The sequence below is a fragment of the Zosterops lateralis genome (assembly GCF_965231275.1).
Source record: "Zosterops lateralis genome assembly, chromosome: 9".
NCBI lineage: Eukaryota > Metazoa > Chordata > Aves > Passeriformes > Zosteropidae > Zosterops > Zosterops lateralis.
This window is the reverse complement of record NC_139769.1, coordinates 8,991,718-9,058,257: the sequence shown is the minus strand read 5'-3', so window position 1 is coordinate 9,058,257 and position 66,540 is coordinate 8,991,718. Positions and strand designations below refer to the sequence as shown.

General features: G+C 46.7%; 1 protein-coding gene across 1 annotated transcript; it reads left to right on the top strand.

Moving 5' to 3' along the window:
* The first annotated feature begins 48,958 nt into the window (after positions 1-48,958).
* On the top strand, positions 48,959-66,124 carry RAD54L (RAD54 like). The gene is made up of 18 exons (XM_083867481.1): positions 48,959-49,014; positions 49,152-49,241; positions 50,269-50,388; positions 51,116-51,176; positions 52,718-52,853; positions 53,628-53,697; positions 55,701-55,989; positions 56,426-56,550; positions 57,910-58,060; positions 59,184-59,310; positions 61,428-61,502; positions 61,914-62,044; positions 62,144-62,254; positions 62,397-62,520; positions 62,836-62,914; positions 63,011-63,190; positions 64,626-64,789; positions 65,913-66,124. The coding sequence occupies exons 1-18, from the start codon at positions 49,012-49,014 to the stop codon at positions 66,112-66,114; spliced, it is 2,238 nt and encodes a 745-aa protein (XP_083723607.1). The 5' UTR covers positions 48,959-49,011; the 3' UTR covers positions 66,115-66,124.
* The last annotated feature ends 416 nt before the right edge of the window (positions 66,125-66,540 follow it).

The following is a 66,540-nucleotide window of genomic DNA, read 5'->3' as shown; positions in this document are numbered from 1 at the left end:
CAGCCACCACCCCACAGAGATGCCCAGGTGGTGTGGGAGAGGCTGAACACAGCCATGCTGAAACCACTTCCCTCAGAGCTGCTTTCAGCTCAGCTCTTCCTGAGCCCAAGCTGGACACCTGCAACCTGAGCTGCAGCTGAGCAGTGGGGACAGAAAGGAATCTCCTTTTCCCCCCAGGGTGTGGAGATTGCCCCAGAGGGGCCATGGTGACCATACCTACACTAGTCCTGGGAGAGCCTGGGCACTGCCCACAGTGGTCTGCCCTCTTCCATCATTAGCACACTCTCAATTAACACCCTCTGGCCAGTGACTCAGCCCAGCTATGGGGACAGGTAGGCCTGGACCCGTCCGCATATGGTGAGATGGAGGAAGTCACCTGGCTCTGAGGAGAGCTTTTGGCCAGACCCTCGGCTGTGGGCTGTACCATGGCCACTGCCAGCGACCAGAACCAGGCCTGTTTTATTTCTTTAGCTACAGATCAAGGGGCTGTTGTGCTGGATACTCTCCTCCTGCATAGTGGGAGCCATTCCCAGGTGAAACAGTGGAGAAACTGAGGCACAAACCAGTTAAAGGAGTCAGTGGCAGAAGGAGGAGTTCAGGCCTGCGAGGATGTGTCACATCCCTCTCTGAACCTCCAAGAGTGGATTTCACCTTCTGAGGTCATATTCCATGCTGCCCAGGTGGGTGCTATCTCTCCCACTTCCACAATTAATTGTTTACAAATTATTACTGTCAATGCTGTTGAGCCTGGGCGTGTGGGTGATAACCTGGAGGCTGAGTGCAGTGGAGAGGCTGAGACATGCTCTGCTTTCCGGATGAGGCAGCTGTAATTTTTGGAGCCCCTGTTTCATTCCATTAGGAAAATTCTCCCCCTGCCTTGCTGTCCCCGATGTTTGAAGTGCCAGGCATGAAAGCAAAGGCAAGTCAATCAGATGAGCAGAGGCCTGCTGGAGATAATTGCTAGGCTCTCTCCCAGACAGCTGAGTCAGCTGGGGAGAGGAACATCATAGAAGTGATGTCACCAATTCCTCTGTGATCTCTTCTTCTTCCTGAGCAGAAATGGTCTGAAAAACAGCTTCTGAAGAAGCCATGGGGGAAGAAAAAAAAGTTGGTCTTAAGGGAGTTGGGCAGATGGGCCCATCATCTGCCAGAGGGGAAGGGAGGGCTGTCTGGGCAGTGTGAACAGCCATGGATGTGCTCAGGAGGTTTTTGCAAGGAATAGATGGGGAAGTCAAATCTGGGCTCTTTGCAGTGGAACACAGCAGGAGAATGAGCAGCAATGGACATCCTGTGGGACAAGAGAGGTTCAGACTGGTTATATATACAGGTTATATATACATCCTCAGGTTATATATACATCCTCCTTATACAACACAAACTTTTCCTGTGAGGGCAGTCAAGCAGTGGGACAGATGCCCAGAAGGGCTGTGAAGTCTTGGCCTTTGGAGGATTTTAAGCCCCCAGCAGACAAAGCCCTGAACAACCTGGTCTCACCTCAGAGCTGACCTTGCTTTGGGCAGGAAGTTGGACCTAAAGACCTCCTAAGCTCCCTTTCCACTTTAATTATCCTATGGCCTTAGGAACACACCCTTCTCAGTGCCTGAGGGGACAGGAAAAGAGGAGGTTCAGAGATTGAGGCTGTACACCAAAGAAAGCCAAGCCCTTCCAGAAATATGGGAAGGTAAATACAGAGGTGCCTTGACATGGAAAAGGGCTTTTATTCATCACTGGACATTTCTTGGAACAGACTAAATGAATATGGATCAGGCCCTTAATGTGACCTTGTGTGCCTTCCTGTGTGAGCCTTGGTCTCTGAGGTGACATTCCTGATCTCCTGCCATCCCAGCACTGAGCTGGACCTTCCTGAGACTGTGTGATGCTCCAGTGCCTTTCACCTTCAGCACTCTTGGGATCTTGGGGATATCACACCTTTCCCAAACTCCCCTGACCCTCTCTTCAGGTCTGCTGCCACCCTCACCTGTACTTCCCCTTCAAAATCAGCATTGTCAGTGTTTTTTAGCAGCATTCCCAGTACTTTGTAGGAATCTCCATTTCCTTTCTTGACATTATCCTGGGTTCTTCCCAGGAATTTTCCTCATTTCTTTTCAGGAATTTCCACATTGCTTTCTAGGAATGTACCAGCATTGATTTCTAGCAATTTTGAAGCAATTTCAAAACCAATTTCTTTTCTTTTCTTTCTAGGAATTTCTGCCCATTTTTTTTTTTTTTTTTTTTTTTTTTTTCCTCTTGAATGTTCTGCAGTGCTTTTTGGGAATACATCATAAATTTTCTCTGAATTTTCCGGAGTTTCTGTAAGTTTTTCCAAATTTTCTTTCTAGGAAGCTCCATGTTGCTTTCTGGAAAGTTCTCAGGTTGTTTTGCAGGAACTTTCTCCTAGCCTTCTAGGATTGTCCCCAGCTGCTTTCCAGGAATTTCACATTTGACTTTAGAAACTTCCCTGATGTTTTCTAGACATTTTACCACAGGAGTTACTTTCCAGAAATTTCTTCTCTGCTTCCTAGAAATGTCACAGGATGTTTTCCAATAATTTTCCTTTTCCTGAAATTTCTCCTTTGATTTCTTTTGAATTTTTTTCAGGATAATTCCAAAGATTTTTTTTTTTGGTTCCTTCCAAGGAATATCTCCATATGATTTCTAGAAATTCTTATATTACTTTCCAGGATTTCTTATATTTCTTCCCAGAAATTTCCACATTGCTTGCTAGAAATCTCCCTTTTGCTTTTCCATGTCAGTGTTGTTTTCAAGCCATTTCTTGTTTTGCTTTCTAGAAATATCCTTGAGTGCTTATCAGGAACATTGCAAATACTTTCTCAGTTTTTTCTAGGATTCTTTGTAGAAGAAAAAAAAAAAATCTGTTTTTTTAGGCAATTCTTTTCTTTCTAGGAATTTTGTCACTTCATAGGATTTTGCCTGTATGGTTTCTAGGAATTCTAAAAATCCCTTTTTGTTGTTTTACTAGATCCCTTCCTCCTTCACATGTCTTTTTGAGGCTGTTTTCCCAATACTGGAATGGCCGAGGTGGCTCCATGGAGCCAACTTTCCTTTTTGTTTACTCCTCTAACTCTTGTTAGTACTTGTGGAACAAGTGTGCTTGTGGAAGGGTGCTTGTGTACAACACACTGGGAACTATTTCCTGGCTGTGTTCTTGTCATCACTGCCTTTGTGGAGCCTTCGAGCCTCTCTCCTGTTCCTTAGTGAACACAGCTCTGCTGTTTGCTTGGGAATCTGACAATGCCTGTAGCCACTGGCAATAACTCAGGTGACAAAGCATCATTTGTAAACGTGATTCTTGGGGTTCCAAGCCCATGCTGTGAAGGGCAACATCATCTTCTGCTCTGCCTTAGCAATTGAACCAGTGCTGAGGGGGGTCTCTCTTCTTGCACACAAAGCAGAGGGGGTTATTTATCACTTCAGTCATGTCCAAGCTGCCCAGGCAGAGTGGTCATAAAACATGCTGGATCAGCAGTGTGGATGGTGAGAGAACCACCAGTTCCTGTGCAATAGGGTCCCATTAATCTCCTAAGGAGGTAATGTAGCTTCCATGTAATGCCTGAGGATGAAAGATGGGCTGGAGATTTTAAGTCATTAGCGAACTCCTGCTGTTATAAAAGGCAATAGCAGACGCCAGTGAGGAATACAGAACTCATCCTATAGTTTCAAACCCTTGATGTGATGGTGATTTAGTGAGTGACCTTGGTTATGACCTTGGTTTCCAACCAGCTTTGGGCCTTACCTTTCTCTCTCCTTGTCTCTGTGTCTAAAAGGTAGCAGATCTATTGAAGTGGAAACTTTTCTTTTCTTTGGGTAAAAAGGAACAGCTTTGACAAATGTCTTGGCTTAAAAAAAAGCCCTCAATTTCTTGAAAAGTCCCCCTCTGACTACCAAGATTTTTTGTTTTCTAATTTGAAACGCCCTTGTTCTGCAATTAAGGCTGATTATTAACAGCATGTTCAGAAGCTACTGAAACAAAACATTTTAATTGACCCAAACCAGGTGGCTTTATTTCTGTTTAGTTTCACAGGAGCATGGGATTTTAATCTTCAGCTGGAACAGGAGAGGAAAAGAGATCTCCAGGAGCTTTGTGAAGTAAACCCTTTTCCCAGCCTGCTCTCAGCACTAGTAAGTGGAAGAAAGCCTCGTGCCTTTGCGTCTTTGCCTGTTGCTGGGCTCAGTAAAGCTCCCTCTCTTCCAGCTAAGTAAGAACAGCAGCTCTCAGCTGGCTGTTGTCTTGCAAGCAAAGGCACTCAGAGGTGACCCCAATGAAGCCTGTGCACACATCTCTTTCAGCTGCTCTGCTGCCAGGTGACATCTCCCAGTGTTGCAGGCGGGTACACGGGAGAAACCGTGTCATCCCCTGAAAGGTTCCTAACCTGGATTTCTAAGTTTGCTGTTTTCTCTGTGGAAAAAAGAGATAAAAGCCTGTCTTGCCCTTTCCCCTGGAGGGCCCTGTCCAGCTCCCTGCCAGGTTCATGCATGAGGGAGTGCAGAGTCCCCCTGCAGATGACCTTTTGTTGTACCCATCCAAGTGTGTGCAGTGCAGCCCTCGGGGCGAGTGTGGCAGATGTAAACACACAGCTCATCTGAATGCTGAGCCTTTCCTTGATGAGGGAGAGCACTCAGGCATGCTAAGGGACAGGAATTTGTTTTCCACAGCCCATCCTGAGCTTTCCAATTAGCCAGGGAGACGGCAGTGAAGGGATCTTCCCTAGAAGCAGTCGCAGGATGTCTGTGCTGCCCTGCACTCCTCTGCCAGGGGATGGTACAAGATGTGGTTCTTTCCAGGGAGAGAAGCTGCCTAATACTCTGGAGGGAAAGCCCACCAGCCCCAGCATATGAACAGCCACCAGACTGATTAAAATCAGGTCTGTAGAGCAGCATTTGGTGCAGATGTCCTGTGCTGGAGTGTGAGGAGAGCTGGGTAACTGCAGCAGGGAGGTTTCTGGTTCTTTGAGCACCTGATCCTAGCAGTGCACTGGGATATCCACTGGGGAATATCAGGTAGGATCACTCCTTGAGCTGGTGGGATTCCATGTCGCACTCCTGGAGGAGATTCAAATAGGACTTTGACTTGATATTGGGCACAATGGGTGGTATAGCAGGTCTGTCAATGTGCCAGCTTTCTGTTAAGGTCACGCAGAATCTATTTAGCATAATTTGGCATTTCATAACTCTTAAAATTCTTTCCTATGGTTCTCTAAATAGCATGTAGAAACAAAGACTTTGGAAGGAGGAAACAATAATAATAAAAAAAAGGGCAAGTTAACAACCTTTTAAGAAAAATTATGCACGGGGCTGCATGGCAGAGGGAGATATTCATCCCCCAACTGCTTCACTTAATATGGAAATAAAGGGCAATTGATCAGCGCCAGTCACCCCCACAGTGCTGAGCAAGGAAAGGCCAGGCTGACAGTGTGGGGGAAGACACAACAGAAAGAAGCAGCTCTAAATGCTTCATTTTAATGTTCTCTCCCTGTAGCCCCTTCTGCCTTTTATGTAGAGCCTCTTCTCTTCCAGGTCTGCTCGGGGAACTGGCACTGGCCTGGGGATGTGCAGCCAGCTGGGGAGGGGCTGTGGGCAGCACATGAGCTTGCAGCTTGTGGGTCAGGATCTCACAGCAACAAACCTGGCACAGCACCCCTGTCCCATTAAAAACTAGTGGTCTTCATGAATCTGCTCTTCACCTGAGACCAAACTGCCCTGTCCGCAGAGGCCTTTCTCCCTGGAGCAGAGGAGATACAAATGCCTTTGTATTTCATTGGCTGCTTTCATACAATTTCTTTCAAATTTTTGGGATCTCTCTGTGAGGTTACAACTCAAGGTCATGTATTCAAACCCTCATGGCCCCAGGGGGAAGCTTTCAAGCCAAATGATTGACTCCAGCAGTGCCCATGCCAGTATGAGCATCCTCTCGAGTGTCCCATGCTTGGGGCAGCTTTGTAGCCCAGCCAAGGGCAGAGGTGACAGTGCTTAACAGAAGCCTGACATCAGCTTAAGTAATGGGATTATCTGGGGATGAAGAGAGAGAGGGAAGATGAATGGGAAGATCAGAGCAGAAATGAAGGGAGAGAGGGAAGGCTGTGTGCTGTCTGAGGGGAGCCTGTCCCCAGGGACTGGCTGCACCTTGGGACAACAAACCAGTCCTGCTGACACAGAGCTTCCCAGTGCTGCTGTGGGTCCATCTCTGGGACTACCTCCCTGAGAAATTAGCTGCTGGCAGGCAAATGCTTTGTAAGAGGGCCAGAGAAATATGTTATGCTCTAAGTCTGTCTCTAGAGGCTGTGAGATACAGCCAAGGTGTTAGAAGGACACAGTCCCATGGTCCCTTTCCTCTCTGCCACTGACAGTCCCTGTGACCTCTGGAAACTCACTTTCTGTTCTCTGAACCTTGATTTCCTCAGCCTGAAAAACAGTGCTGATTATTGCCCTTCCCTCTGATTTCCTGGCTGATTTCTACCAGTTTTCAAGAAGGCAAATTTGAGAGAGGAAATAAAGACTTTTTTTGACTGCATAACAGCAGCAGGGCAAAGTTTATCTAACTCAGGAGGCCAGGAGGAGGATGACAGGCAGACAGCTGAGGAGAAGCAGGTCAGAGTATCAAACTGTGAATGACCTTGGGGTTTTTTCCCCTCCCTGTTCCTTAATCCTGGCTATTAGTTTTTTTCTGTCTGGGGCACAGATGAATATTTCCAGAAACCCCAACCATTTGGAAAGGAGCAAAATATTTTCATCAAACAGGGAAATGCTCATGAGAAGAGAAAACAACCAACAGCACAGAAAACAGTGGAACCAGCTTGTCAGGTTCAAGCAGGCTGAGAGTATTGGGGAGTGATGTGACACAGAGAGAGTTCAGGGGACCTGCTGCTGTGCTTCATGCCTGGATGCCCAGCTCACACCCAACTTCAAAACCTCCCACTGCTGCTGCTGTCAGCATTGCTCCTGCAGCTTGCCTGGAGACCAGTGCATCAGCTCTGGGGATGAGGAGATCTTTGTGTCAGGAATGATTTTAAGTGATGGGTTTTACTAAGGTGATGAATGGGGGTGGGCTTGTTTCCATTTTCCCTTGGTAGACAGCAGGCAGATGGTGAGTGAAAAGCAACTGGTTGTTGACTGTGCCTGCTGTGGAAATGTTCAGCTCAGTTGTTCAAGAAGCTTCAGCTGCAGTGCCAATGTCTCCCTTCATTTACAAAAAATGCAAGCTTTTGCAGCCATTTGGGTCATGGCAATGAGCAGAATTCAGTGACACCTGACCCAAGAGGAGCCTGGTGTGATCAGCAAGAGGAGCAAAAGCACCATCTTTTCCACTTGAAAACAGATCACTTTTGATCTGAACTCTGGTGGCACACCACTGTCTCTGTGGAAGAAGCTCACTTTCATGTAATTTTTAATATATTTTTGCAGAAGTGGCAGCTCTGGGCAGAGCAGAAATCCATCCTGGCTCTATCCACAGAGCAGCTCCTGTAGCCGGAGCAAATTCCCTTTGAACTGCTCATGAGACTGTATCTGCAGGGAGACAAATACTCCAGATATAGATATGAGGGAAAGCACAAAATCACTCAAGGCCCAGTTGAAGATGTTCTGTGCATGTTTGATGGGAAGCTGACACAAGAGTGATTCCAGGAGCTGGGCCATGACAGACTAAGCTTTGACATGGAGCATCCACCTGGCAGAGGAGCCATGGTGGGCAGGGATTAAACAGTGCTCAAAGGGGGCTTGCAGGGCTCTGACCATGCCCAGGCTTTGTTTTATGCTCATGTTGAAGGACAAAGTTTATCTCCCAGCAGCTCCTGGGAGGTTTGGTCTCAGGAAAACTAATGGGTTGGTGTTGATGAGCAGGAAAATCAACCCCTGGCTCTAACATTCACGCCATGCAAAATATCCTCATTTTTTTCCTGAAAGAGGGTGAAGCAGGTGGGTGTTGATCTCTCTTTTCAAGTAATAAGTGATAGAATGAGAGGAAATACCTCAAGTTGTGCCAGGTACTCCCAGCAAATAGGAAGTGGGAAGTTCAGCTGGTGAAAAGTGTAGGCTGGTTCTCCAATTACCAAGTAAAAGTATGGGTGGAAAATGAATGCAAAAGGGGATGATAATTTGAATCCAATCAGCCTGTGGACATTGTTATAAGTAATCTCTTCACTTTCATCCCACTGGTTTTCTGAGGGATGGTGATGAAGATGGTGCCCTACCCCAAAGCAAGGACAGCCAGGAATGCAGAGGGGCTTATTTGAACATTAATCAGTATTTGTCTCCCACTGAAACCTTGTTTGGAGGGGTCATTAAGCAAAGAACTGGAAGGAAACAGGACTTTAGCATGGCTCCTCATGGCCATTTTGAAGATGATGATGCACTCTCCAGCCACAGGGATGGCTCCACACTGCTTTTCATCTAGGGATCTTCTGCTCATGTACAAACTCAACCCCAGCCAGGGAGCAGAGATGTCTCCAGCTGAGATTGCAGACCACCAGACCCTAAAGCTGCACAAATCAGTTCCTAAAGCCAAAAAGTGCATTGCCTTAATCAGAACAACACAGTGTATGTCCGAGGAAATTAGGCTGTTTATTATTCATCTCATATAACAGAGGGGACAGTGGTGTTCCCTGGATTAGGGACACCGAGTCACTGACTGTGCAGGGAGAAGAGCCCAGTCTGACCAAGAGGCACGGAAAAGCCGTGGGCATGGGCCATGGCTCAGGCTAAGCAGTGCCTCAGGGGAGGAACAAGGGGTGCAAAAGGCCAGCAGGGCAGCTGCTCCGAGCCCAGTCTGTCCACAAAGCCATAATGCAGCTTAGTGGTGCCATCCCAAAATAGCCTGCTCGTCCGGCCAGAAACCCTCTCCAAATTGGCCGGCGTGTTTATTTAAGGAGACACTAATTTCCTTCAGCCCGGCTTCCCTGGCTTCAGTGACCGAATAATCACCTGTCAAGTGGCTTACACGGTGACAGACTGGAGGAGGGAGCACAGAGCAGTGAGGAATCATTGCTCCAGGTGATTTTTAATATCCAAGAGGCGGTGGCAGACAGGAAAGTGACGGGAAAGTGTGGACACTGGCAACACATCTGTCAGGAGCTGCCTGTCCTGCAGGCAGACAGATGGGCTTTTCAGCGCGTCTCATCAGGAGAGTAACCTGCAATATGGCAGGAAAAGGGAGAGAAGCACCAAAGGGTGATGGACCTGTCCAAGGGGGTCAGGGCACCACAGTGCACCTGCAGTCAATGGGGGCTCAAAGAGGCTGTTTGATCTCTTCTTATGAAGAGATTGGCAGGGCTGGATAGGACCCAAATAATGATAAATTTTAGCTAGGTTTGTGTAAGGAGGGTGAGGATGTTTGGGCAGTGCTTCTGGGCTGGAGTACAGAGCCTCTCTGCACTCCTTGGGGACAGGGGTAACAGGAGAGGATTTTCAGAGTGTAAAGATCTGCTCATGAATATCTTGGTTTCTTGCTACTGGGACCTTTTCTACATAGCCAGCAAAGGACAGGGATTAACACACTCCCACGTGGGCTCAATAATACCTTCCTTATCTTCAGGTCCTCCTTTGAGAACTTTGTTCCAGTCTGCAGGTCGGGTGGCTTTGAGGATCTTGCACCCCAAGCTCCAGCTCTGAACTGTCCTTGCAGTGCCATGCAAGGTGCTGTTCCCAGGGTCTGCACCTGCTTCCCTAATCCACAGGCTCAGCTGTGAGGTGTAAGGCAAGAGGACTGTGAAGGCAAAGTTCCCTGGATACTCTCAGTCAGATGCTGTTTGCTGCTTGTACCATGCTCAGCAGATAAGCAGCATGTTTTGTCTATACAGGCTGTCCAAGCTAGAGCCCACTGGGAGCATCTGAACATTGGCTTTTAATGCAGCTGAGAGAAAGTGTTGCCCTGAATCCCTAAATCCAGTGTTTTGTTTCAATCAATAGCTAAGCTACAGTGAATCTCTAGTTACTCATTGCCACGGCATGCCTTGGGCTGAATTTGCCTGGCAAATATCAGAATGACCAGTTCTATTGAGATATTCTTCCAGTATCCAGTAACATATCCCTTTTTCTTTTTTTTTTTTTTTTTTTTTTTTTTTTTTTTTTTGTGAACACCTCGAGTTTTGCCATGACTTTGGGAGACTGCAGTCATAATTTATTTCTTTTTCCCTTTCCAACCATCCAGGGAAGTATGTTCACCTTTCAGGGCTGAATGTACCTGGGAAACAGATTTTCTATTTCATTACCCTATTCAGCCCCTCTGAGAAGGCATGATAAGAAATGAATTCTTCCCTCGCTCTTATTTCTGGCAGGCAATAAGATATGAAAAAAAAAAAAAATAATCTGGAAACACCCCTTGCTACTTTAGGTTTATTTTTACTTGTCTCTCTGAGCCTGAGTTATCACTTTGCCTTAACTGGGTTGTCAGTGGACCTGACATCAGCACCTGCTCTGCTCCTCCTGTTTGGGTGCTGGGGCTGCCTCCACCTCTGCTCCCAGCTCACTTTCCCTCAGGACAATCTCAGCTCTTGGTGCTTTCTGCCACCCCGTCTGCTTTTGTTTCCAGCTGAATTGTGATCAGCAAATGCACAAATATAGACATTAGCGTGACTATTTACTGAAGGGATTAAGTGTCCTTCCACCTCCTCTTTTTTTGGTTATTTCTATCCCATTACCTGATATAGCTCTAGTTAAGCCACCCTCGCCAGTAAAATGGGTGCTGCCCCTCACCTGAGAGCAAGACCTGACAGTGACCTCCAAAGCTGGTTATTCTTCCTTGGGAGCTGAAAGAACAAGTGTGTTTTATCTTCTTCCTGATACAAACCTGAATTGTCTTTTTCTTCAAATAAAACTTCCCAAACTGTCCCCTGTGGGAAAAGCAAACTGAGCTGGCCTCAGCCAAGAGATTCTCCTGGTGGACTGGTGTCAGTATAACAGAGCTTCTTCCATCTGTTGGTGCCATTGGCATTGAAGAATATTCTTAATTACAACAGGCTGATGCTCCCATGGCCTGCAGATGGATGATTCTAGGGAAGGCCATGGACACATCACTTTCTCCAAGGGCCCTGACATGGATTTCTCCTTTGGAAAAGTTGTTTTTCCCAAATGCAGGACTTGGGAAATTGGAATGCCTTGTTGCCTGAATGTTTGGGGGCTAGATGGGTCCTCCTGGCTCAGAAAGGAATTTTCCCTGAGTTTTGATGTTACTGTGCCAAACAGCTCCAGTGCTGCTCTGAATGCATGGGTGTGTAAATCAGAGAGATGTGGGTAGGAATAAAGGAATAAAGGAGTTGAAAGATGAATGAAGGGGTGGATGCATCAGTAGAAAGATGAGTGTGGTGTAGACATATCAAAGTCTTTCAATATGTTACAGGGTCTCATGCTCCACTTAAAGGGTCTGTTGGCTGGGACCTTGTCTGAGACTCCAGAAGTAAATGGGGAAAAGCTCCTGCCTGACTCCAGCAGGATTTGTTCAGTTACCATCACTGTATCTCTGTATTTCTCTGTGTATATCCAAACCCTGCTGCCTGTAACAGGATCTGGCCAAGGGGAGGGTGTTCTGACCCTGAGCAGAGCACACATTCCTCCCTAAAGCACCTGCCTTTCTCTCAGGTCTATTTCTGTCCTCCAGTGTCCTTTCATCCCCACTTCCAGGGGATGCTCTGATTCTGTTTTCTGCTCTTCTTTTTTTCAATTTTTTTCCTTGGTGTTAAATAAGCATTTTACTTTAAAGTGAGAAGACAGGGGTGAGCAGAAAGGTTAAACCAGTGACTCTGGCACCTAGTGAGAAACCCATTCCCATCCACACTAGGGAGTGTATTATTTTGACAGTTGTTCCAGGTTGCTTCACTTCCTCATTCCCTTTGGGGAACTGGCAATATTATTAGATTTGCATCTGGTTTGCAGATGATTTTTCACATCTTCCCTCTGGTGCCTGTCTCATAAGGTCCTTCACAGCCCCCAGCTGGCAGTGTGACAGGAGGGACTGTGCACTGTGGGGTGCCACCCAACAGCCAGGGGCCTCAGGGTCACCAGCTCCAGGCCCTTTCTGCTGTTTGGGGTGTCTGACACAGGGAAAGTGGGCTTGGTCCTAAGCACTAGTCCCACGCAGGAGCTTAGCTCTAGGCAGTGGATCCAAAAGATTTTGAGGAGACCTAGACATCTCCTGGGAGTTGTGTTTGAGTTCAGACCCCACTGCCAGCATGTTTTTGATTTGGGGGAGGGGAAATAGGACTTTTGGCAGGGTTTAGGTGACCCCAGCTGTTGGGGAAGGCAGATTCTGGAAACAGTCCTGGGGAGAGACAAATGACAGCATACAAGAAATGCCAGGGCATTCATCTTAGGGGCAGCTGGTGGCATGCTGGTTTCTGTGCATCGTGGGGTCAAATTCATTCTAAAAGCATCTCCTTGGAGCTGACATCAGAGATGCTCGTGAGGCATGCGGTGCTGACACTACATCTGAGCCCTGTCGTCCTCCAGGATGTGGGATAACCTTAGCCTAACTGGGGACAGAGCTCTCAGGGAATAGCCCTACCCTGACTGCTCATGAGAGTGAGGAAATGTCACCTCCACCGTGTGCCCATGCCAAGGCTCCAGCCATCCAGGGTGTGCTTCTTGGCTTCTTGCAGCCTTTGTGATGTGGCTTGCAGGTGAAGAAATATTCTCTTCCTGGTCACCATGCTTTAAGAGGGATGGAGCTTTCCTCCCTCGGGTTCTCAGCTGTTCAGGCCACTCAGGCCAGTACGGAAATCACAGTCTGTGCTCTCCTGTTCCCAGCTGACCACTTCACCAGAGGCTGGTGCAGCTGTGGAGCTGCAGCTTTTTCAAGGCAGACTCTCCCCCAGTGTCTCTTATTTGCACCCAGTGGAGTTTATTGCTCACAGGCTCTCAGCTCTGAGATTTTGCTCTGATTTTCCTCTCCACAGCCCCCCACTGGGTGCTTTCTGGTCCCTCCCCAGCTCGCTCTGTAATCAGATCAGCTCCCCGCAGGGATCCATGGAGGGACACTCATTCTCAGTGTCTCACTGATTGGGTTTGTTTCAACACAGGCTGATTGTGAAGAGGAGTTCTCAGGGCTGTGTGGTAGCTGTGCCTTTGGAAAAGGAAACGCCCTGCTACTTCAGCAGTTAATGATGGCCCTGTGCTGATGAGCCCTGGCTGAGCTTTGCACAGAGGTTTTTCTTATGAAGGTTTTTATTCCAGATGCTGTGGACTAGTTTAGTTTTTTTTTTCTTTTTGTGTGTATGTAGTAGGTATTTTTCTATTCCCTCTCCTGTCTGAGGCTGCAGGAGGAAACAAGAAAAGGGGCAAGCATTGATCTGCAGCCAAATATCTTAGCTTGACTTCCATGGTCAGATTTTTCTTTTTTGGAAGATGTGACCTGGGGCTGACTTACTGTTTTCTTGGTTTGTACCCTGCGTCTTGAAATGGCTCTCACCTGGATCCAGGTTGGTCACTTTTTTAAGATTCTGTTGCAGGTTTATTCAGAGCTCATCTGTTGTAAGAAGTTTCAATTATCCGTCTGCATCCTGCCTCTGGTTCTCTGCATTTCCTGTACCAGTCATGCTCCCATCTGCCACGCAGAGGCACCACGCAGTGATGACAGCAGTGTGAGGTATGAGCTCAAGTTCCAGCTGGGTAGAAGATTTCTGGCAGGGTGGTTGAGCTCAAGATCCCACCTCAAGGCTGGAAAATGTCTCTTGGTGTTCTCTGAGCTGGGGACATTCTTCTTGCACAGGAAACTTTTCAGTCTCGTAGAAGGCTGTGGAAACTCAGGTTCCTACTTTTCCCAAAAGGAGGATGTGTTCATTAAAACAGACTCTGCTCCCTGCTCAGTCTCCAGACAATTGTATTCCCCTCATGGGCTTTCCTGTTGTTTAATAGAGTCCAGGCCCCCTCCCAGTGAGCTCAGTCTTCTTTCTGCTGTTTCTATAGCAACGTCTTATCCTAAAGGAGCCTGAAATCCCTTTGTAAACACAGCTTGAGGATATGCCCACAAACCTGTGGGAGGGAGGATGGCAGGTGCCCCAGAGCCCAGAGGGGCACCCAAGAGGAAGTCAAGAGTCATCTTGTGCCACTCTGGTGTTGCAGGCAGATTGGAAAGGTTTATTTTTGCCAGCCCAGCTGGTGCTTTAATAACTCTGCTGCTGTTCTGCACTCAGAGGGAAAGGGTCAGGAGGAGACCTGTGGTGCCTGTAAGTGGCTGTGGCTCTGGGCCTTCATGGCTCACAGCCCTTGGTCTCCTCCTGGCAGCCCTACACATAAGGAAGGCTTGATACAGGATCCTTGGACAGCAAAGAAGAGATTCCCTAGAATTTAATAGGGATAGCCCACATGTGATATGAACAGGGCCCAGCCTGCTTTGCCTGAGAGATTGTGAATCCAGGCACAATGTGCCATTGGAATGGAAACAGGGTTACAAACTCAAATATTGTCATATATTTTGTGATGAACCATAAATCCTCGTTGCTCCCCTGGATAAATCCAGCATGGATCACAATTCCTTTGAATACAACTTTGCTGCTGCTCCCAAGGTCCCCAGTGATCCTGAATCTGGCTGAGACACTGCCTGCCCAGTGTGTGCTGAATGTCCTTGCTCATAGTCACTGTTTTAATTTGTCTGTGATGGCACACAAAGGCACCAAGGTTGGTGGCAGTATGAACATCAGATCAGACAGGTCTACCCTCAGGGATACAGAGCTCCATCTTGCCTTTGGCCATAGGGGATCCTTGAGTTCCTAAATGTCCCTGTGGGCTTAAACTACTCAGGGACATTTTTCTACCCTTGCCTGGGAGTTTTTGTCCTGAAATTTTCTAGAAGAAATGTCATGGCCTAGAGAGCACATAGTCCTATCTCCTGCCTGGGATAGACAAAGGGGTGACATAAATTCCTCATGAGTGCTTTGAAAGAAAGTCTTCTGGTGCCCCATCACCACTAAGACCAGTTAGCAGTGGATGGACACCCACAATGGGCTTCATGAGGCAGTACAGAGCAATGGACACTCCCCATCATGCAGGCGTTCCAAGCCATCTGGAAGCTGAAGTCAGTGTCTGATGATGAATATGTCAGGAAAACACATCCATAGAGGTGCCAAATTCTGCTGTCCCCAGGCAGGCATGGTTGACCACACATGTGGGTGAGCTGATGGGATCCTTTCAGAGCCACCTCAGAAGAGAGACCCAGCCACAACTTCCTCTCAACAAGTTTGCCCTCAAAGTCCTCAAACAGTGACTGTGCTTGACTTTTATGTGCCAATGGTGCATCCTTCTGAGGATGTGCTGCTGCCTGTGCCCAGCTCTGTCACAACACCAGTTGTGTGAATGATTCTGAGGGTGTGGAAGTCATGGTTTAACACTTAATCAATTCCATTAAAAGGAGCAGAGGGGTTGGGTAGCAGAGGAATACAGAATAACCCTGGTGTCAAAACACAAAACAATTGCCATGAAATTATTCCAATTATTTATGTATTAATTGGAAAAAAAGACAAGCTCTGGAGGAGGCTCTGATTGCTAATTCTCCTCCTGAGACAGGCACTGAAAGGTCTCTTGGAGCAAATCCACCCCCTGGGAAGCCCTTTCTCAGCCTAAGAGGAGGAACATTAGTAACACAAACCCAGAGAACTTGTCCTGGAGTTAGTGTGACTGTTTAGACAGGGTGAGGTGGCAGTGTCTTATCACACGCTTTTTTTTCCACTTCCTTCCCAGGGATAAGTCTGTGTGGAAACAAGAAGCTGTCTTGTTGACACTTGGGCATCAGCCCAGACACTGTCACCATCTGTTCAGCCCTGGAATGGGGTTGGGAATCTTCGCAGATGGAGGATGAGAGCGGATGGTTAGACATAAACCAAGAGCTGTCACCTCTGCAGGTGAAAAGATTGTCCTCATGCTAGACTGAAGCATCAGCCCTTGCCAAGCAGCCCTCGCTGCAGGGAGCCTTGTTTGTTCCTGAGATCTCTGCCAGCTGTGAGGTGCTGGGAGGGGAGCAAGGTGGAGAAGACACGGTTGTTGCTGGGAGACAGGGAAAATGACAACGGTAAAAGTCACTTCCCTGGTTTGTTGGTTTCGTTGTTTTTCTTCCCCCCCCACCTCCCCCTCGCAGATTTGTGACTCTCTGTACCTGTGAAGAACAGACTCTGAAAGCCAAAACACAGGAGAAAGAGTGGTGTGAAAATCCTGACCTTAAAGATGCAGGGAGTGTGATTGTTTCAGTGACTTCATTTATTTTGCTGTGTTACTCCAAGGGTGTGCTGCTTTGCAGCTTAAACCCTGGCCAGAAGTTCAGCTCAGTTTTAAGTCCTTGGAACCACTTCAGTTCCCACTCCTTCTTCTTCTTAACAGTTGCTTATTGCCAGTCCAAACAGCCTGGTGCTGAGACCTGCTTCACCCCAGAGGTGATTTTGGCCCTTGGGGTTTCTCACTCTAAGGAAGTTGGTCACCCCTTGAACAGTGTTGTTTGTGCAATTTACTGTGGGTCAGAGATTAAACTGCTGGGCAGGGGGAAATTGTCCCTTCCTACCACCACTGAGGGGACAGGAGAACTTCAGTCATGGCAGCAACAACTGAGATTTTGCTAGAAAAAGGGCAGTTACAGAGGCTTAATCTGCTCAGATTGACATCAGGGCAACCTTGCTTTCAATGAGCAGCATGTAAAGAACCAAGAGCAATGCTCCTCTGCCTACTGAAACAGATTATTTGCCTTAGTAATGAAGGAAGAAAATATAAAAAACCCCAAATTGCTCCAGACCTGCTGTTTAGCCTGTGCACATGTTGCTGACAGAGTGAGCAGCCTGGTCACAGCTGTGTGGGAGTGGGCTCAAGTGACAGACCAAAATATGTGAGCTCTAGGTAATGGATAGGGAGCTCTCTCTGCTCCTCAGGGACTGTGAGGAGTGAGGACTCTTGGCTGAGTTGTGCCCATGGCTTGGACTGACTTCAGCTTTCCATGGGAAACCCTCCCTGTCCTTGCCAGTCTGGCTGCTTGCCTGGTCTGTGCCTGGGTGATGGATGGTGGCTTGGATGTCACCCAGGCAACAGAACCTTGGTGCTGTGCTCCTGGACGTGTGGCATTGCCTGTGGTTTTGTGTGGAGACTTAAATTCCCTGCTCTTCCCCACAGCTCTTGAAGGACATGGGAACCTCTGACCTCTCTGGTCTGAACTGACCATCCCATGAAGGGATGAAATGGAAAGCTGTTGAGATCCAGTGCCCAAACATGTGACTGGGAAGCATAGTGTTAGCAGAGGGCTGTTGTGTGTGTTGCAGGAATGACCATGAAGAGGGATGGTCGATTGTTCAAACCATATCTGGGTCCCTCAAGAGGAGCCCTGTGCAGCTGCTGAGCTTGGGCTGGGGTGTCCAGTTGTCTCTGTTCAGCCAGCCCAGCCTGGAGGGGCTGAAAACCCCTTAGGAGTCTCTCTGGGACATGGGATGTGTCAGTGCTTGTATCAAACCAAGGCTTTGGGAACTGCCTGCTGGCAGTGCTGCAACAGGACAAATGGGGACAAAGAGCTCAGGCCCAGACTCCCCTGGGTCCTGTACCTTGGCGCTGGCTCCATCCTGGGCCAGGGAACCAACAAGGGCTTTAAAAATCCCCCACCCCATCTTTCTGTGTTTCTCTGGGGTTTAAAAGGTATGAGGTGGGGATTGCACATTTCTCAGGATGCTCTCTGATATCTGGAAAAGGGCTGGTCTGTCCCCAAGGCTGTCCTGCTGCATGTCCCCTGTGGAGCTGCTGTCCCTCTGCCTGTCCTGGTAGCACGTGGACAGACTGAGGCTTCTGGCAGCCTCCACCTTTGGTGCCCTGTGGGTTGAAATTAGCTGACCAATTAAGAAGTTATGAGGGTGGGCTGACACACTGATGGGTACACATGGTGTTCTGTTGCCTTTCTTCAGAAAACCAGGTTAATAACAGTAATAAAGCAACAGAGCTTTGTTGCTCTGGTGAGGTATCAGCGTGCTGCCATGCTCTGATGGTAAAACACTTCAATCCAAGTGAGCAGAAGGTGATGGCCCTGTGGAGAGACATATGTTCCTGCTCTATTATTTTTATTGCTCTTAATAGCAGTGTTTTTAAAAGCCCTCCATTTCCTGATCACACCTTTAAGTGCCAAAAGCCGGTCTCCATGGAGGGGAAAGGCAGGAGCAGAGCCCTGGAGGAGGCAGGCACAGGCACAGCTGCTCAGGCAGTGGCTGTTTAAGCTCCGTGACTGTGGGCAGAGCAGGGTGTGCTGAGGAGAGCTCAGTGTTCCCAAGAAACCACTTGCTTTGTGTTTCACCCTCCCTGGCTGCTCTGAGCAGGGTGTGCTGCAGGAGCCCTGCCATGCTTGATACCCCATCCGTGTCCAAGCTGCCTGGAAGAGCACTTGGCTCTCAACAGGTCAGCACAGCCCATCTGGACTGATTCACAGGCAGAAGGAGCACCTGGGCTGGTTTCTTCACTGTCCTCCCCAGAGCCATCATTGACACCTGTCTCTTGAAGCACCAAGATTTTGGGAGCCAGGCTCAGCTGGCATTGTAGATCAGGAGGGGGAGAGGGTGCATCCAACCCCTGCTGCCCCCAGTTCCTAATCAAAGCAGGAATGGAGCATGCAGCCCTCCCAGCAGTCTGATGGGGTAGGATACCTCTAAAACGGTATCTTTTGCTGAGAGTTGACAAATTTCCCCCTGTCAGGGGTGACCAGAGGATTTAGCTGAAGCAGGGGCTGGGGTCCCTCACTTTAGTGTCACTCCAACACTCACTGATTCACAGAATGTGCCCCCATGGGCTGTCACCTTGGTAGGGTGGAAATCTGCTCTGTGCTCAGAAATCCTCAGAAGCTGCTAAATCAGAGATACTTGGAGAGATCAGAAGGAATCTGTAATGGCAGTGCTGAGGCTTTTGGCATGTCAAAAGTCCACTTCTAAGAATTAGAAAAAAATGTCCCCCTGAGATGGCAGTGGGGAGTGCACCTGGCCCTGGGCTGGTGATGAATTGCAAATCACTGGTGTTTTGTAACAGGGCAGCTTCTTGCTCTTCTCTCCACCCTCAGGAAGAGATATCTCTCCTGCAGATCAAAACAAAATAGATTGAAGTAACAGTTCAGATGAAGGAACTGTCCACCCAGGGAACCCTGCAAATTGCTCTCCATCTCCCTGAAAGAACAGAGGGATATACATGTATTTGCTCCCCACTTCCAAAGAAAATGCGACACAGTGAGGTTTGGAGGCAGAGAGATGGAGTTCAGAAGAGACCTGCCTGTGTGGGTGGAAGCACTGACAATCAGGAAACCTCCAGTCTAATAGAAAATGCTTCCTGATGGATGCATTAATGACAAGGAAATCTGAGGTTTCAGTGCCTGACAATCAAATGTGTGAGTGTGTATGGATGGAGGCTGCTGAGCAGAGTCTCGATCCAGCAGCTCCTGTGTGCAGGTTGAGAGGAGGATCTGCCAGGGAGTTTAAAGCTAAGCCAGGCCTAAGTGATAGTTTGAGATGAACTGACTGTTATAAATGGGGGAAATGGTCCAGCCTTCCCCAAGAAATTCAGGATACTTCCTTTCAAATTCATTAGTAGAGGGGTCCCTGCCCATCCCAAGCCCACCCTTATTTGCAGCACATCCCCAGGGCAGCACTGTGCCTGGGCCAAGCTGTCTGAGCCCTAAATGCAGCATGATCTATGTGACCTTTACAACCTTCATAGCCCACAGCCAGGGCATTTCATTCTTTTTTTTTCCTGCTGGCCAATGCAAAAATGACTGTCCTTTGCTCTGCAAAATGCTCGGAGCACCAGCAGGAAGAAAGAAACCAGTTTTGTCTGAATGGAGCGAGGAGGAAAGGGAGAAATGAAAGGACATGTCCCTGGCAGTCTGTGAGCTGGGTTGGTTTCAGTGATCAAAGGTGACATTAGAGCAGTGCTGGGAGAAGAGCTGCTTTAAATAAGTGGGTTTCATCTTAATTGCATCTTTCTAAAGCCAGTGTAGCTGTTGTGCAATGAAACCTTTCCGAGCCAGAGCCTGATTGAGAGGCTGGAACAAAGGAAGAAAGAAAAGGGGAAGAGCACGGCTGTGTCCCCAGCATTTGGTGAGGAGGGCTGGAGGAGGCTGAGATTTGCCAGAGCACAGTGGTGTGTGTTTCTCTGGCACTCTGCTGTGCTGGGGTCTTGGCTTTGAGATCTCCTTGGGGACAGCTGTCAGGACGACAGACCCAAAAAGAAGAGCAGTAGCTTCTTCAGGAAGTCTCCAGAGGTAGCCAGGGGCATTTCTGTCCCATGCCACAGTTGTGAAGGAGGTGGGATGAGATCAATAGTGACTCTTCTGCCTGCTCAGGGCCTCACTCTTGGAGCTGCCACATCCATAGGAACATGGAAAGGAGTTTGAGCCAGCCTTCACTGGCTCCAGCACTGAGGGTCCCTGCTACTTCCACCTGAGGGGTCAGGTCTCTCAGTGTCCAAAATTCTCTGTGTAAGACTCAGAGTCACAGCTCTTGGTGATCAATCCACAGCCTGAAAGAGGCTCACACCTGCTGGGATGAGATTTGCTTGCCAGATCCCAGCTGTGTCCTGGAGAGCCTTTCTCCATCTGTGAGCAAAACCAAGTGGGGACAACAACAAAGCTGAGGCTCTTTGACATCTCCAATGACAGAGTTGGCCATACACCATGGGGCTGGTGTTTTATCAGCTGAAGCCAAGCAACCCTAATGAGCAGCTGATTAGTATAATCACAGCTTCACCTGTTCATCAGGAATGGAGCATTTCCTAATCAGCTACAGGAGGGGCCCTGAGAGGGGTCCAAGGTCAAGGAATTTGAAAAATGATTCAGCAGGTAGAAAGGGGACAGTGGCCTTTGCAGGAGGTGGACACAGTTCCATTTCCTTTTTGTTTGTTTGTTTAGATACTCTTTAGGTTTGGTAGCAGCCTAAAAGCTTTTGGTCAGAGAGCACTTCTGTTTCTCTGTGACACACTGGCTGGAGGTCACATCCAGAGGGTGTTGGTCAATGGCTCAGAGTCATAATGGACATCAGTGACAAGTGGTGTCCCTCAGGGGTTGGTGTTATTTAATACCTTCATTAATGACACAGATGAAGGGATTGAGTGCACCCTCAGCAAGTTTGCAGGTGACACCAAGCTGAGTGTTTTGAGTTTTGTGACACACCTACAGGATGGGATGCCATCCACAGGGACCATGGGAATCTCATGAAATTGAACAAGTCCAAGTGCAGGGTGCTGCATGTGGGTTGGGACAATCCCTGGTATAAATCCAGGCTGGAGGATGAAGGAATTGAGAGCAGCCCTGCTGAGAAGGGCTTGGGGATGTTGATGGATGAGAACCTCTGCTATGAGGAAAGGCTGAGAGAATTGGGACTGTTCAGAAGAAGGGAAGGCTTCAGAGTGACCTTATTCCAGTCTTCCAATACCTGAAGGGAGCCTACAAGGAAGATGGGGAGGGACTATTTACAAGGGCCTGGAGTGACAGGACAAGGGGAAATGGCTTCAGACTGACAGAAAGCAGGTTTGGATTAGATACTAAGAAGTTCTTCACTGTGAGGGTGTGAGGCACTGGAATAGGTTGCCCAAAGAAGTTGTGGATTCCCCATCCCTGGAAGTGTTCAAGGCTGCACTGGATGGGGCTGTGAGTGAGTGGAAAGTGTTTCTGTCTGTGGTATGGGAGGTTGAACTGGATGATTTTAAGGTCCCTTCCAACCCAAACCATTCAATGATTCTATGATTTTTGCTCAAGATGTGTCTGTAGTCAGAAATGGGAAATGCTTTGCTTGCTGCAGGAATGCAGCTGTCCCAGGGAGCAGCACCACACCTCACATCACTGAGAAGTGCTCAAGAATTGCCTTAGGGTTCAAGCCATAGCACAGACTGTGCAGTGTCTCTCTGTGCCTCAGTTTCCCCACTGGATTTGATTGCTCCTAGATGTTGCCCAGAAAATGCCCCTTCAGTTGAAACCACCAGACCTTCCACCCCTTGCAGCTGGTGCCCTGAGGGGGAACCCTAAACTGTGAGTTCCCTAAACTCCGCTCTGGGTTTTTTGTGCCAAAGCTCAGCTGGAAGGGAAGGACTGAGCCTTCTTCCCTAAGAGAAGCTCCCGATGCCTTCACCTTCACACACAGGCATCCGCTTTGCCCTCTGTTTTTACTTGCCTTTGGCTCTCAAGCCCACTCCTCCCGTGCTCTCCTGCTCCTGAGCCCCACAGTGTGCCTGGTGCCAGCCCGGCTGTGGCACCGCGGGAGGACGGGGACGGTTGCATAAGCCACTCTCTGTCCTCCCGCCCGCTCCCGCATCGGCATTCATGCTGCACAGCCCCTATTATTGGGCTTGCAAATGACACTAATTTCCCTTCCCAAGCCCTCCCTATAATTTAGCAGCAATGTCCTGTACTCAGATATTATTAGCTGTGCCTTACGTGAACAGTTGCCCTCTTTCTGTTGGTGGGGGGGAGATAATGAATTTGATAGGGACGGCAGACCCACACCAAGAGCCTTTGCCTTTATTTTTTAATTGACCTGGCTGGGTTGGAATGGCATTACAGGCTCTGCTGCAGCCAGCCTCATTCCTCCTCAGCTCTCACCATCAGCTCAGAGGGGATCCCCAGACCTCTGCACTGCAGGAGCAGGATGTTTCACAAAGTGGCTAGTGAAGGCAGTGGACAGAGGGCTTTCTAAGCTCCAGGTAGCTGTGATCTATTTCAAGTCTCTTCACTCCTTGAGAGGCTCAAAGCCACCCAGCTCTTTTGTTATACTCCATTCCTTTAAGATTTCATTGTGCCGGGCTGAATACAAGGTGACCTTGAACCTTAGGCACACCACACATACACCTGAGCATGTTTTGTTAAGAGTAAAGAGAAGAAGAAATTGTGAAAAGTTGAGCTGCAGAAACACTGACCTGCCCCAAGCCAGGGCCATCCATGCTGTGAGTAGCTCAGACCGTGCTGTGCTGCCTTCCTGGCCTTTCCTGCACATGCCTCCTCTCCAGCCAGTGCACCCTTTCCAGTCCAGCCCAGGGTGCTATAGAGGGAATTTCTGGTGGCTCCACAACGATGTAATAATTCATAGCTGGGCCTCCAGTTCCCACTGCTCTTCCAGCATAGATCAGACACATGTGAACTGACAAATGCAGTCAGTGTCCCCACTATCCAAGTGACACTTTGTCCTTGCCCCAGCAAGAAATAAGGTGGCCATGAGAGGTTTCTACTCCAGCAGAGTGGTCACTAGGAGGGTTCTCTAGTTCCCATCAAGGAAAATAAGCTCCAAACAGCAGGCAGGAGGAAGCAGGATTGTCTCCAGCAGGCACAGGATGCCCAGGTGAGAGGTCTATATCCCAAGGCTGCTGTAGTACTTTCATCTACTTCTGAGCACACTTGGAGACCACATAACCACAGAATATCCTGAGTTGAGAGGGATGGGGATCATTGAAGTCCAGCTACTGGCCCTGCAACAGTTTCACACTTCATGCCATTCCTGTGTTTTGAGGCTCTCCTGCCATGGTTCACTGACCATGGGCAAACTCTGCTGCTGGGGGTGGACAAGGGCAAGACTCAAGTCCTGGGGACCCAGGGAAGGAAAGCAATCAGGAGAGAGAGGGAAGCAGCGAGGTGCTGGACAGCCTTTCTTGGTTGTGAATAGGAGAACACTGCTTGAAACTCAGCTTTCTTTCCCTGGACATTGGAAAGAGCACATTTTCCTTCCTCCCACACAGTCACCAGGAGTTTTCTACTGGTGATAGATGAAGAATTGATGCTCCAGCTTTGTTAATTTTCTGTGCATGCTTGTACTCAGCAGTGCCATGAGTGTGCGAAAAGGATTTGCATCTGGCTAAGTAAACATATTAGAGATTCAGTCTATAGAGGAAGACTTAGAAGATCATCTTCTGTTGACCCCTCTCCTCTTGATTACCAGCCCTCCCTGGAGCAGATGCTCAGCTCTGCAGCAAGGATCACAGATGCTGGATTTTTCTCAGCTCAGTTTCTGCAAGAATATAATATTCCTGGTGATAATTAAAGATAAAATCCAGGGCTTTGCTACAGGCTATCTCTGCTGGTGACCCAGGAACTTAATCTGAAGCTTAGCAAAGGTTTTGCTAATTTTAAACCTGGAAGGGCTATTGGGCTGGGCTCAGTAATGGAGGGAGGGAGGAAGGCCAGACAGACTGAGTCAGATCAGCTTGTGCTGTCATTTCTTCTGGCTTTGATTCAGTTCTCCTGGTAAGACACCCAGCTGGGCCCTGCTGCTTCTCCATGTCACCTGAGGTTGCTCCACCAGCTGGCTTCAAAGCTTCAATGCTGGCAGAGATCTCTTTGAAATATTCTGTGTTCACCTGAGAATATAAAAAATAAAAGGAAGATGAGGAAGAAAGCGGGGAGAAGAAAAGCTCCATGGGCTTTTGGAAATATGTGATGGATGTGCCCCCCTGCCAGCTGTGTGCTGGATCAGCTGTGGAAATCCTGGGGGCTTTGAGAAGATCCACCCACCTGTTCTTGAAAGGATTCAGGTTGGGAAGAGAGAGCAGAATGGGTGGAGAGGACAGCACCAAGCACTGGTGTCACCAGAGCCCTTCTAGGACCTGCCAGTCCTTGAGGCTGCTCGTGGCTGACAGGAAGGGACCGAGATGTTTTGGTTACAGGGGCTCAGGCAAGGCCTGGGGCTGCAGGGAGGAGCTGCTGCCGGGAGTTTCCCTGCACTATCACAGCTGTTGATCTCTAGTGCCTGGCTGAAAGGATGTGGTGGTGATGACAGCTCCTCTTTCCTGGCCAAGATCCTTCTGGGTGGTGGATTATCAGTGGTTTCACTGCCTCTTGGCATATCAAGAAACCTCCCAAACAAAGGTGAATGGAGGAGGTGAGCTCATGCTGGTGTTTATCATCACTCCCATCAGAGACACTCTGCAATTGTGTGGTCTTCGTAGGAGATAATGAGGTGATCTTTATCAGTGATGAAATCATCTGTGTCTATCCCTCGTGGAGGAGAAAAAACTGGGCAAGCCCTCCTGCATCTCCTGCTGGCCAGCAGAAGCAACTTACACATTGAGTTCGCAGGAGAAGCATCTGCTCCTGACACCTCCCTCGGGCTGTCCATGGCTGTCCCTCTCCCTTGGCAGCAGGGTTTTGTTTTTCCCTGTTAACCTGTATTTTCCCACCAGCACTGTCATACTGATGCCTCTTATCTCCTGCGGGAAGATGTGGAAATGCCTTCTCTGAAAGTTTTGGAACTTGGTTTTGGTCAGGTGATCACTCAGGGTGTTTTACCCTCTTGCTTTCTTCAGTGTACTGATATAAAGATCCTTCCCCTGTTCCCCAAATGAGCAATAGCCATTAAAAGCAATAAACTGAAGACATGAGATTTTTCAGCAGCTATAAATAGGTTTTAACATAGCTTCAACTGTTTACACTGGTCTGGCCTTTTGTGTCTGGAGTGTGAAAAAAAAATTATGAAAAGAACAACAACAACAACAACAACAACACAAACAAAAGCACAACCCCCCCCAAACAACCAAAGAACCTCAAACAAACAAACAAAAATCCCCAAACACAAACCCCAAACAAACAAACAAACAAAAAGAACCAAGCTTGCAAATACCACCTTTTCTCTTTCCTTCAGTTGGAGAATAACTCCTCTCAAGGCCACCAGCCCTATTCTCTGCCAAAGGACTCACAGCTGCACATGAATCTTGCACATTGTCTTCTGATCCTTTGGTCCTAACATCTAAGTAAATATATGGACAGTGAACAGGAGAGCCTGGCAGCATCAGACCATAGGGATGATGTGTATGGGAAGATACAGATGTTTAGATGTTGTGCTGATTCCCAAGCTCTGATATCCCCTAAACCTGCCAAGATTCCCTGCAGTCCAGCAGCAGATCATGCCCAGGAATGTTGCTAATCAAAGAGCTTTTAGAAGTGTGGAAAGTTGGGAGTTGCTGCACATTCCCTGTGGGGGTGTCTGGGCTTCTGGAGATTACAGAAGCTGTGGGGAGAAGGTCCTGAAAGGGTGGGATTTCTTCTGAAGCTTGGTTGTGAGCTTGGAACTGGATCTCAGCCCCACTCCATGGTCCTGGAGAGTTGTACAGGTTTGCAAAGCACTCTTGTGACCTCTCCTGTTGCTGCAAGGCGTTATTAGGAAAGGACAAAAAGAGAGCAGAGAATGTCTCTGAGTCACTGTGAACAAGAATCTTGAAGATTGTGTTTCCTCCTCACACCCAAAGTCCTCAAAGGCATGGCAGGACTGGCAGAGGCAGCAAGGATGGCCACCAGTGTGTGGGGTGTGTGTGCAAAGGACAAGGGAGCAGCACTGTTTAGAGCTGGAGCAGAAACATGCTCTAACCTGTGATCTTTTCTCTTTCCTGATGCTTCTAATATGAAAGCAAATGTGCCTTGACTGAGCAAAATGAGGAGAAAATAGAAAATGCAGAGCACAGAGCTGATGATAGGACACTTCCCTCTTGCTCTGTCTCTGGGGACTGATTTCCCCAACCCTGCCATGCACCGAGCTCCTCCAGAGAGGCAGGAGATTCTTCCTGCAGCAGCTGGACAAGGAGCCAGGTACCCAGCCCTCAGAGGGATCTCTGAGTTTGCTCCACTTAGGAGGTGCTGCCTGTTCCCTGAGCCTGCAGCCGGAGTGTTTCAGGCAATGGAGGCCAATTACCTCACACGTGGAGCAATTTGGGAGTGATTTCACGCTCCCTGGGCGTACCAAAGCCGTGCCCGGAGAACCCGTGCTCTTGGAGCAGAGAAGCTAAACATCAAACAGGACTTGAAGTTTCCAGCCTTTAATTCCCCATTTAGCCAAGGCAATTAAAAGCATCTCCATGTAAAGTGGCGGATTTTCTCCTGCATTTTTATTTGCCTATGTCCTTAAAGAGAGCAGCTCAGAAGCAATGACATCCCTGGGACTGCAGCAGACATGAGCCCTGTCTGCTTGCCCCTGTCAAGGACATCTGAATGTCTGCTCCATATTTACACAGCCCTGGAAGCTTGGACTCCTAGAGGAAGCCCTAGTCCACCTGAAGAACCACATCTCCATATGAGATGTCTCTTCTGCTGCTGGAATAGCCAGCAAGGCAGCAAGGGAAGGAGGATGAAAATTAATTTTGAGAGCAGAGCCACCGATTGGGGTGAGAAGGTGGAGCAAGACTCTTCTTTGGAGATCCCAAGTGAAAGGAAGAGAGCAATGGATGCAATTTGTGGCCAGCAAAATTCCAATTGGACATTAGGAGAGAAATTCACCCTCGGGATGGTCAGACATTTGGGACAGGAGCCCAGGAAAGTGTTGAGTCTCAGTCCTTAGAGATATTCAAGCCCTGACTGCACAAAGCTGTCTCTAGCCTGTACCAGAGGGGTGCTGGCTGGCCACTTTTGAGCTTTACTGTCTGGGTTATAGATCTGAAGGCATCAGCTTCTCTCTAAAAAAAGGGAACAGCACTGATGACTGCAAAACTGGTGAGAGGCACCTGAATGGGATGGTGAAGGTGCCCCTGAAAGCACCACAGGAATAATCCAGCCCTGCAGTGGCAAGTGTGCTCCCAGTGCAGGTCACCCCTGCAGCTGGCCATTCCCTGGTCACTGGCTGTTCCACTGGGCACACCCAGGTATTTCCTCTCAATGCTGGCTCTTGGAGGACTTTGAAGTGCATTTCCTTCCATTCAATTATCTCTGGGACCTTTGAAGGGTGGTGGCAGAGGTGGCTGTATCAGTTCATTTGTTCTCCAGTGGCCAATGGGTTTTTAACCAAGTAATTAAGGGTTGTTTTCAATTGTACCTGAGAATCAACCAGTGAGGCAGAGATAAGGTAATGGCATCGCAGCAGGTCCTCCACTATTATTTCTGGCTGTGAATTAATCACAGCCACTGAGGCCCTGTGAGTAAGTGCATTGATCATTTGCTACAACAATAAGAATTTCAACCAGTTATGCTCTTTTCCTCTCTAGAAATACTTTGGAAACTGCTGACTTAATGACCATGAGTCCAGGCTCTTCCCAGAACACTAATAGCATCCATTTAAAAAAAAAAAAAAAAAAAAAAAAAAAAAAAAAAAAAAAAAAGAAAGAAAAAAAAAAAATTTCCAGCCCTTTATTTTGTGGCTGCTGAAAAGCCTGTCACTGTTAACTGCCCGTGTCTGGGGTCTGTTGAGGGAGACTGAACTCTCCAATTCACAGGAGGATCCAAGCTGTTCCCTCAGAGAGACTGGGAAAGATTAAAAGCAGCTAAAAGCAAACCGTGCTGGCTTGATGAATGGCATTTGGATGCTGTCATGTTGTGGCTGCTGGCAGTGTCTTCCTTGAGAGCTGTAGCATGAGCCTCCTAAAAATCAGTGCTTGGGGTAAAGCCTCGAGGAGCCGCGGGGTGAGCTGAGGATCCCACCTTGCCTTTCTAATTGGGTTTTCAGAGCTTTGCAGTGATGAGATGAAATCCCAAATTGAGAAAGGTGGTAAGATGGCCCCAAAAGGCTCAGAGGAAAAAAAAAATTGAGCAAATTGGATTTTTATTATGTTTTGAAGACAAGCATGTGCTTTTTGAGCCTTTGAAACTCACTACCTGAGGTGAGGACAGGGGGGTGAACTCAAGACTGGTCATTCCTTTACCCAGAGCAGGACAAGCCTGTATAATGGGATCTTTAACACAAAACATTATTTATTTAATCATTCTGCCACTGCCCACAGGGATGGTCTCCCTGGCAGGAGAGCCTTGGGGCTGGGATGCCGTGAATGTGTCTGAGGCCAGGATTTGTCACTCCTGCTGAGCAGACAGCCTGATGTGACCCCGACAGGAATGACTCCAGCATGTGCCCAGGACCTCCTGCCATCCCTGCCCCACTCTCGGGAAGGGTGGCACAGCAGTGAGTGACAGCAGGGACAGTCTGGCTGGACTAGAATCGTCTCCAGATGGCTGCTGTGACATGTTTGTATCCTTACGTAGCTTCCGAGCAATAAGAGTGATTAAACACAACTGGAAAAGCCACATTTAACAACGTGTTTTCCTCATCCCTAAGTAGGTACTTAAGAAGAAAAGTTCATGCTGTTAAGGGCTGTTTTGGGCAACTTTTTTCCCTTGTGCAAGAAGGGTGATCTACTCAGAACAAGGAACAGATTCAGAAAATCACAGTTAAGTTCTATGCAGACTCTCTAGCCCTGACTGGAATTATCAAATTTCAGATTTTAAGGCTCTGGCCTTTATTATGGACTTGGTAAAGCAGGGCTAACAATCTGTGGTTTGTGTATTTACACTGCAAACACTGCCACATCAAGATTACCTCCTAGCTTGTCCAGCTGGGAATTGTTGGTCTAATTTTCAGATGGAAACTGGGCACACGCTGTTTTGTAGCAAACAGTGAAGAGAATTCCCATATGTCCCTAATGACTTGAATAGGCAGGATTATTCACTCAGGTTTCCCACCCAAACAAACAGAGGAAACAGCTGTCACAACTAAAATACCTTTCAAGAGCTGAAAAAACTTTCTAAGCATGGGCTGGATTGGAAAACTGAACATAGATTTTTGGTATAATACCAAATTACTTAACCCTCAGCACGGGTCAAATAATATATTTCTTTTAGATACTCTGCTATATCGAACTTTATTTGAACTTTTATTTTATAAATTAAATTAATTAAGTTGAAAAGATTAATATTTTTTAAAAGCTGATGTCCTGAAACTGGATAATTTTTTATTTCTATAGAAAGAAAGAATGTGGAATGAATCAGAGTGCTTTTTGGGTTTGGTTTTGGGGTTTTTTGGTTGGTTTGTTGATGTTTTGGGTTTTGATTGTTTTTTGTTGCTTTGGGTTTTTGTTTGTTTGTTTGTTTGTTTTTTGTTTGTTTTTAGTTTGATTTTTTTTCTTTTTTTTTTCAGACAAAATAGCTGCCTTCAGCAGGGTTTGGCAAACATTTGGCAGGGTGACCCATCTTTGGACCATTTTCCCCACCTGTAGATGGACCCTCACTACAACAGCTCATGGAGTTAAGGAGAAAGAAGATGGGTCCAGTCACAGTAGGATTCACTTACTCGCTGGTAAACATCCATTACTGACAGGAGATTGCCTCCTCCATTTCACCAGAACTTTAACTGTATGTCCAATAATCTGCCTTATTTACCAGACAGCACAACCCAGGAAATCCCTTCACATTTAAATGGCAAATATTTAAATAGTGGTTTCACCAGCAAACAGTCCCTGGGCCAGAAAGGACTTGCTTGGTTTATTTATTTGTTAATAGTTTTCTTTTATTGAACACAGCTGTTCAGAGAAAAAAAGGAGAAAACACAGCTATACTAAAGGGGGAGCTGCCCAGGCATCCCCGGAGAATCCAGACTTAGAAACCTTCTCTTATCACCCAACAGAGGGGGTTCAGATGAGAAACACAGAAATCAGTCTTAGAAGTTCTTTTGCTTGAGCTTCGTGTCTGTTCTCCAGAGACGCACAAAGATGTTTGAGTTGGAAATAGGTCAAATTAAAACTAAAAAATAAGATTTTTTCCTGGCCAATCCAAGATAAGGAAAATCCCAAATAATGGCATTTTTTAGCATAGTATTTGTATGTACAAAATTGTGGCAGAGAAGCCTCAACAATCTTGAATAGCACAAAGAAATGGCAGTTAGTAAATATATCATGCTCCTCACATCAAAAAATAAAGGGTACCTGTCGTTTCTGAATTTCTTGCCTTCAAGTATTTGAGTCTTTGCAGCAGCTTCTCACGCTGCTTCATGTAAACAATATAGTATTCTTAGAAATTATCTCTATGTTTTGCATTCTTGTTCTCTAAGAGAGAACTTGACTGATAGTCATATTGACCAATGGAGTCAGGAGGTTGTAACCTCCTTGGGCCAATCTTGGCCCTCTGTACAAAATGTATATAAGCCTATTGGAGTCAGATAATAAAGAGCTTTCCATGTTTCACCAAGCTGCTGCCTGCTGTCCTCTGTGAAAGTCCACTCCCACGTCTCAACGTGTTGCCCCTCTAAATTAGGGTAACAGGTACCAATGAGAATCACAGGATTTGAGACAAGCAAAAAAATATACTTTTCCCTACATTGAGTTATTTTGTGATGAATGTTATTGCTCCAGGCAGAAATGTAATAGATCCAAAAACAGCCTGAAGTTTTCATGGGAGAAGCACCAGGGCCTGTTAAGAGCTGTGTGTCAATGTCCACTTCAGGAGTCCATCAGTCATAAACTGCTTGAAAGAAGGAAGAAAATCCAAGGAAAAATCACTCCAAACTTGAGGTATTTTTTTATTTAAAACAACCCTTTGCTAGAATTCCCTACCAGTGCCAGATACAGGTGCAGGATCATAGGGACTTCTAGTAATCTTTTTTGGCTTATGCTTTTCATTGGCAATGCCTTAATTCCTACCCATGACAACTTGTCCTTCCACAAGACTGGAATTTCTCGCCAGCATGTGGCCCATCCAATGACACGAGGAACAGGCTCAGCCCACCAAGTCTTTGGAAGCCCAGGCCCCCAGGGTTCAGTTTTGACTTAGAAACCATGGACACTGATCTGAGTTCTCCCTGTTGACCCAACCAGGTTGTGGTTTGCACAAACATTTTCCTGACAAGACCAAGGAACTTTGATTTTCTTGCAATTAAGAGACAAAGAAGTGCTAGAGCACTTTGTTCGAGTACCCATGTACCACAGGCTCCTAAATGCCACCTTGGAACCAACCCGGCTCCTCTCTGGCCATGCCATCCAGCTCTCTCTTGAAGGCACCCAGAGATACTGAGACCATTCTCCTTGAGTTTGCTCTTCCCCTTTATCTCCCCTCTGCTAAAGATATGCTCCCCATGTCTTATTTGCATTTGTCTGCCTTCATCTCCCAGCCACTGGCTCTTGTTCTGGCTTTCTCTGATAGATTAAAAAGCTCTTTAGAAACTGGTGTTTTCTTCTGCTGACGGCACTTAGGCACTGTAATCAAATCACCTCTTGACCTCTTTTCTGATAAGCTAAATAGACTCTTTCAAGGTCTTGTTGAAATTTTTTCTGTTGCTCTCAGATTATTTGCAGGCTCTCTCCTGCAGCACTCAGCCTGTACGCAGCACTCCCAGCCGCCTCCTAGGATGGGGAGGTGGAATTTTTTTTTTTTAAGAAATGGGAAAAGTTTTGGCATAGCTGAGGCTTTGGCTTGGGGTCTGACTTTTCTACAAGGGCATCTACCTGCCTACAGCCTACCTGATATCCATGGCATGCTTCTCTTTTATCCACACATGCCCAAATCCCCCTCCATAAAATGGCTTCTCCTACTTGGGGTACAAATGGTCTCATCACACATCATCCTCAATTCCAAGGCAGGAATCCTTCTCTTCACCTGGAGCACCCAACACCCACTGAACAGACCTGCCAAAGTGTTTCTTGTGGACTTGGACAGAGCTGTGCCCCAACCCATCTGGTGTTTGCTGCTCCTCTCTCCAGCTGTTCCCTTCCCAGAGAACATTTTCCTCTCTTCTCCTGCACCTTATTCACTGCTTCACCCTCTCTATGGGCCTGCAGCCCTTCTCCTCAGGACACAACAGCAGCATCCTCACCCTGCACATGTCCCTTGCAGAGGTGTCTCCCTCCCTCGGTGCCCTTCCTCTGCTGCAGGATGACCAAGCATCTTCTCCAAGCAGTATTATAACAACTGCAAGATATGGAAGGTCCTGCTTTTTGCTGCCAGATGTTGTCAGCCTGTAGTTATTAGAGATCCTCCAGTGCTCCCAACAGCCTCTGCATTTTTTTCATCGATGAAGCAATGAGCTCCAGATTTGAAGCCCTTCTTAAGTGTGTCAGATTTGGAATGACTCCACCAACTTTTCCCACTGCTCAGAGGCATTCAAAAGATATTTAATTAAACCCACATCAGATTGCTGTTAGCAAGCTTTCTCCAATTAGCAAGGTGTAGAGAACTACATGTCATGGGGGGAAAATGAGCAGACATGAAATGGTTTTGTTGCCTATGCCTTCCTCAGTGTCAGATTAATTGGCACTTTTCTTCCAATTTGAGGCAGAGCTCTGGGTGCACACGGGTCACAGCATCACAGAGCAATCCCATCCCATTTTGTAGTTTCCTCTCTCTCTCAGTATGATTGAAAATTTCCTTAGGCACTTGAATCATGTTGTGCTCTGTCTGCCAGAGAAAAAAAAAACAAAAAACAGAAGGAAAATTAGTGGTGCTCAGACTGGTCCTAGGCAGGGTTCTTTCAGGATCTCCACTCTCCTCTTCCTTACCCATCTGTGTGCAGGTGTATTGGCTTTTTGTGCTGTTTGAACAAATGCCCCAAACCAAAACTGGTTGATATCCACCTCAAATGGACTTGCAGTCACTTAGGCCCTCTCTGTATGAAACAAATTGAATTAGTCAGATGGTGATCTACCCATGAGAATCTGCCTCTGTGTTTGTCACTTTGAACTTGTAGGGATTAACTGCAAGGAGAGCTGCTCCTTCGAAAGCAGTAACAAGAGACTTGCCTAGCAGAAGTGTTCTCTCTGTGACCCCAAGGACCTGCTGGTTGTCAGGACATGTGTGTGACACTCATTTAAGTTCTTCCCATGCATTTGTCACAGCCTGGTGCCATGTCCCAGTTGGGGCTGAGTTTGCATCCTTGGAACTCCTTTCAGGGGTGTCTTAAGGGTGTTGGCAATCAGCTCCACTTTTCCTCCCACAGTCACAGTCCCAACAACACAACAAAATCTCTTCTATCAAATCAGGGCACCAGGCTTTGTTTATTATTTGGAAATTGCAAACCAGACCTACCTCCATGTGTGAGCGCACGGATGGGGACATGCTGCTATGACAACAACATGAGGCTGAATCATCCAGACAGACAAGACACACATAATTGTGTGATCACCTGTTCCTGCTAGTTCAAAGGAAATTTTATTAGTGCTGCTGAAGGTACCTTAGTGAACAAAGCATAAAACAACCACACATCAGTTGGGGCTCAGCTAATCGATGCAAGCATGGCCTGAGCCTGGTGCCTCACTGTTTCTGCCACTCAGCACTTCACAGGATTCAGAATAGAATTTACAGAAACCTGTGTCTACATGTGAGAGATCAAGAAAAACTCAGTTTCTACTCATATGAAACATTTATACCTTTGCTGAGACCACTGGAATTTTAACTGTAGAATATTTGTGGTCAGTAGAGGGACAGTCTGGATCCAGGACAATGGTTGGAGAATAGACATGACTGATGGAAGATGTGACTGATGGAAAACATGACTCTTTTTAACATTAAAAATCCCAAAACAATAATTAAGGATGGTAGGTAAGAGAGGAAAGATGGTCTGTTGCGCTGCAGCCAGACAGGAATATGCAGGGTCATCATTCACTCAGCCATACATAAAAATCTGAATGTGTTTGTGCTGTGCAGGTGCAGCAACCACACCATCCATTTCCAGCTGCTGAGAGCACAGTTCCACTTGTTTCCTTGCTCCCTTGTTCCTCCTAACAGGAAGGTGCCAAAATTACAACTCCAGTCATGGGACTGCTTTGTATGTCTTTTTCTAGCCATATAACCCCTGGGCAGCACAAAAATAGCTTAATGTCAGTTCCAGAATACCCTTAAATGGGAGTGTCTGGCACTCCTTTTTAATACTCTGTCTTTTTCCAGATCTGTTGATGGGTTTGCTTCCTGAAGTCTTTCATACCTTAATCTTGCTCACCCAGAAGACTCCAGCAGGTATAAAGAGCTGCTCAAGTGGGAAAAAAAAGCAGCCCATTGTGTTTATTCATCACACTCTTTTTGAAATGGTGGTCAAAACATTCATAAGGAACTTCTTTTTCCCAGGACTTTTGTCAAGATTTCAACACACAGTGACAAAAAAGCAATTTCAATAGGGTATTTACAGCATTTGAAGATTTTCTACCAGGAGAATCAATGGCGTTTTTACATGACTTGAGAAATTTTCTCCTAGTACTCCATTCTGATAGTGCCCAAATAAATATCAGTCAAATTTCCCCAGAAGCTGACAGGGGGCATTGTTGGCAGCAGCAATAAGACCTGAGATGTGGATATTTCCTCTGTAGATAATGCACATGCATGAGTGTCTCACTGAGAACATTTCCATCTGCTTCCATGGTGAGCGGAAAATGTGGGTATTCCACAAGAACCATGCTGAGACCACTCAATCAACCACTAATAAAACCAGCCCTGGAGTAATCTGAAAACAAGAGGCTCAGATGCACAGACAGGAAACATTGCTGGATGAGCCTGTGCTACAAACCAGGGCCACCCCAGTGACAGAGCACATTGTGAAGACCAGCATCTCTCCCACCTGCCCCTGGATGTGGCACCAAAGCTTAGCCAGGTGCAAGGAGGCACTGTTTGAAAGTCAGCTTCAAAAGGCTTTGAGGAAGGAAAAAAGTCTCAGGAGGGAGAATAGTGGAGCATAACAGCAGATTTGCAGACAAAAGCAAGACCTCTGTGTTGAACAGAGAGTGAAATGCATTGAAAACTGTCAGAAGGGCCATTCCAGGGGGTGGTCATCATCAACACAAAGTCTAGTTGGAATCCAGCAGGTAACAGTGTGTCCCAGGGGTCAGTACTGGACCCAATCCTGTTCAACATCTTTATTAATGATGTGGATGATGGGGTAAGTGTGTATCCCCAGTAAGTTTGCTGATCATATAAGACCAGGAGAAGTGGCTGATACACCTGAGGGTCATGCTGCCATCCAGAGGGACCTTGACATGCTGGAGAAATGGGCTGACAGGAACCCTGTGAAATTCAGCAAGAGTGAAAAGTCCTGCACCTGAGGAACTGCCCCAGGCACCACCAGTACACTCTGGTGGTTCAGCACTGATACAGGTTGCCCAGAGTAGTCTCCATCCTTGGAGATATTGATGTGGTCAGCTCAAGGTGGCCATGCTTGAGCCAGGCAGACCAGTTGACCTTCAGTCCCTGTCAGCCTCAACCATTCTGTAACTCTGTCATTCTGAGGAGGTTTTAAAGGGGAGGTTGAACAAATACATGTTCAGACTCTTTTAGGAGGATGGAATAATCTTGTGAAGGCTCCCCCAGCCCTGCCTGGGTTCTGGCTGGGGTTGAGAGGATCTTCACACAGGTCTACACCAGCTGGCAGTGTCTCTGACTGCCACCAGACCAGATCTAGCAGCTGCGTTTGCTCAGTGACACTGTGCTGTTAACAGGAATCTTCAAGAACAGATGGTGATAGAAGATTTTTGCTTAAGAATGGGGGAAATCTTGACTGCTTTGTTAATATTTAAACTGAAAGCTCTGTGGAAAAAAAAAAAAAAAAAAAAAAAAAAAAAAAAAAAAAAAAAAAAGCCATTCCACACGCTTTCTGATTTTGGGTTTTCTTCTGCAACTCCATTTCCAGTCAGAAGATCGTAATGTTGCTGCACAGATACAGAAGAAGAGGGGCACCTGTGGGCATGGCTGTCACCTCTTTGCATATTCTTGCTACAGGTTTGAGTTAGAGAGACAAATCCTCAAGCAGGAATCTCAAAAAAAAAAAAAAAAAAAAAAAAAAAAAAAAAAAAAAAAAAAAAAAGACATAAAGAAGCAATCCTATGACCTTGCACTGTTAGAAATGTGGGGATGCCTTTTGATGGCATCCTTTTCTCACAGGGGAGCCAACCTTGTGCATTAGCCCTTAAGCTCAGTTTTTTTCCACAGCTTGGTAGATGAATTTCATGATTTGGAAAGATCTGAATAAGCTGTAGAGAATGGATGTCCCTCAGATCTCTGCCTTTAACCCTTCTCCTGTCAAACAAAATGCAGGAGATGGACACAGTGTGAAGTGTGGGGGTGGCTGTCATTCTGCTAAATCATGTCATCAGTTATCTCCTCTCCCCACCAGCCTGACTTGGGGAAGATGGGATCCTTTCTATCTGTCTCAGTGAACAGGGCCAGGGGAACACACACACACATAAAGCAGAGAACAGAAATAACCTAACCTGGCAGAAAGCAGGCAGGCTGTCACACCTCCATGGGGAAAACTGATACAGCCTCTTGCTTCTGTTTCAAAATCAATTTCAAGCTGGTTCCACAGGAGAAATGGCATAAAGGTCATTAGATCTGGCAAGAGAGGCTGCCATTCCCAGGATGATGTATGGGAGATGAGTACAATTACCTGCATGCCTAAAGCTGGTAAACAGCCTTTTGAGTTCAGCAGACTCTGGCTGTCCTTCCCCATCAGCAGGAAGATCAAAATAAAGTCTGCAAAGCCTCTTATGGGGCCAGGCTTGTCTCTGCTCCTGCTGTCTTGGAGAACAGAACAAGGAGCACCAGTGGCACCTACTCAGCAAGGACCATCTGTAATGGTGTACCAAAGATGATCTGCTGCACAGCTATACAGGGGAACTCTTGTGCACCAGCAACACAGTGCCATGGCTGTTCTGACACTTTTCCCTATGCCTGCCATCTCCCCTCTCCCAAACTCACCATCCCCTTCTGCAGCTAATGAGAGAAGCAAAGCAGAAACCACAAGACTAATTCCTACACACACCCTCTTGAAGGTGCCACCTTCTTTCCTTTGAAAGCTCACCTGGAGTTGACATGCACAGTGAGACCATCATGAGGTTGTGGGGAAAGAGTTGCTGAGGTCCTGGCACCACCCACTCAGCCAGTGTTTAGTGGCCACCCCACAGAATGGGGACACCTGCTCAGTTGTGTGATCCTCACACTGTTGGATGTGCAGCAGGTAGAACATGATAAAACAGCTGAACACCTTTGGCCCCTGGATTTGATTTCTGTGGAAGAAGGAGACACAGGCAAGCAACGGTTGCTGCATTCCCCCCATCAGCAGCAAGAGCCTTGCACTGGCTTCTTCTCCCTGCTTTTGTTTGGAGGCCAAATGCAATAGGAAATACCAGAAGGTGGAAGTTGTCTCCAACTGGTGGCTCTGGTTTTTCTCAAGCTGACAAAAGCTTGGAGATCTACATCCTGTTTAGGAGAGATGGGGCCAATGGCGTCTCATGTTATTTGGTGAAATTAATGAAGTCTAATCTTTTTTTTTTCCTCTTGAAAATTGAAATGCCTTGGGAAAACTGTATCCTCTGTCTCGTGGCTACAGGCAGCTCTCCTGAATAAGCTATTGTCAGGCCTTAGAGATGTGAGTCACAGCATCTTTAATCTCTGGGCGGGAGCATTCTCCATGGCTTTCAAGCTTTGGAATAAATCTTCAGAGATGTTCCCAAATTAAGCACGATTCCTTTCTAATCTCCTTGCACTTCTTCCTCTCCTCATTTTATCAGCCAGGCTCAAACACATTTCACATGGCCTACTTCGAAGCAAACTGATTATTGTGATCGCTTCAGGTTTTAGGAGGGATCAGTGCTTACAGCACAGGAAAGGGCTCCTACTGCTGCCAGCAGCCCCAGCCCCACAATGCCTTGGGTGGCTTAGAGGGATCTGCCTGTGAGCAGAGCTGACAGCAGAGGGTGGAATCACAGACTCACACCAGCACCTTCCCAAGTCCAGCAGGACTCAGTGTCCAGGTGATTCCCTGAGCCCTCACGGAGCAGAAGCAGCATCACACTGTTATAATGTGGGCTGGAGCTTCCTGGGCTTGGGGGAGAAGGAGGGAGGAGCTGCTGGCCTGCAGAAGGGATGTGCTGTGCTGCCCAGTGGCACTGCTTCCCTTTGGCAGCAGCTGGGTACCACAACCCCTGCCTGCTCCTTCAGCCAGAGGCAGTTGAGCAGAGGATGGTAGCTCGTGCTGCTCTGCTGCAGCTGGCACACATCTGGAGTAGAGCAGAGAGTTTGGGTCTGCATCACTGCCATGTGGGATTCAGGCCTAACTGTGGGGTGTGAAAAGCTCGAGTTGGGAAGCAGTTGTGTGAATGTCAGTCAGGGATAGAAAGGGATGTTGGAACAGGGCAGTGAAATACTCTGGAAAAACACTAACTGTGGATCCATATGTGTGTATTGATGTTGCTCACAGAGAGAAAACTGCTCCTCTCGGCTTTTGTGAATCAATTTTTCTGATAAAAGATGCAATCTCTCTCTGCCAACCTGCCTGTGTTCAGCTCATGCAGGTCATCCTCTGTTGTCTGACAGAGGGGCTGTTCGCCTGCAGTGTCCTTGGACAGCCCCCAAGAGCTCACAGCCTACACAGACAAAAGCTGTGCAGCGATCAGCTGTGTTTTACAGACAAGGAGTTAGAGATGGAAGAAGGAATGAATGAAGGAAGGAATCTCCCTCTGCAACTGCAGTTTTGAAGCAACAGGATCCTGAATCCAGGGCGACATTTGCCTGGGGCTGGGAGTCTCAGAAGTTTAAGTGCCCTTTGATTTGCCACCAGGCTTCAGAGAGGGACAGGCTACAGTTTCTGAAGGTGAATGAAATAATAACTAAAATGGTGGAGTAAAAAACATCTTGACAGGTAACACCAAATAGGACATTGCCCATGGAAAGCTGAACCTCATGGAGCGCCACAGAATTCATGGAGCAGAGTAAATATTCATGGTGGAGGGGACAGGAGAAGCACAACTAAACAAAACTAAAAAAGTCTTGACAGGTCTGGACCTCCTGACACTGCTTGTTTCCTGCAGAGTCTCTGCCTTGAGCAGAGCAGGGTGATGAGAAGCCCTAGAGCTCCTGCCTTTGCAGTGGCCCATGTGTCTACAGTCTTGTGCATTTTTTTCCTTGATTGACAAGAGTGAAGGACCCTCGTGCTTTAGTGAGTGTATAATGGCTGCCTTGATGTCATTTATTGAAGCTTTGGAATAACTGTGCTTTCTAATTACTTCTTCCCACCTGCCTGAAGAGCATCTTTTGCTTTTAGATTAACTTCTTGCTGTCTCTTTGAACTTGTGCCTCTGTACTCCAAGCACCCTGGGTTTAGTGAGATCAAGGCAGGCTTGGTTAAGGTAAAAGGCGAGTAGTGATCAAGGTGGTTTTTATTTCCTTTCCTGCACAGAGACGTGCCAGGTTTGCTGATTAGACTGTGTGTGGCACAATCAGAGCCCTTGTGCCTTCAAAGAGGCCCTCCAAGAAGAACAAGTTAGTAAGTGGCCTTTGAAGGGGAAAAGCCTTCTTCCTAATCTTCAGAAGGGCATCAGCAGTGTCCAGCATGAGCATCCATATGCACTGCACATATATCCTGGATGTATGCAGTGGCTTCTTTGCTCCTGCAAGCAGAGGGATTTGGGGGCTGTGTGATAGGTGCTTCCTATGTGAGTGATGTCTTGCAATTCAAGCTGCAAGAGCTGATGTACTGCAGATAGTTAAATATCCTGGATAGAAATGCCAATGTCCAGATCCAGACCACTATATAGTGGGATAGTGGTTTGACTGAGTTTAAATTGTCAACAATCACATTGTTCTTACCAAATATGGATTCAGTGGAGCTTTTAAAATGCCAGTTCACTGTAGTTTAGTTGTGGCATGGAGGAAAGTTCTAAGGTTTTCCTGAATACACATAAGATATCAAGCCATGAATGATTATCTGGAATTTGCAGCATCCTTATTGTCTGAAGCAAGGGGGCAGGAGTTGTCCTTGGCCTTTGTGCAGCACTGAGCACACCAGGCAAGCTGAAAAAAATGATATCCTCTCTTCTAAGATTTGTGTCCTGCCCATCTATTTCAAGCAAAACATTAAGCTGCTGGGGGTCTCTTCAGAGATGGTGGTTTGTTATGAAAAACTAGAAATTAAGTCAAGAGGGAAGTCTAGGGATCACTTTCATCCAAAGCATAAACCCAGCTGAAAGGTGTACTGCCTGCTCTTAAAAACTGCAGTGGTGGAAGGCCATCCCTGCCCAGACAAGGTTTTCCCTAATTTCTGACCCATACTTATCCTCTTGAGCTGCAATTGGAGCCTACCACTTTCCTTCCTTACTTCTCGTTACAGAGAAGATGCCCTACTTTGCAAGAACTTCTCATAAATTTGCAGATTGCTCTCATATTCCCCTTTCCTGGGATTAAAACAATCACATCCTTTTCAGTTTCCCTCTGCATTTCCTGTTTTCAAGGGCTTTGATAACGCTGCTCACTTCTCCCTTCCTAACACACTGAGACTGGGTACCCAAAATTGGGCAGGGAATTGCAGTGTTGAGGAAATGGATGCTGTGTGGCATCTGGTGGTTTATGCCTGGTGACACAGTCCAGGATGCAGCAGAGCTCTTTAACAGCTGCACATGTGGTGACTCCAGCAGCTGAGGACTAAAGGAGCCCTGAGCACAACCTCCATCCGTTCTGGAAATTATTGCTGCTTGCACACAGGCATTGCTCAGAGCAAATTGCAAAACCCCACTGGTAAAGCGGGACAAGTTACTTGGGAGACACGTGGGCTGATCTGAGCACAGCCTGTTTCCCATGGAGTTATTCCTGAAGGCTGAATTCTGCTTGGAGTCCATGGTGTCCTGAAAATGAGATGTTTCATGCTCTGGTGTGGCTGTCAAGAGGCATTTTGCACTAGCAGAGATTCTCTCTCCTCTCCCCACCTACCTGTTTACTCCAGACCTGTCAGAATGGCATGTCTAGTTCCCCTGTGAAAAATTTGGTGCAAGCAGCCAAAGGATTTAAAAGTTATTAGGAAAAAGAGAAAAAAAGAAAAAAAAAAAAAAAAGAGAGAGAGAGAGAACAGCAGAATAATTCTGCTTCCTTCAAAAATAAAGCTTAAAAAAGATGAAAGGTATTTGCCTTCACTCTCTGAAGGCTCTAACTCAGCAGCCAGCTGGAAAGAATTTGGGAAAGCAATTCCAGGAGCCCGGAGCTCTTACTGTCAGTAAAGCCTGCTGCTGGGACAGCAGAGCCATCTCACTGCAATCCGCTTTCCTCTGCTTCCTAGCAGTTTCAGCTTTTTATAGTGTTTTCTTTGAGCTTTCTTTGAGAAAGTCCCCCAGTAGCTTGATCCACTTCCTGTGCAAGATGGCAAGTGATTGCTCCCAACTGGCAAGTCAGCTCCTTGCCTGGCAGCCCAGGCTGTGGCATTGAGGTTCTTCCTTTTGTGTTTGTGAGGTTTTTTTGTTTGTTTGGGTTGGTGTTTTGGTTTTTTTTTTTTTTTTTTTTTTTTTTTTTTTTTCAGAGACTCATAAACATTCTCATACCAGAGGAGAAAACAAGGATGACAAACAAGGTGTCAGAACTTCAGAGTATATCTTAAAGTCTTGTGTTGTGGTGGGGGTCAGTGTGTCCAGCACAGTTGCCTTGGTTGAGGCACCCACACTCAGTTATTCATGTCCCTGCTGTGGACAGAGCCTGAAGGCTTCAAAAAGTTCTGGCCTATATATCTTTCTTTCAGAGGCTACTTCCCTCATGACTGTACATGTAGATGTCACTGTACATTCCAGATATCCTTCCATGACAATCTCAGGGCACTGAGAGACATTAGGACATTTTTCATCGGAGCTCTGAACCAGAAGGCTGAAAATCTGAGCTAGTGTGAGTGGGACAAGGGGTTGGGGTGCCCATCCTCAGAGATCTTTGAAGCTTGACCAGAAAATGCCCAAAGCAAACTGATTTAATCTTTGAAGCTGGTCCTTGGAAACTGGAACATGAAGTTGGACCAGAGACTGACAGAGGTCCCGCCTTACCTAAATGAGTCTGTGATTGCAGGCATGGTTTGGGGTAAAACTCATCCTTCTGGTCCTGAGGTCTCCATCCCCAGTAAAGAGAAAGTCACCTTCCTGATTCTGCATTACCCATCCAGCTGAAATCATAAAGCAGAAAGTCGAAAATAAAATACCCAATCCCTTTTTTCAAGGCTGGAAAGATTGTTGTGCTTGTCAGACATTTCATTTTTTATGACATTTTCACAGATTTTTTTTTCCTGAAAATGTTATTGCTTTTTAGCTTGACTGAAAACCCTGCTTTCAGAGAGAACTTCTCATAGCCATCTTGATAACGCTTTCTGTTGTTTTTTTAAAAACCCCAAATGATTAAAAGCCCTCATTACAGATGCTGAAAAACCCCTCACAGTCTACCTGTTTTGAACCCAGCAAAATGAGAACAACAGATAGTTCTGTATTTTTCACAAAATAGTTCTTCCTCTGTATTTTTTTAAGTCTTTCCATTCAGGCTGTGAGCTTTTCAGGGCAAAAATTGCCTCTTTAACAATGTCATTTTCCAGCTTCCACTTCACCAAGGTTTTCAATTTGGATGGGAGCTCTAAGTCAGATAATCATTCAAGACCACAATGTCTCTGGTTCAAAGCAGTGCTGACCATTTGAGCTCACAACTCTAAACTAAGGCTTTCAGTTTATTAAAGCCCTAAGTTTGATTTTCCCCCCCCCCCAGTAGCTTTGTTCACTGGTGCCTTGTTTGTCTTGCAAGCTATTATAAAAAAAGCAATCTTTTTTTCAGGGAGATGCTGTCAGTTCTTTGCTTTTCAGGAATTGCAGCTATCAGAAATTATTGTCTTAGTGCCCGAGAGTTCTGTCATGTCTGCCCCTTCCCTTAACACTTACAAACATGTATCATGTTGATGAATTTAGATGGTCATTTAAAGGCAAATTGGTTGTCCTACTTTTTGCTTCTTATTGATTGTCATATAATTAACTGATTCATTTCGTTAATATAATCCAGAGTGCCTGTAACCCACTTAATCAGCAGAGCCCGATCGGAAGACTTGGGTTTAATTAGACTGCTCTAATTGCCCCAGTGAAATGATGTTTCCTCTGTCCTGAGCCATTACTTATAGAAGCCAGATTTTTTTTTTTATTTTTATTTTTAAATTGAGATTTAATCAGGGGAAGAAAGAATAATATTTTGCCTCCTGCCAGAGGGAAGACTCTCTAACCAAAAACAAAGGGGTTAGGGAGAGCAGTCCCACATGGTTAGAGGTGACACGTTCCTTATTACCTGGTAAGGACCCAGCAGGATCAGGGGCTGTCCACGGTCCATAAGACTGAGATCTACCCTTGGATTTGCTCTGCAGCTCTCTGAGTGCTCTCTAAGTGTCTGAGCTTGGCAAGGAAAATTGGAACTGATTGTAAATTTCCTGCAAAAATGGACTTTCAGCAGGACTAAACCAATTTGCAAAATTAAGCTGAATTTGGGAAGTAATTTCAGCCTCCCATCCTCTCCATAAAAAATGAGGGATGTGTTTTTGGAAGTGCCAATATAGCTTGACTCTGATGTTTCCTAAATCCAGGCTTTTTCATATTCACAGGTTGTGTTGTTGGCTTGCATGTGCTTATAAAGGTGAGCGAGATAAGACTGGCTAATTAGCTTGTAAACAAAATAGAACATTTTGCTTTGCATCAAATGAAATATTTTGGGTTGCTGAGTCAGACTTATGCATGTTTAAAAACATTCTGGCAAAAAAAAAATAAATTAAATTAGATGCAAAGGTGGTGAAGGGGAAAATACCCTGTGGGGATTGCCATTCTCTCCAATGAAGGGCTGGCTCCTGAAAGCAGTTCCAACTAGTGGGGAAAGGCCTGAAGCACTCAAGCTGCTGATGGTTCTTCTCAGAGTGGGTGGGTGAGCCTGTGTCTATGGATACTTTTCAGCCAGTGCCACGAGCCTGAAGAGGAATCAGCTGATTAATGTGAAATTAGTGCCAGAGACTGTGATTAATGGTGGATGCAGGAATGTAGGAGAAAGCCCAGGGCTTTGCCTCTGGAGGGAGTGGGTGCATTACCTGGAGGTCATCCCTCTTCCTGCTATCCCACTGATCCCACATTCTCCTCCTGTCTCTGTCCCACTGGCCCCTTCTCCATCTCATGACTGTCAAGCCATGGCCTGTGGCTTGGGATGGTGTGCAGGTCTCTGTCCTTGATTTCCAGCACAGGGACAAGGAGATATTGGGAGAAGGATGCAGCAAAGCCATGAGGAAGAAAGTGAGCTTGCAGCATTTCTGGGGCTCAGAGGTCACTGGAGAAGCAGCTGGGGAGATTTTTCCCTGCTCCTTTTGCCTTTGCTGCTTCAAGGAAATAGGACCTTCCTTCCTTCCTTCCTTCCTTCCTTCCTTCCTTCCTTCCTTCCTTCCTTCCTTCCTTCCTTCCTTCCTTCCTTCCTTCCTTCCTTCCTTCCTTCCTTCCTTCCTTCCTTCCTTCCTTCCTTCCTTCCTTCCTTCCTTCCTTCCTTCCTTCCTTCCTTCCTTCCTTCCTTCCTTCCTTCCTTCCTTCCTTCCTTCCTTCCTTCCTTCCTTCCTTCCTTCCTTCCTTCCTTCCTTCCTTCCTTCCTTCCTTCCTTCCTTCCTTCCTTCCTTCCCTAACAATAATAAGGATTAGTTACCACTGGAGCCAAAGGGACAGCAGACAAATGAACCAAAAGGAACAGTGAAATCTGGTATGTAATGTTCGAAGCTGAAGGGCACCCAGAGTGACTCAGACAGGGTGACCCAGCTGTGCCACCCCGCCGAGGGACACAGAGCTGTGCCCTGGGTGTGCTCAGGCTGCAGGGGGTGATGGAGGGGTGAGGGGTGGGATGTGGGCCAGCCCTTCCCTGCCAGGCACAGCTGTAAGAGCTGCAGGCTGTGCCAGCTCAGCATCCAGACGGCCGGGGGCGGGATGTGGATCAGCCGCCTGACTCACGTCGCTCTGGGCTCGTGACTGTGTTCTTTTGGGCGGTAATCGTGCAAATGTGCCAAGAGCAGCAGCAGGGCTGGGATCTCCGCTGCCCATCTCCTGTCTCCTTCCACCCTGTAACCTGCCTGCATGTAGAATGGCACCTGGCCCCTAGAAAGGAAAAGGAATTTTCTCCCTGAGGTTAATATTTTCAAAGCACTCAATGTTTTCCCTCTCAGGAAGTGGCTCTGTTGGAAGGGCAGATGAGCTGTCTCTGGTGGTGATGAGACCGAATCACAACTGCAGCTGACAGTAATTTGGTATGACCATAGTCAGTTTCCCTCTCCTGGTTTGCAAAGGAATTAACTGGAAAGATATTTAATTACTTTCTTAGGTGAATATGGTCAAGCTATGCCGGTGCATCCTGCAGTCCTGGTCCCTTCAGAGTTTCACCTGAGAAGATCCAGGTGGCACTGCTTAATTTTGCTAAAGCTGTAGCTTTGCCCTTCTGGTCATAATTACAGATTTTTGCCTCTCCTTTCCATTGCAGAATGGCTGGAGCTGTTAGACAAGGTCTGAGGTGTCCTTCCATTAGGAGATATTTTCTTACATTACCTCTCCCTCGTGCAAACTGCCTGCTACAAAGGTCACAAGTTCTCTTGCCTGTGAAGAGCTGGGTAAGAGGCTCCAGTTCTTCCAAAACATTTCTTAAAAGTTTCTGCGGGGAACTGGGGAAGACCTGCATTCCACAGATAAGGAAGGAGCCTCAAAAAGAAAAGAAAAAAAGGGAGAGGGTGCAAAAGAAGGGAGATCCTATGAGTCAGGGAGGTCAGTGGAGAGCCACAGCATCCACAGGGTCTGAGTGCAACAGTGGTCCCAGGGAAATGTGGTGGTGGTTGACACCCAGGGAGTGCCACGAGCTCGTACCATGGTGATGACTGAAGACAGGCTCTGTTTGATGTGGACAAACAATATAAACAATAAATGTTTTTGGACTGCTTTTTTGCCTAATTCTAGAGTCCCTAAAGAAGATGTTTGGCATCCTCCCCTCTCCTTGCTTGTACTGGAGGGACTCAGTATCCTGCAGAGATAGCAAGGGAAATGACAGGATTATTCCCCATGGTGATTATCCTGTGATCTCTCAGGGCTGTATAAATGGGAGCTGATTACAGCAGAAAAGGAGTAAATTGTGTAATTAGAGAGGGGGAAGAGGGGAGGACTTAACCTCTGCTTGAAGGTGCTGCTTTGGAGAGGAGAGGAGAGTGGAAAAGAGAACACTGAGCAGTGTCTGTTCTGGTACCCACAGCCCTGGAAAGGGCTGACCTGGTCTTTGGCTGCTCCTGTTGCTTTGTGCAAGGCCTTTGATCTTCTCTTCTGGAGAAAGAACAAAATATTTCCTTCTGCTAGAACTCTTGGCCAGTTTCTTTGTGAAGCAAGTCCCTCTTGCATTTCCAGCTTGCCCCAGGTCTGCAGTGTGGTTGCCTTATGAAGGGATTGGCTGCACTCAGACACTGGCATCACCCCAAATTTCCCTCTGCGACTTTTCATGAATAGTTAGAAAAGAAAAGCCATTGCAGGACAGCACCCACAGCAGTTCTATGTTGGGTGTAAGATGACTAAGATCTTTCCTGCTGCTCTACATGGAGCAGGAATTTTGCCTCCCCTTTTTCCCCCCCCAGTTTTCCCATTGCAGGGGAAAAAAAGCACACAGGAGAACTGCTCGCAGAGCCACGGAGAGGGAGGCTATTATTGTGAATATTATTCATGCCAGGAAAAATAGCCAATTACCTTCCTATAGAACCACTCTCTGCCCAGTGAGCCAGTAATTGCAACATCTAACATTCATCATGGAGCTCTGAAAATGCTTTGGGAATAAAATCCTGGCTAATGGATGGACTTGAAAAAAAATAGGGGAAAAAAGTAAGGTTAAGGCACTAGATATCCAGGGGGTGTAAAATGCCTGCAGGGAATCTGTGCCCACTTACACCTCAAGTCCTATAGATGCAAGAATTTGGCTTTGTTTTATATCCACTCTATTTTATGTTTTAAAGGTACATAACTGTTTTAATGTAGATGGTTAATAAACTGGATAGTGAAACAAGATGTAACTGAGGTGGGGACACTGCCAAAGGTGCTTTCTTGATGCTTAAGAAGGTCAGCTGGGCAACTGTGACACAAGTAAGTTCTTGCATTTATTTCCCAGGTTTACCAGTGAAACAACCAACAAAGGGGAAATCCATATTCTCCTTTCTTCTTTTCCTCCTTGGAGGAGGAAGAAAAGACAAAGTCCTTTCAAGAGCTGCAGGGCGCTGAATATGTTTGCTCTGCTGGACTGCACTAAAGGCCACGTTTCACTCCCTGCCTGTCCCCAAGGTGATCCATGGACAATGCCTGGAGATTTGTCAGCTTTCTCAAGATCTATTAATGCTGTCAGCTGCTGAAACCTCCAGGAACCCACAGGCTCTGGGAAATGTGCTCCAAGGCCCATGAGCAGCACCTTTTCCCCACAAGCTGTGTGGGAGTCGCATCCTGAGGAGGATGCTTTTCCTATCCAGCAATGGAAGAGTTAACTGCATGTGTCAGAGGCCTTGGCTCATTTCACCGAATTGTTTGGGGTTTTCCCTGTGTAGCCAGAAGGATAATTTAGCTGTGTGTCTTCAAAATGCTGCGGTTTTGCACCCTGTAAAACGTCTGTCCTTTAAATTGCTTGGTGAGCACCAGGCCTCATTTATCATGTCAGCTGTGATCCATGGAACAGCAACAGCCTCGCTCCTTCCCGAGCTCTTTCCTTTTCCTCGCCCTTCTGTTTGAAGGAAAACAAATCTACGCTGAAATTGCTGCTGCCCTGAGTTTGCTTTTTTGCCCTGAACCCTCACAAATACCCTTTAGGACGCTCCAAAGGGATTTTCTCTTTGTTCCATGAGTGCAGAAAACAATGCTGGGCCATAATCAGAGATTTTGGGTCAACCTTAATATTATACAGCATGTAATATCAAACCTGTCAGAACAGGTAAGCTCACAAAATAACCTAAGATTGTGCCAAATTGAGACAAAACTGTAAAGGGACGCCTTCCCCCTCTGCACTGCTGTTTCCTGGGTGCCAAGGGCCACAACGCCCAGGGCTGTAATTCCCCTGCCAGGATTCCCTGTGGGCATGACCCCGCTCCCATCACCCTCACACCTTTGTGTGGAGACACCTGAGCTACTGAACAGCCAAAAGAAGTGGCTTAATTGCTTATTCCCTTGTACTGATTTCCCTATACAGCCTTACACCCCTGACTCTTTTGCGGCACAACTTCTGTAGGCCAGCACTACTCTTGCTTGAAGGGCAGGACATTTCTTTGGACAGAAAAAAAAAAAAAATCAATTTTTTTTCCCTTTTTCTCTCCCAGTCCCCCTTTGAACACCTCTATTGGCACAGAGATTCATGATAAATATCAAGTTCTCTTATTGCTATATATATACATATATATATTTTAAAAAGTTTATATATTTATATAAAAGCAGTGGATTGCATTTTTTGGCCGTCCCCTCCCTCCGCGGAGCCCCGAGCGGGTCGATGCGGCTCGGCGCTCGCTTGGCCACCCCTGTGGGCGCGGGGCGGAGCCGGCCCGGCGGTTTTCCCGCCAGCGGCGCGCGCGGGCTGTTACCGCGTCCGCGCGCTCCCGTGAGGCGATGGTGGGTACAGGGTGGGGGGGCACCGGACCGGGGGGGCTGTGTCTGTGTCTGTGCCTGTGCCTGTGTCTGTGTCTGTGCCTGTGTCTGTGCTAGGAACCTCCCGACCCCTCACCGTGTGTGTTGTCCCTCTGTTCCAGAGGAGGAGCCTGGCCCCCAGCCAGCTGGCCAAGAGGAAGGCGGGCGATGAAGATGACGAAGAGGAGGAGGAGGACTGGAAGCCCCCGGCGGTGAGCGAGGGGCCCCGGGACGTGGCGTGGTCTCGGCCCGGTGTGAGCCCTCAGCCGCGGGCAGGGGGATGAGGGGCGGGGCCGCATCCAGGTCACTCCCCGGTGCCCGGGCCTCCCCATCCTCCGGGCATCGCGCCCCCGGTTTGTGCCGCCGTAAAACTTCGTGTCTCGGCATGTGGCCGGTGGAAGAACTTCGTTGTGTACAAATGGTGCTTCGTGGTTATGGAAAAACTTGTCCCTGTGAGAGCTTCGAGTGGTGTGTGAAAGGAAGGGTGGCTGGGTAACTAGGAATGGGCTGTTCAAGACACAATGTTATGTATTTTTGTAACAGGATACGGGAGGATCAGTTTCACCGATTATCTGTAAGAGACAGTAAAGACCTCCTGTAGCCATTCATAATAACACGACTTCTAGCCCTAATCCTAATTTATAATTATGTTCCATGTTATACTGGTTAAAGAGTCTCACGTAATATTTTCTGTGTCAAATCCATTTTTCTGTGCCTAGCAGGTGGTAGAAACCATGCCTCATGCTGAAGAGGACTGTGTTAAATCAGGAAGCAGATCAACAACTTATTTATTTTCATGCTTTTCTAAGTGTTTGAAATACAGGGCTCAGTCTGAGGTCTTTCACCTGCATAACACCAGGTGCCATGGAGCCTCTGGGGACTTTGATGTAGTTTGTTCCATGCTACTGACCCTTCCTTTTCTTAATTCTGCTTTTGTTCTTGAGTGATGGGACAGGACAAATCTTAGCGTGGACGAGCCTGCCCTTTTACAGGTTAGAAAGTAGTAGTCATTTTCTTAAATAGCAGAATGTTTTAAGCTTTATATAAATCAAACTTCAGAGTGCAGTGACCTTGCTGTGTGAGTCTTGTGGCAGCAGGGGTGAGCGATGGCTGTGTGTGCTCAGAGCTGCTCGGCTGCCTGGGCAATGGTCTGTGGGTTTTGGTGCTTAGTGAGTGTGACTGCAGAGCAGCTTCTGCTCCCCCCAGCTGCCCCTGAGTTGTTTGTTTTCTGTGTTGCAGGGCAGGAAGAGGCAGAAGGCCGCCGGTGAGACGGAGAGTGGAGAATGCTACAAGTCACCTTTCCGCAAGCCCTTGGCTCAGCTGACCAACAGACCCCACTGCCTGGACAGCAGTCAGCACGTGAGTGGGGTTGCTGCTGGTACAGCTCGCTCAGCAAGGAAGTCCAAGTGCTTCCATGGCCCCATTTAAACTGAGGTGTTATGGAAGTGCCATGCAGACACAAAGCCTTTTGGAGAGGCTTTTTTGCCCGCTCCAGCCCTTTAATGTTGAAGGAGCTGTGGTGGAGGAACTTGGCTGTAATGGAAATCCTGAATGAGGGAGTTCTGTGAGGCCCAGGTGAAGGATGTAAGAGAGATGTGAGTTGCTTTCCAGACAGGTGGGTCAAATGCTGTTTGCCTGCTCAGTTCTCTCTGGGCTTCCATTGCTGGACTAGCTGGGTGCTTGCTGATCCAGCACGGATGTTCCTGCAGTGGTAACCCAGCTCCTTTACAGGAAATGAGTTGCCTGACTGAATTACCAAGGCAGGGGGAAGCAATAGCTTTTAAAGAAGTGAATAAAGCCAGTGGATTTAGGGAGATGGGAGCTATGAAAAATCAATTTAATGTATTAGAAAACCCAAAGGAAAATAGTTTTGAAAAGCAGAAGTGGTGGAGGAAATTGTGCTGAATTGTTACTTTCTTCCTTTTGGATAGTCTTGAAAGTAGTTGGAGTTGAAGCTTGAGTAGATTAAATAGAAGGACTCTGAGTACTTGGCAAAACAGAGTTCTCAAAAAATGTCCTGGACTTGCTTTCTTGAGCAATCTCTGATTTCAGACTTCTGAAATGTGTTTTCTTTCTGAATTCCTAGGAGGTTTTTATCCGCAGTATTTTGTCCAAACCCTTCAGAGTCCCCATTCCAAATTATAAAGGTAAGATGAGGAGGTTTAAGGATTGTCTGTGTTGGCTGACTCGGGTAAAACAGATGATGCTTGGGCCTGTCAAATATATCTGTGGGGATTATTGTTATTTTTTGCACTGATGCATGTGTTCCAGAAATCCTGACTTAATTTTGAAAGAAAAATACTGGCATATTAGCAAACTCTTCATATTTCTTACTAATGTTTAGTCTGGATAATCCTACATTTCAGAATTGGATTTTATAGTCTTAGTGCTATGTATTTGATGTAGTGCCAGGAGATTTTACACTGTATCACAAATACAAAAGAAAAATGAATTCCAAGCCACGAAGGTTTATCATTTAAATAATGATGCTAACAGACAGAAGGCTGAAGTGAAAAAGATTGTATGTGCCAGTTTTATTTCTACTTGGCTTGGTGTGTTGAGCCTCAAGGTGATCTTCAAAATGAGATCGTTTTGAAGTTCAAAGCTTCAGCTGGTTTGCATCAGTGAAACACAAGATCTCAAAAACAAATGGGCCTGTTCATGTCCCCTGCTTCCCCTTCACCCTCCAGCTGAAAAACTCAAATGCAGATCAACCAGTTTCACTCAAACTTTAGTTATAAAAATGTCTGTAAGCAGCCACTGAATATGGAATGACAAACCCCAAAAGAGTTTGGAAAGCTCGCTTCTGGAAAAGCGGATTTGTCAGGAGGCTCAAACAGAACTGTAACTGAGAAAGCTGCTTTCTGTGGCTGTTGCCTTGCTCTATTAATTGGGAAAAGTAGTTGTTCCTTGTGCTCTTTCTTTCTTGTTGTGTGTGTGTTGCTGCCTCAGCTTGTGACACACTCCTGTTTTGCAAGGAGCTTTAGTAAACAGTGGACAACAAATAGACGGAATCATTTTCAGCAAAATCAATCCTGGGAGCACAGTTGCCTGAGTTTTGATGGGAAAAGGCATTTTTATGTATGTTCTTGTGTTCATCTCCATTTCAAAACTGACATCAAAATACGGACTAGGAAAAGGGACTCATGCTTGGTTTCTGCTTTTCACATAAATGGGCTCCAAGGCCAAACATCTACTATTGCTCAGCAGAGAGAAAATAATACCCCAGAGCAGGTAGTGGCAGTATGATGCTGGCTGTGGTGCTGTAGAACTTTGTCACTGTTAAAGATCAATTCCTGACCTTGCATCAAAGATATAACTCTGGCTAAGTCTGGGTTAGGTGACCCCAAAAGAGAGTTTCACCCAGCATATTCTAGATGTAGGAGTATATTTGTCGAGAGGTACATTCTGGAATCCTCCTTGGCTTTCAAAAAACTAGAACAACTGCCTTGGGTGAGCAGTGCCATTGCTCCATCTTTCCTCTGTTCCTCTGTTCTGTTTTTTGCTGCTGCAGAGCTTCCCACTGTGTGCTGCCAAACAACGGCCTCGCTTAGGTTTGCTGTCTGCACCAGCTGTGTGTGCACCTCCACTCCAGCACCCAATTAATTCACTGTTTCTAAGTGCAATCAGGCTCTGCTGGCTTCCAGGAAGATGTTGTTGTTTGAGCTGTGCCTCTCTTTGCTTTCAGGGCCCCTGGGCTTGCGCTCTCTGGGTGTCAAACGGGCAGGAGTGAGGGGTCCTCTCCACGACCCTTTTGAGGAAGGAGCTCTGGTTCTGTATGAGCCCCCAGTGCTGAGTGCCCATGAACAGCTGAAAATAGACAAGTGAGTCATCACCTGCCATGAATGCTGCAGCTCTGACCTCTTTCTGGGTGTAGGTTTATGTGCTTTTCTCCCAAATGTGTTTGAGCTGGGGTCTGAACATCAAGGGGAGTATGATTCCAAGTATGCTACTGGGATTGGTTCAGGTATGGTTACAATCAAAGAAGGAATGTACCCGTGCTGGATTGTTTGTGTTCTTTCACTGACTGTTCCATCTCTCACGCATCAAAAATTTAAACCTGTTGCAGGGAATGAGTATACATGCATGGAGAAGTTGCTTAGAAAATCTCATGGCTTAGTTGTTAGTCAGGAAACATCAGCATCTGATGACAAGCAAAGGGAGATGACTATCAAATGTTAGGCTGCTTACTGGTTTTTGTTCTGAAGTAGTTTAATTTGTGCTTTGTTATAACTTAAAAAGGCTATCAACTGGATCTTCATGGACAGAGGGAGGGGCTTCTCTCTCCAGAAGTTCAGTTACAATATTGTTACAGAAACAAGAAAAACAATACTGAGTTTTTAACTGTGTCTCTGAACCACATTCTGCCAGTGTTTTAACCACAGCCCAAATACATGGTTTCACTGATGTTTCAGACTCTGGGTAGGTCTCTAACTTCATTCTCAAAGCTGAATTAATCCATTTTTCACTTTCTTGTTTGAAGTTGCTTTCCCTGTGCCACAGGGGAGTCCTCAGTTATAGCAGTGAGATTTAACAAAACCTAAACATGTGCCAGATTCCTTAATCACACTCTCTTCTTCCTTGCCTGCCTCCTGCAGGGACAAGGCACCTGTCCATGTTGTGGTGGATCCTGTCCTCAGCCGTGTTTTACGACCCCATCAGAGAGAGGTAAGTTTTCCATTGGGATCCCAGGATTTGCTCCATTTCAAAAAGCTGCATTTCCTCTGCTGGAGTTGTTACAGGTCTGCATAGACCTCTGACTGACAGTCTAACAGACTCTAATCTGTTGCAAATATCAAGTGAAACTTTTGTTTTAAGTATCCTCTGAGAGGCCTGAATGCTGATGACAGTCCCTGTCTCTTTTCAAGCAAAGAGTCGGGGCTGAAAGTCCTGCTTTTACTTACCTTGAAGTCTGGAGGTGTAGCTCTGCTGGGTGGAGTTCAGTGTGGAAGGTGATGGGATTATAGCTACAGTAAACTATATTGCAGCCCAGTTTGGAGTCAGGAAGAGCAGACTGTCCACCACTGTTTTACTGCTCAGCAGAATTGATTGGATCCGCAGTCCCTGAGCCAGCAAACACTCCAGTTTCTGGTACCGTGGTTCCCAACAAAGTGTAGAGTAGATTCTTGCTTCAGTTTGCTTTGTTTGGGGGCTGCTCTTGGTAGGTCTGAGCTGTGCCTGACCTATGCAGAGTTAAAATTTGACAGTGGAGACTGCCAGAAATATTTTGTGTTGTAAATATGTGCAACATCATAATATAGCAGCAGTGGGTACAACTCTCCAAATATCTGATGTAGGCTTTTGGACAACTTGAAATTCATCCCAGATGCAGTATATTATCATTTAAGCCTGGAGGGAGCACAGATGGAAGCTGTGATTGCTGATCTTGCAGTCTAAGCAGGTCAAGTTAGATGTGTCCTTGCATGGGAGATCTTCAGATATCTCTGAGAGCATTGTAGGCTGCTCATGGCTTGTAGTTTTATCTCAGATCTGGTAATGAACCTGTGACCCAGTGTAATGCTCACCTCTGGCTACATAGCTGGAGGCACTCTGGTTTTGGGTAAGCTGCTGCCTGCAGCAAATAATCAGAGTTATGTTGGTGTCCTAGGCACACTGTTTTTTCGCAGGTAGATATCAATGATAAAGCAGTTTCTGCTCTAGGCTGACTAATAAGGCTCTGCCTGCTAAGATTCCTATGCTGCTTTATTCAGCTGATGCTCCTACATAGTTGTACAGCTCTGCTCTAACTTTGTTATGGCTTTTGCCCAGGTGCTGGTTGTGCAACAAAATGCAGTCTTACAGTCAGTAATGTACTTCATAATTGTTCATCTGGCTTACAAAAAATTCCATTAGCCTGTTAATAAAAGCCTGAGAAAGAAAGAAAGAAAAGGACTTGAAAAGTGCAGGTCAAGGTGCTCCATCTTCAAGTCCTAAGTAGTGGAGTAGAGAGGGTGAATCTTTGGAGGTGTGTTTAGCTTGTATATTCCCAGCACAATGCCCTGGTTTTCTTTGACTCTCTTATCACATGGTACAGGAACATTTTGAAGTTTGTCTCTTCCCCCCTGCTTTTATCTGTCTCAGTGATGTGTCAGAGCCTAATGCAAGGCTGAGCTTTTCTCCCACCATGTGACGTGGGTTATAACCTCAGCCCTGTGTCTTCTCTAAAGCTAAATCTGCTTTGGACCTTGAGCCCCCAGGTGAGTCACTGCTTCTAGGCAGAAGTGATGAGGGCTGATAATGGTCTTCTGGGAATTATTCAGGCAGCAGAAACAACTCTGCTCACTCTCATTCTTTAAAACTACCTGATTTGATGGTATTAAGATGATAAACCTCTTTGATATGATTGATGCATGTTAGTTCATGGCCAGGCCCCCTCCAATGTAGCCAAGGGTAGAAAATTCTGGGAATTCATGTTAGAAAGGTGGTTAGAATTGTGCAAGTAAGATGTAGCAAGATTTTGTGCATGTTGTGAGATACTATTTCACTCCAGATGTGGCAGCATTTTAGCTGTGCCTCGGGTGATTTCCCTCTGTCTCATTAGAACACTGCATGTCCCCAGGGATGTGTGTGCTACACAGATCTGTTGTGCTATCAGTCCTGTGCGTTGCGGTAATGAAGTCGTCATTGTGCTGATGTTCCCATTGTGCTCTGAGAGAAGGATTTTTTGGCAGGGAGTGAAATTCCTCTGGGAGTGTGTGACGAGCCGGCGGATCCCTGGGAGCCATGGCTGCATCATGGCAGACGAAATGGGGCTGGGCAAAACCCTCCAGTGCATCACACTCATGTGGACACTCCTCCGGCAAAGCCCGGACTGCAAGCCCGAAATCGAGAAAGCCGTGGTGGTGTCTCCCTCCAGCCTGGTGAGAAACTGGTACAATGAAGTAGAGAAATGGCTGGGGGGAAGGATCCAGCCACTGGCCATTGATGGAGGCTCCAAAGACGAGATTGACCGTAAACTAGGTACAGAACTGTTTGCAATCTGGGCGTTTGGCTGGTTGGGGTCAAAATCTTGCCTTGGAAGAAGGCTGCAGCAGCTCGTGTGAACATCTCTGAGCAGTCACTGGATCTCTGCAGACTAATGGCTGTCTCTCCACTAATGTGTTTAGATCTGCCTCTTGCATGTTTGGTAATAGTTGATCTTTTGCCATAATACAAATCTAGTCAGGTGCCAGGGTAGTCCCAATGTTCTTATTTTCCTCCAGCCAGAAGGCAGGAAAGGAGGCAGAATGGACATGGAAATGGGAACAGATGTAGGAAAAGGAGAGTGGGTATATATGGGTGGAAGGGCTTTCCTAAATTTTTAAGGTATATGTTTTGACCATTTGACCTGTTTTCCATTAGTTTTCCTCATGCCTGTTTTTTTTTTTTTTTCCTTTTTCCCCTTTCCCATCTGCAGTTGGCTTTATGAACCAGCGTGGCCTGCGAGTGCCTTCACCCATCCTGATCATCTCCTATGAGACCTTCCGGCTGCACGCCGAGGTGCTGCAGAAGGGCTCTGTTGGGCTGGTCATATGTGATGAGGTATGGGGACACCTTTAAGGGGAATCCATTCATGGTGCTTTCTCAACAGCTGCCTGAAACTAGATCTGCTTTCTTAAAAGGAGAGTGGACAAGACTTAGCTGTGGACAACACCCATTCTGGTGTTTCAGAGGCTCTAAGTAAGATCAGCCATAGTGTATGAGCCAGAACAGGAGAGGTGTCTTCATGACCCAAGAGATGAAGAAAATCCAGTTGGTGGTAATTGCATCCACTTGTAGGTCCCTACTAGGGCCTCCTCTCCATGTGCCACAAGGGAGGTCATGCCTGTCTCTGTTGGTAGTACCCTGGCTTACTGATTTTTATGCATTAGTGTGTGTCAAGCTCTGCTTTCACGTGGCCAAAACTGACAGGTTTTTTTCATTTGTCATTCCCTATTTGTGGTTATAGGTAGTGAGAGCCAGAGATTTGCTTTGAAGGACAAAATAAAATAAGCGTCCTCTGCCTCCTTGAACTGATCAGGCTGGGGCCTGGCCGAGGTTGAGGTGTCCTCTGCTGCTGGGTAGAAGGAATTTATTAAATAGAGGTGCCACCCAGTGGTTTGGCTTTGTATTTTCTAGAACAGTGCCAAGAGGAGCTTAAAAAGAGTGAGTGTCCTCAGGAGTGTAGCTCCCATAAACTTTTTATCTACACATATATGACTGCCCACACCTCTCAGTGCCCCTGGAATGGGGCCAGCACCTAGGGAATCTGGGAACTCACATCCTTGGCCTTGTGGCTTCTATACATTTCCAGTAAATACTCATCTCTGCTGCGGTCTGGCACTCGTGAAAAGCATCTTATCACTTGTGCTTTGTCCTACCCAGCTAATAAAGATGCTTTTAAAGATGCTAATAAAGTTGCTTTTCCCAGGCATGAGAAATGGGGCCTATATTCAAATTACCCCAGTAAGAGATGAAGAACCTCTTTTTATTAGTGTGCAAAGGTCTGGCAATCCTCTGTATAGGTGGTCTGAGTGGCTTGTGGTCTTGACCTTGAGTGAAGCAGTTTTATTGGTGCAGAGTTCAGTACTTGGGTTGATACCTGAAAACATTCCCGTCTTAGAACAGGAAACGGTTCTTAGAGTTATATTGTGTGTTGGTTGTTATTTTCATGATATACTTTCTTGCCTGGGTGGAGCTCAGATATTCCTGGTCTGGGAAGCTTGTTTCCTCATGTAATGGCTTCAGGTTTTTCACGAGATTCTTGTCTTTGAAACAAGTCTGTTGCAACACTTACTCCACTACCAGGAATGGGAAAAGTGGGAGATGCCTTTTATCAGCACTGATGTGGCTCTCCAAGCTGCTTCCTAACAGGGCCACCAGATTGATCAGCCTTATTCCTTTTCTCTGTGTTTTTTACAGGGCCACAGACTGAAAAATTCTGAAAACCAAACTTACCAGGCTCTCAACAGCTTAAACACACCTCGACGGGTCCTTATCTCAGGCACCCCCATTCAGAATGACCTGCTGGAGTATTTCAGCCTGGTGCACTTTGTCAATTCGGGCATCCTGGGTAAGAGATGAATGTGTGGGAGATGGGAGGGAGGGGAAGGTGCTGGCCAGGCTTCCCTCAATGCCAGCAAAAGCAACAACTGGGATGTTGGTGAAAAATCATGTCAGGGGCTTGTTAACTAGATGGTCTCTTAAGGTCTTTTCTACCTCAAACCATTCTGTAATTCTATGAGACTTAGTCTCTTTCAGTTTGTATAGGTCAGAGTGCCCTGTTCCAGAGGCTGTGTATCATATGAACTGTGTATCAACAATATTCTGATGCAAAGTATACCAGTCTAACAGGTATTTTGGAAGGGGAGTCAATTAAAGTAAAATGAATATGTGAAACTGAGTGCTAGTGTAAATTATTTTTTTTCATCTCCCATTATTGTCTCAGGTTGTTGGACATCCAGCCCAAGAGGCTTCTCATTAATTCTAGTGCATGCACAACTCTAGTTAAACACAATGCATCAGATTCTTAGTCTTGCAAGCAGAATTTGGGTTGTCTTTCTCTGTTCAGCTGTGTTGCCTCCAGGAGTTCTCAAGGAATGGGTGGAATGGGGTGGTAGATGTTCTGCTTTTTCAGTGTGCTTCAATTTTGGGAAGTTATTACAGGGAGTGATGGGATTTCACCTGCTCCCCTTGACCTGTACTTTGGGCAAGATTACTCTCCCTGTACTTGCAGTTCATTCTTTCTGAGATGAGGTTAATGGTGTAACTACTGCAGCAAAGCTGCAAGCACTCAGTAGGCATTTTTGCCACTTTCAGCTTGTGGCCAGTAATAAGCAACTGATTGCAGATAATTTTGGAGTAGGCACAGATAATGCCTGTGCTGTTGTTTGCAAGGACAGAGTCTGGGAATAAAAGTATAACTGGAATGTGAGCAAAAGCAGTATGTGCGTGACTGTTAAGGTAAAATTCTATGACCCTTGGCTTTGCACTGTTGTTGGAGTACAAAATGATTATCTGTTGCTCTGATTTGTCTGCCTTGTGTGAGTTTTTCTTGGCTAGAAAAACCCCAATTTTATGGATGACATGAGGGTTTGTTTTATCTGCTGGGCTCAGTGTTTGGGGTGTGGTGAGTGGGATGCTGATCAAAAGTTCTGTGGTAGTACTTGTCACCTTTTCACTTCTGTTTTATACAGGAACTGCGCAAGAATTTAAAAGACATTTTGAAATGCCCATCTTGAAAGGAAGAGATGCAGATGCAAGTGAAGCTGAGCGACACAAGGGAGAAGAGAGGCTTAAAGAGCTGATCAGTATTGTGAACAGGTGAACTTCATCTCTCTTCTCTTTGCAAAGCTTTTGCTTAAGCCCTTTGCATAAGCCCTGCTATCTTTCCAAATTAGAGTCGTAGCTGTAATGAATTCTCTTGCCTGTTACGTCTATTCAGCAAGTGATTGTGCAAATATTTATTGCCTAAGAAATCCACATGGCATGGAGCTTTAGTCTGATAAATGGAACTGACATGGCACAGTCAGCTGCAGTCACCCCCAAGCACTACTCTCAGGTACTGAATTATTGTTTGACTCCCATGTTTCTGTTTTCTCCTGGGATCTGAATAATCAGGCAGCATCCTTTTATTCATGTCATCTACAAATGTGGGCTGGATCAGACTTGAGATCCATCTGGCCCAGATGTTGAGGAGCAGGAGTATAAGGAATGTCACTCAATCCTGCTGTTGATTGCCCAAGTCACAGGAGAGTCCAGCTCACACTTCCACAGTTTGTTGGCTCTGTAGGGCTGATAGGACACGCTACAAGTGTCAGAAATGGAACTTGTGATCCCCAAGAAGCACCTCTGTGATATGAAGTGCTGTCTTATTTATCTTTGGTTGATTTGTGGTACTTGTTTAAACCTGTTTTTTCTTCATGAGCACAACCAATTTATCCACATCTGCTGTCAATTGCTTGGCTCTCTAATAACTTCCTAGAAAAGACTCTTGAATTCTCAGCATTGCTGGTGTCTTCAGGTTTTTTTCTGATTTTTTTTTGTTGTTTGTGGGCTTTGTTTGGTGGTTCTTGCTTGCTTGGTTTGTTTTGGTTTTTTAATCTGATCTTTTGCAACCATCACAAATACAATCCTGCAGTTCACAGTCATGGTAAATTAGATTTCACACTAAGTAGAGTCACTCCATAGAGACAATCCTGACCTTGACTCGGATCAGTTTGCAGAAGCCTACGGAAAAGGTTGGGAGGAGAAAAGCTTATTCCTTCTTGAGGTGCATTTATTTATTTTTATAGTTGATGAAAAATGGATGTAAAGGTGTGTTCAGGAATGCCTGTCCCTGGCTCTGTTGAGGTCTGTGTCCTTTCCTTTATTGTGCAACAGTCATGATGCACAAATAGGGAAGACAAAGCACAAAAGCAGTAACAGATGAGTCTGTTGAATTTGGTAGGAATTGCAAATGGGACAGTGATGCAAAGACGTATGGAATCATAGAGGCAAGGCTGGAAGAGCCCTGGAGAAGGTGTCTAATCAGTCTTGGTGTCCTAAGGTAGAAGGTGTTGGACCTAAACCATGTCTTAACCCACACCCAGCACTGAAGACCTTGCAATTTTCCTAGGGCACCTTTTCCAGGGCACTGCTGTCTCTGCAGTTAGAAAATGCTCTTAATGTGTAACATAAATCTTCCTTACTGCAGTTTAAGCCTATTACTTTTCATCCTGCTGCTTATATGTTCGGAGACCAGATTATTCCTTTATTTACCAGCCTTTGACTGATTTTGGGCTTGTCATATATCCCTGCTGTCTTTCTTCTATAGGTTTTGTAACATTTTTGATGCTTCCTGGCAGAACTGGGTTTCTGCACCTTTTACTCTGGTTGCTCAGCTCAGCACTTTTTCTAGTCCATTCCACCTTTTCTAAAGTGTGGCAAAACTGCTCCCTGGGGCATTTCCAAAGGATATGTCCTTTGCTGAATTTTGGGCCAGGCCATGAGCCCATCCTGGGTGAGGATGGCTACTGAGTTATTAAATGAGGAGTTGCCTGCCTGTGGTGGTTGACCCCTGTACGTGTTTGCTGTCTGTGCTACTGGTCTATTGTAGCTCAAACTGCAAATGCTGTTGGTAGTCTGAGGAAGAGCAGAGTTTCTCTTGTGACTGAGCTCTCTCTGTGTAGGTGGAATCATGTCTGATCCCTCCAAATCTCATGAACTACATGGGAAACCTCGCAAAGACAATGGTTTATATGGGGCTCTGTAATATGGCTTCATGTGGATTGTGGGTGTCTGGCCTCTGCCTTGTGTTGGACTGTCACAGACCTTTGGAGAGGAAATATCAGAGGGACTGTCTGTTGACCACATGAGGAAAAATAATGATAAAACAGTTTTATCAGTAGAAGTGATCCAAGAATCATCCAAGCATCTGATCTTAATTTCTCTCCCTGCAGGTGTTTAATTCGGAGAACTTCAGACATCCTGTCCAAATACCTGCCAGTGAAGATTGAACAGGTGGTCTGCTGCAGGTACCAAAAAGCATCTGCTGTGTCTGGGAAATAGTGGAAGCAACAGGAAGGACTGAAAAATTGCAATAAGCCCTTTAATTCTTGTGGTGACTGCTTCCCTCTAGGAATGAGGTTGTAGCCATTGACGATATGTTTCTTTTTCCTCCTGAAGCCACAACCCACAACTGGTGGTTCTGCCAGCCAGCTGGTGAGCTCTGGGCAGCCCTGTAGAGCAGAGCCCTGAGCTGTGCAGTCTCTGAAAGCTTCTCTTCCAGCTCTGGAAGACAGCAATACTCTGCCAGCAGCCTTGGGGGCAATTCTAGGCTGTCTGTGCTGTAGCTAGAAAAACTGAGCTGAAAGGAACACTCTGTAGGTGGAGCAGGGCTTTTGTTGGACTGCAGGGTGGGACAGCAGAGCTCTGTTGTGTTTCAGACTGACACCTCTGCAGACTGAGCTATACAAGAACTTCCTGAAGCAAGCCAAGCCAGTGGAGGAGCTGAAGGAGGGCAAAATCAGTGTGTCTTCTCTCTCTTCCATCACTTCCTTGAAGAAGCTCTGTAATCGTGAGTTGTTCACATGGGTTTGGGTTCTGCACTGTTGGTGAAGCTTTTTTGGGTCTCTCTTGTGCACTCCACAGTCTCTGAGCTCTGTTTATTCTCCAGATCCTGCTCTTATCTATGATAAGTGTGTGGAAGAGGAAGAAGGATTTATGGGAGCCCTGGGCTTGTTCCCTTCTGGCTACAGCACCAAATCTCTGGAGCCCCAGCTTTCAGGTATGGTGGAACTCAGCAGTACAGATGTGCTGCCTAACACAGCAACCATAAGACTGTATTTAGCATCTTACCAAGTGCCTTTCCAGGGTCTGGAATTTGGGAATTCTGCTCCAGCTTTTTCTTTCTTTTCTTTTTTATCCAGGAAAGATGCTGGTTTTGGATTACATCCTTGCTGTTACCAAAAGCACCAGTAATGACAAGGTGGTTTTAGTGTCTAACTACACTCAGACACTGGATCTATTTGAAAAGCTCTGCAGGAACAGAAGGTTTGTCTTTAAATTTCAGCGGCTTAATCCTGCTAGACTGTACTTGTTGTCTGTGCTGTAAAAGAACTGGCTATTTCTACACTTTCTATCAGCAGGAACTTGTGATTTGTCTTTTAGTTCAGGTGCTCCTAAATTGGGACTAATATAGCTTGTGCTTTGTCTGCTGGTGTCACTCACCAGAACATCTCTGGCCCTCTGCTAACATTTCTAAAGGCCGTTCTGTTGTTACAAGGCTGATGGTGACAGATTTTTCTCTTAGGTAGGATGCTCTAAAGATGGCAGCAGTGTGATTGTAGTAAGTGCTGTGTGTTCCAGGTATTTGTATGTCCGGCTGGATGGCACCATGTCCATTAAAAAGAGAGCGAAGATCGTGGAGCGATTCAACAGCCCCTCGGTGAGTGGAACCTGCCAGATGTGAGCAGCTCTCCTGCCAGCTCTGAGTCAAAGCATGGCTGCCTCTGTAGTCTAATCCAAGCCTGCCTTTTTCCAGAGCCCTGAGTTCATCTTCATGTTAAGCAGCAAAGCAGGTGGCTGTGGTTTGAACCTGATTGGGGCCAACAGGCTGGTGATGTTCGACCCCGACTGGAACCCGGCCAACGACGAGCAGGCCATGGCTCGCGTGTGGCGGGATGGCCAGAAGAAGATGTGCTACATCTACCGACTGCTCTCGGTGAGAAACTCCTCTCCTCCTCAGCATGGAGCTCTGGGTGCCAGCCCAGACTGCAGCTGCTGTGATTGGGGCCAGAAGGGAAAGAACTCTTCTGTGTTGGTGACCAGAATTGATTGGAACTTAGTTGCTTCCTACCCTTAGATGTGTTGCCATGGAAAACCATGAAGGTTCTAGCTGGAGGGTCATTACTGCAGCCCTTGGTTTCTAGCAGTGGCTGGCTTCTGAGAAATAGAAACAACTGTGGCTTTGCAGATAAGATGTTCCTTTGAAGTCATTTAGGCATCTGACTTCTTTAATTTCATGGGGTGTCTGATGCAGAAGTTGCTGTTTTTCAGTCAGGCTGCAGTCTGTTTCAGTTGGGTGTACGTGTACTTTAGAAACAGCAAGTACGATCCTGGAATTACGAGCAGGATTTTGGGATGGAGCTGCCGGTGAGCAGATGGGATAGCTGGTCTGTAGAGGAAAATCATGAAGGAGACTGCTCTTTTCAGGCTGCTCTAACACTTTGTCCAGCAGTGCCAGTAGTGATTACTGCTTAGAAGTGTCTCCTCTGCCCTTATTCACCTCTCAGTGCAGACCGTGGGTTTTTGGTTTTGGTTGAGGAGGGAAGTTGTGGGGTGGTTTTTTTGTGCGTGATTTTTTTTGTTTTGTTTGATTTTTTTTTTTTTTTTTTTTTTTTTGTGTAAGCTTAGGTTCCTTGTCAATTATTATTTTTACTTTGGAAAAAATAGACATTCTTTGCCCATCTTTTCTGAATGGAGTTCTTCTCTGACCTTGCTGCACTTGGAAGCAGGGAGCTCCTTTGCTTTTAGAAATAGGAAATCAGTCTGCAAATCATGACTAATCACCCCCCTCCTTTGTGTTACATTTGTTTGCAAAACAGACATTTTGCTCTTAGATTTTTGCCTTAGAAATACAGCATGCTGGGCTTTCTGCACATCTGTTCTGGAAGCAGACATCTCCCTCCAGGCAGGATGTGATTGATCTGTGTGTGGGTGAACCAGAAAATAGTGCTGATGCTCGTGTCACCCAGGGCTAGACCTTGTTCCTGCTTCTTGGGGAGATTGTGGTTGTGATTTTTTTGTCAGGGAGCAGCTGTAACTGCTCAGCTCCTTTCCCTTCCTTCCTGTCAGCACAACCTGGTGCAGTGTGTGAGCTTTAGCTCACTTATGAATGGCAGTCCCACATCTTCCTCATCTGTATCTCCACTGGGTCTACTCCTGCAGCCACAGGGAAAGACAAGCAGAGTTGGGTTAGATCTGCAACAAAACACACTTGGTTGGAGTGCAGCTACTAAAGCTTGCCTGTCACCTGTACTGGTGAGGCACTGAGTGGTCCCAACAGCTCAGTGCCATTTGATCTGTGACACTTTCCTCATGTAGAGCTCCCTTAACACCAGTGTTCCAACTGTGCTTCATCTCTGACTTGCCTGCAGACAGGGACCATAGAGGAGAAGATATTCCAGCGCCAGACCCACAAGAAAGCCCTGAGCAGCTGTGTGGTGGATGAAGAGCAGGATGTGGAAAGGCATTTCTCACTCGGGGAGCTGAAGGAGCTCTTCACGTTGAATGAGAACACCACCAGTGACACCCATGACAAGTGAGTATTCTGAATGACTCGGGGCTGGGGTAGTGAAAGTTTGGTTGTGTAATTCTGGGGTCTCCCAGGCAGCAGGAGGAAGTCCAGAGAGTGACCCTCAAGTGTTTCTTCTGAAGCTGTTAACCACCTAGACACGAGCACTTCCTTGCTGTCCTCCCTTTTGTTGTCTAGAAAAGCTGTGCTGGCTGGGCAAGTGAGCAAACTATCTTGTAGCTGCCTGTTTTGGAGACTGAAATACTGCAGTTAATGAAGAGAAAAAGTGATCAGAGCTGTTCAGATTGGTGGAGCCTAACTTGGTCCTTTCATACTGCTCCCTTCCTGGTGAACAAATGCTGAACTGGTTCCATACTAGGGCTTCTCCATTGGCTAAGAATTCATGAAGGCAGCCCAAGTGCTGTTCTGGCAACTAAAAGAATACTCTTCTCCACTGTCTGCCCTTCTCCCCCAGCCCAGAGACCTGTGGTATTAGAGCCACCAGAAGGAGGACAGGGAGTGCAGGAAAAATGCTTCACTGTGAAAATTAAGACTCTTAATTCAGGCAAGAAGTGAAGAGGATTAGTTTTAAGCTGTATCAAAGCTTAACTCAGTGTAGGTATCCATTCTGCATGGCAACAGCCCTTGCTGGCTTGGCTCCTGCTGCTCTTTGTCTCCTGAAGTGACAGCTCAGTGGGGCATCTCCAAAACAGCCTGAGCACAACCTGGTGGCTGTGGTGGGAGCCAGGATGGAGTGCTTTGGAGCATGGTGTGCTCTTTGAATTTAGGAGTCCTGATGCAATACTAATGAGGTGTTAGCAGCAGTCACTTTAGATCTGCCTTTAGCAACATCCCACACCTTTCAAGAGAAACTTCTCCTGAACTTCCTCTGGGTCTTGCTGGACCATTCCCAAATGGTTAAACATGAAGAGGGACTGCCATTGGAAAGAGGACTCCCAGGTTTTCAAAATGTGTGAGTTGCTCCTTACCTGTCACACACACCAGAAGGTAGTTGTGTGTTTAAATAAAATGCAGTAGTAATTCAGAAACTGAAACTCCAGCTCGAGGGGGAGTTAATCCAGATGCTCCTGGGCTGCAGTTTTAAACAGCAGAGGAGCCTTGCAGTGACCTTGCAGTGGCCTTGTTGCAGGATCAAGTGTCCCCGCTGTGTGAACGGGCACCAGGTGCGGCCCCCTCCCGACAGCTCGGACTGCACGTCGGACCTGTCGCAGTGGCAGCACTGCGCGGACAAGCGGCGCCTGCAGGACTCGGTGCTCAAGGCTGCCTGGGACGCTGCTGTCACCTTCACTTTCTATCAGCACTCCCATGAGGAGCAGCGAGGCATTCCCTAACAGGTTACTGTCCCCTGTGGGGGCACGGGCAGGCTCTGTGGCAGCCTGTCCCACTTGGATTCCTTTCAAGGAAAGGGGAAGTGGGTGGCTGTGCATGCTGGACTGTTGTGTGGCTGGACCTTGGGGTGGCAGAACAGTGTGGCTCTGGACTGGCTGGGAGGCCCTTGGCAGTGTTCTGTCTGCTGCTGCAGCAAGGAGTCCTTAGCTTTTTCTCTGCTGCTGTAGTGTGTGCCTGAAAAACAGCCTCTTGGGAACTGGGAATAACGGGACCTTGCATGCTTGATCAGATTTAGCTCTGGTTCTCTTGCTTTTGGTGTCTGCCTTCTACTCAGCCAGGTTTTGTCTTCAGGTTTAAGTTGAGCCAGGAGTTCTATAGCACTTGATGCGCAGTCAGGTTTTTGTCTTTGACAGCTCTGATCAAAACTT

Excerpts from the sequence above, each read along its gene's own strand:
- RAD54L (XM_083867481.1), top strand. Across the intron at positions 52,854-53,627 it reads GAACAGCTGAAAATAGACAA|GGACAAGGCACCTGTCCATG; the intron begins GTGAGTCATCAC and ends TGCCTCCTGCAG. Across the intron at positions 61,503-61,913 it reads GAACAGGTGGTCTGCTGCAG|ACTGACACCTCTGCAGACTG; the intron begins GTACCAAAAAGC and ends GTTGTGTTTCAG.